This window comes from Abrus precatorius, unplaced genomic scaffold (assembly GCF_003935025.1).
Source record: "Abrus precatorius isolate BTA unplaced genomic scaffold, Abrus_2018 Scaffold4, whole genome shotgun sequence".
NCBI lineage: Eukaryota > Viridiplantae > Streptophyta > Magnoliopsida > Fabales > Fabaceae > Abrus > Abrus precatorius.
Window position 1 is genome coordinate 7,249,909 of NW_020874384.1, and position 72,089 is coordinate 7,321,997.

Here is a 72,089-nt window from a genome sequence, read left to right on the forward strand (position 1 = left end):
CAAAATTAATATAACAATGACAAACATAAACTCAATCTAAAATAATAAAATTTAAAAACCATTAAGTAAAGAGAAAGTGTTAAAATGAAAATTCAAAACAGTTTATTATAAATAACAATTAACAGCACAAATATATCTTAATGAAACTTTGCTAGTTGTAGAAAATTGAGGTTGTCATCGTTGTCAAGCAGTTTAAAAAAGATAATAATTAAATTAAGATATGTGTTGTGGTACTTTAAAAAAAATTATGAAATTTAGATCAATAAAAAAGAGACACGTATCAAGTTAAATAAATTATTATATATAATTTATTTAAAATTATATTATTTATATTATTTGTTACATAATCTTATTATTATTATTATTATTATTATTATTTAAAAAAAATTATTTTATTTTTTTATATTTTTTATAAAAATAAAATATAATTTATATTAAATTTATATAATAATAAATTATTATATTTATTATTTTAAACCAGTTGGAAAGCGGTTAAATTTTTAAATAAGAATAAGATACAATTAAAATTAAACTAATTAAAATTTTAAAAAATAATATCATATTAATATATTTTTATATTCTTAATTCTATTATTATTAATATTTAAATATTTAATTATTATATTAATATATTATGTTATAATTATTTTTTATTTATAATAAATAAAATTACTTAAATATAAATTATATTTTATTTAAAAAATAAAAAAATTATACTAAAAGTGATAAAATAAAATAAAATAAATATATATATATATATAATAAGACTGTGTAACAAATAATATAAATAATATAACTTTGAATAAATTATATATAATAATTTTTTTTTGCTTGACACTTGTTTTTTTTTATTGGTCTAAATTTTTTTAGATACAATACCTATAAAAAAATTTTAGGATACCACAGAATTTACCATTAAATTATTCTCCCATTCTTGTTAATGACTTGTTGTTTGAAGGCAAAACCATAATTGTATCAAGTTTCAAGATTAGCTTATATTAATCCAACATATGAACATGGGAAACTGTGGTGCAATCTAAGCAAATTTTGGTCGTCTACTAAAAGAACAACATATAGATCCAAAAGAAAAGCATAAGCTGAAAAAATGGTAAAATATATAGCTACAAACAAATATTTCAACAAAATTAAACTATGTTGTTTCTAAAAGAAATACAACATTGTTAGTTTTAATGGCATAGACTATTTTGAACTTAATAGGAATCCTCTTTAAATCTTATGATGTCCTTAAATATTGTGGGAATAATGCTCCACAATTATCATATTGTATAAAATTGAAACAAAAATCTTAGCTATTCACTGTATTCTTGAACATGCAATAGTTAATATAAGACCACCAACACCTTAAAAATAAAATAAAATTACTGCCAAACACAACAACATTGATTTGATGTGCTCAACTTTGACCTTAGAGAGAAACTCTTCACTACTCTAGTTCCAACGCCATCCAAGTTAATATTTGGTAGCATACTTAAACTTTAGAAGATGAGTTTTGCTAAAATGAAAATGAGAAAAAGCAGGAAAAAAACAATGGCAACTGATTGGAAAGTAGTGGCTAACGGCGAGTTTCTCTCTAGCAAAAGAAAATGAAAACAAAAAAATAAAAGTTTTGAAATTTGGAAAGAAAGCCATGTTCAAAAAGAGAATTTGAGTGGGATGAGAAACAACATGAAGAATAAGTAACATGGTAAGTAGAAAAAATAAAAAATGAAGAATAACATGAATAATATGCATAGAGTAATTTCACATCTAGTGATGAAGCTTCTGTATTGTAAAGCATATAAATACGAAGAGGTTAATCTGCATTATAATATTAGAAATGGTTAATTAATTAAGAGTACTTAAAAGTTTTATTTATTTCTATAGAAATTTTATGTGTTTATGACAAGAGTTGAAAATGTTTTTATATCTTTTTAATTTATTAAAATAAATCATATAAAAAATAATATTTACTAATTAAAAACTTAATCAACGGCTATTTATTTACTCAAAGCCGGTTGATGAAATATGCACGAACTCAGATGCGAAAAGCACTTATTAGGGGAACGCTGAGTTACAACATAGATTACGATAGGATGCAGTGAAAATCAATTTTGGAGCGAAACCGTATTACGTATTGTGTGGTGCTACTGAAGAAACCTGCTCTCACTCAGATCTCGCCGCCTTTGCGATCGAGTTAGTAGTTTCTCTTTTCCTTGCAATTTGTTCTCGCATTTTGCGTGCCCTAGGCGCCATTTCTTTCTCTTTTGAATTGCCAAAGGAATCGATGGGAACGCGAGCTTGTGGAGACGAAGAGGATGAGGAGCTATTCGGTGGTGGAACCACCATTTCCGGCCAATCAGCCTCCACCAGCAGAAGCGCTGGCTTGCCGCCACCCGCCGATAACACTTTTCTCAAATTAAATCAACTTGACATTCACGCAGACGATGCTGGATCGCACGCAGCAGTTGCGTGAGTCCTCTCTAATCTCATCACCTCCTACCATGTCGTTTTGTTCATATCGTGCACAATGCTGTTTCGCCTTTCGATTTTATGTCTAGTCTATATTCTGAGTGTGAGTAAATTCATGATTGTTCTTCATATTCGCATGTTTCTACTGATGATTTCCTTTTATTATGCTTTTCGAAAAATTGAAAAGATTGGGAATGACATTTTAGGCATGAAATTGGCTTTGTATGTGTTAATTGTAAATGTCATTTATCTGTGTTTGATTTTGTTTTTGTTTAAAAAAATAATCCTCACCAGCTGTCAGTTTCTACACAGTAGCAAGAAGAAAAAGAGAGGACAACGTGCAGTTGGAGGTGATAAGAGTGGAAGAGGGCTCCGCCAATTTAGTATGAAAGGTTGCATATCTATCTCTTTTAACCAAATTGTTCTTTAATAGATAAAGTTCATTGACCTTTTTCTAGTTATTGATTTGGCCTTGCGAAGTTGCATTTAGTGTGCAGAGTATTCTAAATTGTGAAATTTCCAACAGTGGTGTTCAGATTCTTGTGCTTCTTAGATAGAACACTGTCACATTTGTAGGTCATGCTGATAAATTTCTTTATGCTTTTGCTTCTCATTTATTGTTGGTTGTCTCCAGTGTGTGAGAAGGTAGAAAGCAAGGGAAGAACAACTTACAATGAGGTTAGTTGGGTTACTTTATGTCAGTTTTTGCTACATTTAACTTAATTGCTTGCTTTTGTTTCTACGATTAAGTATATGACATACATTTAGAAGTAATGTATATCATAAAATAGAAGTTGTGTCGTTCAATTAATTTCTTAAATTTTTTTTAGGTACTAGTTATTATTCCTTATTTCCTAATCTGTTTCTTAAATTTAATGTAGTTTTTTTTTTATATCATAGGTGGCAGATGAACTTGTTGCTGAATTTGCTGACCCAAGCAATAGTGTTTTGTCCCCTGATCAGGTTTTTTTCTCCTTCATATAAAGAATTTAAATATTATCTGCTATTCACGGATTAAAGGTGTAAGATAAGTATTGTGGACTTATTTTTGAGGGGATGAACATTTTTCAGCAACAATACGATGAGAAAAACATTCGTCGAAGAGTCTATGATGCTCTAAATGTTCTCATGGCAATGGATATTATTTCTAAGGACAAAAAGGAAATACAATGGAAGGGTCTTCCTCGTACTAGTTTGAACGACATTGAAGAACTAAAGGTTTGTCCACAGCCTTGAGTTGTAAATTTTGCTCCAAGTGGCTTGTGCTTTCCCTGCAGTGATGTTCTGAGCTTATCCAAAATACAATAAAGGACCATTATAAACTCTGTAACTGTATTTGATTCAACAGACTGAGCGTCTTGGGCTCAGGAATAGAATTGAAAAAAAGGCAGCCTATCTGCAGGAGCTCGAGGGTCAAGTAAGTCCAGCTCACTTAAATTATTTAACACGGGAAGGAGGGGGAGGGAGGGAGGGGGGGGGGGGAGGAGGGATTGTGCACCTGATTCTCTCCATTGGAAATATGCAATTGCGAAAGACCCTGACAAATTACTTCTGTTTTGTAATGCTTAATTTTTGTTTACTGACTACTTGTATTATTATATGAAGTTCGTAGGTCTTCAAAACCTTATTCAACGAAATGAGCAACTATATAGCTCAGGAAATCCTCCCAGTGGAGGTGTATCTTTACCTTTTATTTTGGTACAGGTATACCATCATCTCATTATCGCCTCTTTTGGATATCTTTTCCAGTAGAAAAGGTTTTTCAATTTTTCGTTGGAGCTTCAATTTGTATCATAATTCTCATATTTTATATGTATCAATTTCCCACTTAGCATGCACTTAATCATTGGCTTGAGTTTTAAATTAAAAAAATGTTTATTCTGAAATTGGACCACACTCGAGCTGCATAATGAATTCACTAGAAATACTTTTCACTTTTTTTTAATATGTAGACATTCATTTGAATTTGTGAACTGAATGTTACTTCTAATATAAATTATATACTAGAATAATATTATCAGCTCATACTGTTAGCTTAGCTTACCTTTAGGTATTCTATTCTCGGTCACTCTTAGAAAGTTGCTAATTTTTAATATTAATGAAAAATCTACTCACCCTGCTGTGATTTGCAATTTAATTAATTTCATATCTATGGCTTTTTAAACTGTAGACACGTCCTCATGCAACTGTTGAAGTGGAAATATCAGAAGATATGCAGCTTGTTCATTTTGATTTCAACAGGTAAGAAAGCTTCAATTGCTTTACTTGGCAATTTTTATGAGTGATGACATAAATGTCTTTTTTTCCTGTATGGTGTCTTAATGTGAAAGATTGCCTAATTTAGTAGTGTCATTGTCAAGGAAGTCAAACTAGTGTATCCTATTTTGGTCAAACACCAAGGCACTAAAAATTTGAGTCAAGAAGTTGGGGGAGGTGGTTGTCGGGGCTAAGGTGCAAAGCTTTTGTCCCCATGTTGGGATATGTGTCCGCCACTTTTATCTATGCTTAATTTCTCTTCTCTCTGCAGTACTCCTTTTGAGCTGCATGACGACCATTATGTTCTCAAGGCAATGAAATTCTGTGAGAGACCACAGGGTGATAATTTGACACACAATCTTACTGATGGAGGTGAAGGTTCTAGCATGTCCGGCTTGTGTCAGTCACAGGTTCCTCCTTCAGTTTCAAATGTGTCCATTCGGCCTCCCTCATCACCACCGCTTCCTGGCATATTAAAGGCAAGAGTCAAGCAAGAGCACTAAGATGCAAGTTTATCATATGGTCTTGCCTTAATCATGTCTGTATATTTTGTAAAGAAATTTGTCGAAGTTGATAGACCTTCATAGTAGTTACTCATCAGTAGAGCCAAGTCATTCTGTAGGTTAAAAGCTGATCAGTCTGTTTGCTTTTTTGTGGTTAGCGGTAGTCAATGGCAAATTCTTCGTTCATCATGTGTCATTTATTACCTTAACTGATTTTTTGTTTCCCTACATATATTTTCGCTGTAATTTTTTCCCCTTTGTAGTTAGACAGAAATCGGTTTGTACTAGTCCTATAGATCATAGAATGGAATCCAACAGCATGGGATTAATTTTGGAATTCGCTGATTTATAGTGCAAACTGTAAACTTTTCCAGCTAAGTTGGTATCTGGACCAATGCATCTTATCTTGCTTATTTCGTAGCATTTACTAGGGTCCTCTTGAGATAAAGGATCATTTTCTTAAATAAGTGAGACTTATTATTCAACGTGTCTGATGCAAAATTTTTAGGATTGCATTTGATTTGGTATTCTTATTAAGTATATCGTTAAGATATCAAATAATTTAGTATGTCTGTTTGGATACTTGATTGGACGTCATTTCCACAAATGCTCGACTCCGCATTTACAGAATTATAATTTTTATCTGCAGGCTATTGTAAGTAACTAATTCAAGAGGAAATTCGGAGCTCAGATGCTTCATAACAGTTATAATACAAGGAAGTTACAAAATGCGTCAACATTTTCTTATTAAAATAATAAAATTTCGGGCTTAATTAATAAAAATAGAGAAAGCAAGAACAAGAAATAGCCAGTATAGTAAGATAAGTGCTACGGTGTTCACTAAGTTGTGCGATATGTGACTTTTTAATGACGGAACTTGCAACTAGTCTTGAGCTCTTCTGCTGGCTTGTTCCCGGCGAATCCAGCGTCCACCCTCGCAGAGTAGCCTCCTCCCATGTTAACAATATGTTTAAATCCTTGCGTTTACCACATCGTATGTTTACGTGTTACGAAATTTCTTTTGCCAAGGCCCGGGACGAGCGATCACCATCAATTCGGAGCGATTTTTTTTACCCTTTAATTCTCGTTTACTGTGTCAAAAATTTCAATCACATTACTTTTCCCCCATAGGAAAGTTAGGGCAGGGGAAGTCTAAAATTTGCTTTGTAAAGTACGGTAAAATGCGAATCAAGGTTAAGAATTTAAGATTGAAGACTTACTGAACCAAGCAGAACAACGCGGCTTGGATCTCAGAGTGATCTTCCTCCACTATTGTGGATCTGGATCCTCTGCATGGGATGCAATGCATTTTTGTTTAAGCAAAAAAATTCGCTTAAGCAAATTTAGTTAAAAAGTGAATTTTTACTTAAGTTAAAAAATTTGCTTAAGCTAAAATTACAAAAGATTTTAAAACTTTATTTTCTTCCGCTTTAAACTACATAAAAGTTAAGAAATATTTGTGTAAGATCATGTAGTCACACTTTACGATCATACAACAAAAATTTAAGTGTTTTAAAACATATAATATCACAACTATTTCTCAACCAATTTCTCAAAGTTATCATTCCTATAATCCTTATCACCATTCTCAATAATTTAACTTGATTCTAAATGGTTCTACCTCACTAATATTTAGCACAAGTAGCACACTAGACAATACATTTAAAAATATTTGTACAAGATCATATAGTTAAACTTTATGCTCATAATATAAAAACTCAAGTGTTTCAAACCATGTAATATCACAACTATTTTTTAACCAATTTCTCAAAATTATCATTCCTATAATCTTAATCATCATTTCAATAATTTAACTTGATTCTAAATGGTTCTACCTCACTAATGTTTAACACAAATAACACACAAGACAATACATTTAAAAATATTTGTGTAAGATCCTATGGTCACATTTTATAGTCATAATACAAAAAATTAAGTGTTTTAAAACATGTAATAATATAACTATTTATCAACCAATTTCTAAAAGTTATCATTTCTATAATTCTTATTACAATTATCAATAATTTAACTTGATTTCAAATGGTTCTATCTCACTAATGTTTAGCACAAGTAGTGTAACACCCTTATTTTATTAATTATTAATTTTATACTTGATGTGAGTTGTTAATGCATGTTGCTTGAAATTAGGAGAGTTTTAGATGTGTGAGTTGCAGGATTTTTCGCTGTAGCGAGATGTGTCTCGTTGTAGTGAGAAATCAGCATCCAAAAACAAGCATTCTGGTGCTCTCTCGCTATAGCTAGAATCTTCTCGCTGTAGCAAGGATGCTCTCGCTGTAACGAGGAGCTCTTACTGTAGGTAGAATGACAGACAACAAAGTGTCATTTTGTCTGGTTTTTTCGCTGTAGCGAGAATTGGCTCGATATAGCGAGAATATTGCGAGTTGATGGGTATTTAAGGGTTTCCATGTTAAGAAATTTGGATTATATGACTTCTTTCCTCATTTTCTCAGCAAATCCTTGAAAAATCCCAACTTTTCTCCGATCAAAGTCTCGAAGATCACTTCCCTTTCTCTTTGGTAAGTTTTTTAAGCTTGATTCTCCATTCCTTTAGTTATTTTCTTGATTCTTCTTTTCTAAATGAGGTCTCTTGTGATATTTAGGAAGAACCTCACGTTTTGAGCAAGAATCCTCAAAAACCCTTTTACTAAACCTCCATTTCAAGGTAAGGAGAGCTCTATTTTGCTACCAATAAAGTGTTATGTTTGTATTCATGAAAAGGTTGTAATGAAATGCATGACTTTGAGTGTATTTTGGATAGAACGTCTTTTTGTTATGTTTGAAGCATGTTTTGTAATGTTTAATGAAGTGTATGATCATTGATTTGAGTGTATATACATGTATGTGGTGGACTGAGTCTGAGGGGACTAACTCTCGACAATGATTGAATGATGTATGATATAATAATAAAACTAGAGTAAAATAGAGAGATAAAAGTGTGAAAATATATTAGTAAACAGAGAATGAAAAATATAGAGATGAAATGGAAAAATACAGATAAAGGAAAATAAAATGAGAAAGGAATATGATAAGGATGAGTATAGATAATTCAGAGATACACTGGGAGTGTGGAAGAGGGAGAAGACTGAGAAGTCGTAGGGAAATGAGGGTGGTGGATGCTCCTCTTGAATTGCGCAACACAAATGAGAGTAGGAGCATCACAGGCCTCACACTCATTTTCTGACTAATACTCCTGATCATGCTTTTGCTAAAAGGGGCCGGGTCGGCACACTTTGTATCCTTGTAACTGCGGCTATCCAGCGACTATCTATAGTCGAGGGATCCCAGGGGCAGTGAAAGTGAAATGAGAACCCTGAGTATTAAGAGAGAGATGAAAAGTAATAAGCTGAACACTTAAAGATTTTTGCGTGTACATGAGTATGATTTTGTAACATGATTGATTGTTGTATGATCTTTGTTTTACTATGTGACAAATTGTGAATGTATACTTGGTAATATGAATAGAGACTCATCCTTACGTAAACCTTTCAGGGAATCTAGATGACAGCACCACTCGAGAACATTAGATTAGTAGATAGTTCTGTAACAAAGAGGTTGAACTATGTACTTAATGAGTACCAGAGACTTAGTTTCTTTAGAATTATTGTATATGATACTAAGGTACCTAGTGAGATGGTTATGTGGAAATGGAACTAGCCTTTAGTGTTCCTTTTGATTTCCCTGTACATAGAATCCATCATACTCTTTGTATATATCTTTCCTGGTACTGTGAGGACTCCAGCAGTAGTGACTTATCTAGTCACATATCATGACCATGATCACTTCGGGAAACCATCGTGATAGACATTCGAGCAGATCACGGGTACCCAGGTCACTCCAGATCCGGGTGATTTGTATCTTGGCTCGGATGATGATCTGGATGCGAAAGACATAACGTTAATAGAAGGTTGGCACGGGGATGACTAGTGTCACTTGGTTATATGATGGATAGACTGCTCATTAGGACTTATATTATTTTGAATAGATAGTCCTAATAATGTATTTTGGTAATTTTTATGAATATTTGTAATTATTGATATATTTTTGTATATTATGAGAACACTGAAGGACCATGATATTTTGATGTTTTTCTTAAATTGATTTAATTATTATGATTTTATTATTCAAGCTCTTGTAATTGTTTAGAAACAATTGAATGGAATATATTATTATCATATTATTATATTTGTTTAATAACATAACTTCACTAATTTCCTATGTCATTCCGAGTTTATACTATGATTACAAAAAAAATAAAATTAAGGTATTACAAGTAGCACACTAGACAATACATTTAAAATATTTGGTGGGATAAAAAATGTAAGATTCTAGATAGTTATTGATGAGAAACAAATGTTTCTTGAATTTTCTGCAGTTTAGAGAAGAAGAAGATGAAGTTTTAAAATTTTTCACAATTTTGGCTTAAGCGAATTTTTTAACTTAAGCGAAAATTCACTTTTTAATTAAATTCGCTTAAGCTAAATTTTTTGGCTTAAGCCAAAATTACGTTTTGTTAAATTTTGCTTAAGCGAAAAAATTCGCTTAAGCGAAAACACACTGCGCCCCCTGCAGTTCCCGCCAACACTGCAGAGGATCCAAATCCTACTATTGCAAGCCTGAATTTGTGATCCATTATCATACATCAACATTCATAATCTCTAGGTTTTATCTATTTCCTAATAAGAGAGGCACCTCGTGGCCAGTTATGATTTATGTTGTTTTATATTTAAGAAAATTAAATTAAGGTTGTGTTTGGATAAATTTTAAATTTTAGAAAATATAAAAAGAATAACAAGGGATGTTAGTGAGCATTAGGTATGAGAGGAGTTGAATGATAAATAAATAAAAAAATTAAGGATAATAGAGAGATTTTTAGATTCTGTCAAAATTAGTTATTTGAAATTCTTTTTATTTGACATAAAATTATTTTATTAAATTTTTATTTCATTTTAAAAATACTTTTTTTTAATATCCAAATACATGAATTGTGATCATTTTGAAATACCCTGTCAAAATACAACCAAAAATTTTCGGATTTCTAACCAGAATTAAGTGATCCTCATGCTTGCATATTGCTGCCACCTGGGCAACAAAATCTGGATTTTTCAACCGTCCTGTTCATTTGCAAAATTGGACAAAGAAAACAAGTGTCACTCGGGAAATGTTTGCTGAGTGAAAGGACTTGAGTTTCTTCGTAGATTATCGGTGCTCCTAATCAATTTAAAATAGAGAATGAAATTGGAGAAACTCAAACCCTTCGTTACCTCACATCGAGATACCTATAGCCAGTTGAATCCAGCAGATCATTGGCAGCGTGGACATCTACGCTTACAACTTTTTTATCACTGTAAACAGGGATAAAGCAGAATGAGTGTGAAAAGCCATGTTTTAAATGCATAGAATGGAGTGTAAACTAGCTTAAAACTTCTAAACAAATACTTGTATTTTATAAGAAAATAAAAATGATAAATTAAGAAGATAAAATGAATCAAAGTTTTCCATAAATTAAAATCAAGTTAGGTACCTCTTTTTTTCATAAAATTTCTCATTTAACTTCATTTTTTGAGGCATAAATTAATTTTATTTTAAGAAATAAGTTTGATTTATTTTCTCTCCTTGATTCTTCTTATTTTGAAACTCCTACTCCTTGGGGGCATTCATTCCTTTTTTCATTAAGTTTAGCGCTTAGCAGAGTCAATGAACACCAGAGACTTGTATGAAGTGTATTTATGCAATGAAATAAACTGCTATGCTTTGCTAAAGCCTGTGGTGTCACTAAAGTTGACCTTGTGATCGAAATTATTTTCTATGTTTACGAGTATTATCTAATATTCATTGACACAGCCACGGGTATGTGGCTTGCAAGCCACCTATGCAAATATTATGAAAAAATGGCAATATGCTCATAATTTTCATTTGTTTAACGTTTACTTAAAAAAAATTCTTCACTTTCTAATCATTTTCCACAATTGAAGGAAAATAGCAGTTGACTAAAATTTCTTTTAGGTTAAGCCACATATAAAGAGACAAGATAAAGAAAATGCTCAAGTTGGATATTCTTAAGATTGTTCTTTTGGATTTGTCTAAGTTTCTTCATGAAATAAGTAACTCCATCTTAAGTGAATTGATAAAGTAAAAATATCGTATTGAAAATTATACTTTTTACTTAATTTTATATACACAATCTTATTAACCTTCCTAAAATTGGATTATTTATCCGATGATATAAGTTAGACATTCCCTAATCTTAATCTTTTGCACATTAAACATCGCTCTTATATCATTACTTCAAATAAAATACTTGTGGATATTTACGTCAAACAAGATTGGGTTTTTTGCATTGCCAAATAAATTGTATATATCATTCCAGATGTTTACCTAATTAAATGCGTATATGCACTCTCATTTTAAGATTTTCAAAAACGCAATGATAGTGTTTAGATACTTGCATTAATTTAGTATTTTATTTAACGCTTACTTGAACACCTTGACATTAACAATATCTTTCATACAAAAAAATGCAAATTAAATAAAGATTTTGTTAAAAGACTGAGGATAAATAGTTAATAATAATAAAATTTTATTAAAAAGAGAAATATTTATTATATTTTTATAACTTTAATATAACAATTATATATTTTTTTTATAATTTTTTTTATTTGTAGATACTTAAACTCAATCTTAAAAGTTGAAGTTAATAAAACCTATTAAATAATTATAGTATAGTAGAGTCTCATTTTTTTTTTTACCTCACAATAGAGTTTCATATTTAGGTAAATTAATTTATTTTATAAATTTAATTTTATTATTTGTTTTTGTATTTTAATTTATGTATTATTTTGATTCCTTTAATTTTAGTTGCTTGCATTTAGTCTTCATAATTTTTTAATTGCTTAAATTAAGTTTTTTTCTCAAAATTTTATTTAAAAATTAGTAGATGTATAATAAATATTATTGATTTGTATAGTTCTTGCAAAGAAAAATAGATTAAATAATACAAAAATAAAAAATTGTTATATTTTATATATTGCTTATATTTAAATATTTTGCACAATTTTGATCAATGCATACAAATAACTAATGCATCACACTTTTCATACATTTCGATCAATTATTAGAGAAGATTTTGAGGTACGAGAGTTTATTTGAACAAATAACATTAAGAAGATTAAATATAAATAATTTAAATTAAAAAAGTAAATTTACACAAAGATTTAAATATATGATAAAAAAATGTGACTTAGCCTATTTTATACTCGAAATAGAATACAAGCAAAACTAAAATATTATACTAAGTATGGGGAAACTGAAAGTGGTTTTGGTCGGGAAAACTGAAGTGGTTTACTGGTAAAGATGGCAGGCCTATTTTTTTATGATTGGCTAACAATATACAATATAACTTGTTCAAGTTCATGGGCCATTGGCTGATGCGAGCAGGCCCAACTGCTCCATCTCCAAGCGTCGTTTTGCACACCAAGGGTGTGTGTGGGTTTCGATTCAGAACGACACAATACAATACACTGCGATTCATTCATTCCCCGCGTGATTCGTCGATCTGATTCGAGTGGTGTGATTGAATATAGGGTTTGGGAGATGGCGTCGAGTGTTTTGAGGAATCTCATGAGGTTTTCGTCATCGAAGAACACAAGCACGAGAAGCTTCAGCCTCGTAAGCTCACAAATCAGCAACCACACCGCCAAGTGGATGCAGGTACAACATTTCTTTCCGATTATCATCCATCATGTTATGCTATTGTAAATCACCTCATGTGTAATGCTCGCATATACCAAACTAAACCCCTCATGTTTGATTAAACAAGCTTTATTTTCAAGTTAGGATTATCACTTGTATTTATCTGTTACCTATTATTTATTTAAAATTAGTTATGCAATTTATTTAATAGAATTTTGTGAAATGTTGACGGTCATTGGCCCGGATTATTTAGTTTTAGCCACTGGTTGTTCCTCTTTCACTTTCATTATTGTGTTAGGTGTCAATTCGGTCTGATTTGTTCTGATATTTGCTGGAATTTGAAATTCTCGTGGATATCCATTGTATAAAATTTTGTTCTCTCTGATGTAGCCTCTTTGTACGTTATCAATTCCTATCTTACCACTTGTTTGAAATCGAGAATAAAAAGAAACATCTAGGATAGCTTAATCATCACACATGTACTCATCTTGGGGGAGGATGTAATAAAAGAATGTAGTAAATCGCTCTGGGTGGAAAATTTTTCTGTGCATCCTGAGGTTGAAATTTGTAAGGAAGAAATCTGCATTCTGAGGGCGGAAAACTTTAAGACACAAAAAGTGGGAATTGAAATTTTGAACATACCCTGAGAGGGAAGACTTTGGTGCATACTGGATGGCAAACTGGGTATTACTGTGGGTTTTCTCGTTTAGGGAATGGATTACTCTCCTTTCAGATCCATCCTGTTACTATTAGCTGATGTTGTCTGGTTCTGGGTCTTTGGGTATGTTTGGATAACTATATTTAAGCACTTAATTAATAAGCTCTTTTTAAATTTTTAAAATGATGACTTATGTCTTGAATTTATTGGTGAAATGAAATCTTTGGAATAAGCTTAAAACAACTTATTTTGATAAACTAATTCAAAAGCTGGAAACTCATATGCTAGTACACTTGCCCTATATGCCCCATCTCCATGAAAGTCTTAGCCAGTGCTTCTTTCCGCCTTCCAACTTAATAGATTCTCTCTATCTCTATTTCACTTTCAGGGGTGAGTATTAAAACGCCATAGGAAAAGAAAGGGGTTAGCTCTTAGCTCGCTGGTAGTACTGATACAATCAATATGTACACACATATTAGGAAACTAAAAAGCAGAAAGATCCTTTCAAAAAGGGGTTGGATACTCACACTCGGGAACTTTTTCCAATCTCTCTTCAAACTTACCTTTTCATTAAGGTTAGAACCTTCCTAAAATTCTGGAGTTTCCAGCTATGCCGCACTCTCAAATCCACTCATAAAAGCATAGCGAGTCTTTCTTTTCTTCCTCAGTTGTCGAGGAGTCAGCCTTTAACGAAGAGGAATGATGCCATATCTACCATATAATGAGTTCATTAGTATTTTATATACATAAGAAAGGGTGTTATTTCCCATCTTTTTAGCATTGGATCTGCTTTCAAAGAGAGAGTTAACGTAGCCCTTGAATGGACTTTCCATCTCCTCGAAGAGGTATCCACACAATGGTAATATAGTGTAGCCTATCTCTCTTGCATACTTGAGCTCCTCACTATAGTAAACCCCAACAAAGGTGCCTGTTGGAAAGATAAGAGTGCCATCCTTATTCCGATAGGGAAGAAAGGGTTTCTTTATACTCTTAGGGCATTCAACATAAGCTTCAATGTACCCAAACATGCTATCTAATGGAATGGTATCTAAATCAGAATGCCAGACCGGTATACCCTCAGACATTGGGAATTCCTTCATAACAAAAGGATAGAGAGAGTTAACATCATAGTAGTATAAGTCTTTCCCGTATGGAGTGTATGTGTCAGTATGCCCACCGTAATATCCACTTTTTAGTTCTTCTGTAAAGGAAAGGGGCTGGGAATCACTACTATTACTACTAAGGGACCAAAAAGCCTTTCTCGTTTGTCATGGAGAACCTTCCTGGGCTCTATCTCTACCATAGACTTAGAATAAGCGGGACTAGAGGACAAAGTATCGAGAAGAAAAGCCTTAAGAGCCAAGACCTACTCCTAAATCAGCAGAACTATGGATGAAGCAATAACTCTCATCCTACAGACATCCAAGAAATCGCTGTCTAAAGCCAATGATTAGTGAGCAAGCAAGCCAAGCCGCAAGGAAAGGGTCACCGAAGTAGGGGACCGCAGCTAGCAAAGTGAACCGTTAGAAACCGGGGTATAAATAACAACAAATCAGGCATGAAAGCCAAGTGAAGTGACCAGAGGGTTAGGGTGCGGTGCCAATTCTTAAGAAAGGATATTCAATGAATGGTCCGGGAAGATAGGGCTTCTAGGGCGCCTTTTCCTTAAGCATTTCTTTCTCCATCTAAGGTCAGGGAAGATAGGGAAAAGAAAAACCGCTTTCTTATCAATTAGAAGGAAGAAAGAAGGAGCCGCTCGTCCCGGGAAACGAACGAAGTATGCTTTGGTGAGCGAGAAGCTGCCAGGTATAGGAGAAGGGGCGGTAGGCTCAAAGGAGGCGGCTCAAAGGAGGCGGCTCAAAGGAGGCGGCTCTTCATTCTTTTCTATTCCTGCCGCGGTCAATCATCATAAAGGACCTATGCTGTCAGGACTGGTTTCTAACAAGCGAAGAACTTTTTCTACTCTATTTATTCTTTCAATCCAGGTTCTTATAGAAGAGCTACAACGAGACGACATGAACACTAAGATCACCGACGAAATTGAATTTAACTCCATCAATCAATTCAATGATGAATTGTTTATGTGTGCCACCTATAACGAAATAAGCACAATCAATGAAGGCTGCGCGGTGTGCGCTTAGCACCCTTATTGTTAGGTTAGTGTTAGAACGCTTCGCTTCACTAGTTACTACAGTTGTGTTCTTCCTAGGCTGGTTGAGTGCGCCTAGAGCTGTGCTGACTGAGCCGCTTCTCGCTTTACCCCCCGGTGCCCACAAGGTTAGACTGCTGCGATGCGCAATACCTGCCGATAGCAGGAAGGGCTTTCTGGTTGGTAACGTAACAAGTGCCCTTCCTCGGGAGGTTTCCGAGCGCTTATGTGTACGAGCCTTGAGTCCGCTCCAACCATCCCACACAATCCTGAGTAGGCTCATAAACTTATTGAAATAATTTGAAAACAGCTTATGAGAGTCAGAAGTTATTTTTTATTAATAACTGTCATAAGTTCTTCCAAACAGGTCCTTTGTTATCTTTTATGCTTTAAAATAAAGAAAATAAGATTGAAATACTTTTGTCAGTTAATGGCAGTATTTCTTTTTCAGTGGCTCCAACATCATGTATGTTACTTTGTTAGCAAGCTTAGCTTATAGAAGTTGGTCTCCAGGCCTGTAATCTTAGCTTATTCCTGCATACAAAATTGTCCTCAGGAAGTTGTGAAACTTATATTTGTTTCTTCTCGCTGTAATAGGATACAAGCAAGAAATCTCCAATGGAGCTGATTAATGAAGTTCCTCCTATTAAGGTTGAAGGCAGGATAGTCGCTTGTGAAGGAGGTATGTACAACTTTCTAAAATTTCTAGTCTCTCTTCAAACATGCACAAGATTTAGAAAAGGAGATACAAACCTTATATGTATAGTTTCCGGCTAAAAATTGATGATTATATAGGAGAGGGGTATAACTAATTTGGATATTGCTCCGTGGTTTCAGATACCAATCCGGCCCTTGGACACCCAATTGAATTTATATGCCTTGATTTGGCTGAGCCAGCTGTTTGCAAATATTGTGGCCTGCGATATGTTCAGGATCATCACCATTAGGACATGCTTTCTACAAGTATTCTGGGGTACATGTATGGAATTTCTGCTGAACATTAATGTTTCTGGTTACGATGTTTTCTGACTAAATCATGGTTTAAAAAATATACTGTTGCAATTTACCAAATAATAATATGCCAACATTGTTAATGTTACCATCTGCTAGTGATCCGGTGTTACATTGTGCTGTGTGCAGAAGTAATAATTTGTAAGAGACTGGAAGTACAGCTTCGTTTAGCAATCTATTTTATATCAGTAATTCCTAAGTTGCAAGCTCCTGATAACGCTAGTTTTTACGAGGCAAAATACGAATGTAAGAAGCAAACCTTGAAGGGGTTAGACAGCTAGCTCATTTGCGACTCCAAATTAAAGTAATAGGTTAGGCTTAAATGGATTAATTTATGGGTATAGTTCCTGGTTGTAAGATATTATCGTGGGTTAGGGTTTTATTTTTTATTTTTTTTCCTGCAAAAAACACCTAAAGATTTATATAGCTCAGTAATCAAAATAAAGCATAAATCTTGAATAACAAAAATAAAAAATCACAAAAGTTTTTTAAATTACTACCATCTACTTTTATAAGCCAATAACTGCCGAGTTTCAATTTCGATAGCTGCGAGTTTTGTGTTGATAATATTGATGGTTTGATCCTCCATTAAACTACATACCCTCGTACTCCACTTGAGTGCATATATATTCAACAACAACGACAATAATAAACCCACAATAATATTACTATAATTAGTACGACAGGAAAAAATTAAATTGAAAAATTGAACCTCTCCTCGGCCACAGCAGTGTAAACTGATGAATTTTCAAGAAATACAATCATGTGGGACCAAAAAATAATAGTCACGTAAGTTCCAATGATAGTATGAAACTCTAGTGTATGGTCAGTGGCCAAGGGAGAATAGAACTTTTAACTCGGAAGCAAAACCTGAATCATCTGTTACATTTAGTGATGAATATTGAATATTGATTATTATCAGCCGTAAAATTCCAAAATCTTCCCATCAATTGGGGAAATAATTAAATGACAGCATGCACAGAACAGAATGCCAGGAGCCAACCCCACAATACAAGGGTTTCTGGCAAAATCTCTAAACATCCTCATGCACTAGCTTTATCAGTAGCTGCCAATTTCCTTCTCTGTTGATGCTCTGCAAATTTATAATCTACCACTTCACGGAACAAGCTTGGGTCAAGCACACAGTTTTCACTTCCATATACAGCAGCTTGAACACTTGCCATCAGTTTCGCTATTTCCCTTCCAGAAAATCCCTCAGTTTTAGCTGCGGCTTCCTTTATGATATCATCAGTCAATCCCTTAATCTCTATCTGTTGTGGTTTTCCTTTGAGCATATTTTGAATTAAACCAGATTTTCTTGATCCAGCTTGGGCTATGTACTTATCCAGATAGAGCTTAAGAAGTTTGAAGCGCTCCTCTTCACCAGGCAAGGGAAATTCTAGGACCTCATCAATTCGGTCTGCCACAGCTGAATCAAGATCACCAGGACGGTTTGTGGCAAGAGCAAGAACTATGTCTTTAGACTGGTCACCAGTTCGGAAGAGAAGCGCATTTAGTGCACTTCTTTGTGCTTCACTCATATAGGTCTTGTTACGCCTGCAAAATTCATCCAACGCAATGAATCCAAACAATTTTCATGCAAAAATGTTAGTTTCGTATTATGTTGCATATTAACTTTTTCTAACTTTCATCCCTTTTCGGAGCTTTTTTTTTTTAATTTTAAAAAAGCAATAAATATGATCCTAGAGTGATGGACTGCATCTAGCTGCACTAATAGAGTATGGCATTTTTTTACCCCTTGGACAACATTCCAACAGTGTAACGACTCGCTTGTAGTAGCTCAATGCGTGTTTTAAAAATATGAATGTCAATCCAAACTCACTCTTAATCATGCCAATGAGTAAAGAGAAGCGCAACAAATGAAAACACATGGAAGAAGTATTGCTTACTCGCACAGAAATGCATCAGCTTCATCAATGAAAAGCAATAAACCCTTTTTTGATTTCTTAGCCCAATCAAACAACTGGTGAATCTTTGTTACAGCCTGTGATCCCAGTGGAGCAACATCTCCTCCAGTCATCAATGCATAATCTAGTCCCTTCATTAAATTGAAAAGTACAAATTAGATACAATAACAATAAAGTTAAAAAATAAAATAAACTTGATGAACAGAGTCAACTGATCAGGATAAACTTTAAGTTTCATAATAAAACATGCAATTGCCAGAAACATGGCACTGAATATCAATTCAAGTACTGAATTCAACACAAACAAGAATTTGAAATTATGAATTTTGGAAGTTATGAGGAAAATTAATTTATAGAGCCTTTAAAACATACTTTCGGATTTTTTATGTAGGCAGCAAAATTTATGAATGGGAAGATAGAAGAAATCAGAAAAATGTGAGGATACTTTTGCTGTTATGTTGATGATATATACATGAAATACAAAGCATAACATATAATTAAAAATTCTCCAGAAAATTGGAAAAACCAAAGTTTGAACAATGCACCTATCTATTTGATCCATGTACAAAAATGGTATATTGTCTGACATACTTAAAATCTAGACGAACAAGATAATAGATAGATAGATAGATAGAGGTGTAGAATCATACAGATTTACTAGCCAACTCCCTGGCAGCCATTGTCTTTCCTGTTCCAGGAGGCCCATAAAAAAGCATGTTTCTGAATGGTGCCTGATGTGCTTTTGTATTCGCAGTTGCAGATGCCAGCTGCTCAATTCTTTTCTGAAGAGATGGGTGCAAAATCACATCACCAAAACCACTTCCATTTTTGGAAGCAGATCCTGGATCAGTGCGTCGAGACAGGGAGGTCATGGCACGAGAAAACATGCCAGACCATGGGTATTTCCCTCTGGAAGACTCTCGAATCAGTGATGGTTGTCCCAATATTCTATCAATATATCCCCAAATTACTCGTGCACCTTCCCTGCATTAGACAAAACAGACCTATATGAATATACACAGCATAAGCCATGACTACACTAATAGCAAGTGATAACCATAACACACAAAGTCCAACACAAGTATAAATTATACAACTCTAGCATGCAAATTCTACGACATAACAAATAGCCTGATATAGAAAGGGGAAAAAAGAAAATACATCAAAAATGAATAAGACTGGAAAAATAGTATATGATATATCTCATCAATACTATTTTTCCTTAATTTAATCATTTTTAAAACAAAAAGGAAGGGTAAACAATAGTATCAATAATCAGTAACTGAATTGTTAGCTTATAGATACAGACTGAAAGGCTTGTCATGCCATATACTTCTAAAATCAATTGAAGAACAGTCCTTTAAGGAATTAGCAGCTCATTGTAAGCTTTCTTAAGAACATATACCTCGTTGTGTAGACCCCAGCTGCCAGAGCAGTCACTCCACCAACTGCTACAACCAACTTATTTTGATCTGTTAAAATGGCTCTTAAGCCCCCTGCAACAAAGAGATCAAGTTTTTTAACTTGCAGATTGGTATAGAGCTCATTTAACCCAGACAAGCAAAAGATACTCACGTTAATCAAACCAATTAAGCTGAAATACATCAGGCAATGAGAATTAATAAGTCATGTGTAATCCATATAAAATGTTTCAGTAAGTAAAGTGGAAATGGAGGAAAAAAAGCAATCCTCAAATTACAATATTGTTGATTAACAAGGAAAGTTATAGGCTCTAGATAAAAAGCTGAGAGTTTCACCCAGTAAATGACATTATAAAAGTAAAAAGGATAAAATAACATGTTACCATAAAAATTCACATGAAGTTACATTTTAAAACCAGCATATATACAAGATGATTAGTCCATACACTTAGAAACCACAAAAGAATAAACATAGAGGTGGTTGTTTTCTTCTTAGATAATCAACTTTGCATATCATGCATTTAGTAGATATGTACCTCCAATATGGTCGAAGGTTGTATTTATGGCAGCAACCCATTTTTCTCGCTCTGCGTTAGCACGATCAACCAACATTCGCCTGTTAACCTCTTCAGCTAGCTTTGCTTCATGAGCTCTTCCTTCTGCTTCTGCCATAGCCCTTACCCTGATTGTTTCACGTTCAATTTCAGCCTTTTCTCTTTCTGTTTGCCTTCTTTGTGCTTGAATTTGCTCTTCGGTTGCACGGCGAGCTTGCTCCTGTCTGATTGATGATTCTTCTTGCATTTTTACTAGCTCTTGGTTCCTGGCTCTCTGGTATTCATTTTCTGCCTGACAGTAATAATGCAAGAATGAGAAACACTCATAAAATGACAAAATATAAATCCCAAGTTTCAAAAGGTTTAATACCTGCATCCTCTTCCTTGCCAACTCATCTTCATATTTAGCCATTTGGGATTTTGTTTGCGCCTGATGCTGAGCCAGCTTTTTTTGTTCATCATATATAATCCTTTGCCTTTCCTGCAAAGCAAACCACCAGAAAACAAATCACAAGACAACAATACGAGATATCCCGAAGTAACAAAGAACAAAGCCAAAAGGCTACAGGCAAATATTCAATTGTTCAAGGACATAATTGCAAAGAAACAGGATTCTGAAGACATGAATTTCACCTTGCAGCAGCTAGAATTTACCAAGCAAGGGAAATTATTTCTTACACAAGCAGACAACATCAACTCACAATAATTAAATATGGCTATGATAGACACAGGACAGAGTAAAAGTAAAAAATTAATAAATATAATAATTGCCATAAAAACAAAGCATAAACTAATTAAAAGCAATGAGAATTAAGTAACTTACAGTCTCATGCTGTGCTTTCATTTGTTTAAACTCAGCAACCTTAGCAGCAAGTTCTGCTTGCTTTGTCTCCTCTTGCTTTTTAATGGCTTCAAAGACCTATAACATAAGAGACAAGTTAAAATCAAACTGACCCACAAGAGTAAGAGTTGAATTGAATGCGGGAAATGGGTATAAAGTTGAAACCTTTTTGCCATGGGATGAAGAAGCAATTTCCTTAAGAGCCTTAACACCTCTCTCGAGGGCTTCTGGATCAAACCCAGCAGAGGTGGTCCTTGGATGATCGTTTCGAACCTTGGGCGGCGTCGAAGAAGATTGAGTTTCATAAGCATTTGAGGTAGACCCATCTGCATAAACATTCTTCTGATTCTGAGATGCAGTAGCAGCGGCAGCTATGGCCGACAGCAATCCCGCTGCAAAGGTTTTCGCCATTGAAGAGGTTTAACTCAGCCTCTCAACATTCCGAGGTTTTGGTAGGGTTCCGCACCAAATGGATCCAACTCTTTGGAGCTCCGACTCGATCCATTCTAATGCTAATGGGTATTTTTAAATTTTATTGCAAAAGAAAAAAATTATTGTTAATTATTCTTATAAATTTTTTATGAAATTATCGGTCATTGATCAAATGCACTCAAAAGAAACAAGGAGTAATGTTATTTGTAATTTTAGAAAGAAAAAAAAATTAAGTGTTTGTTTTATATTTAAAATGTGTGTTTAAAAAAATAATAAAAAATAAATAAAATTACATACGGTATGTTATGTGTCATGTCATATCTTTAGTTTGATAAGTATAAAAAAAATTCTTTTTTTTAGGAAAAAAAAGCCTTTTTTTAATAGACTTATTAATAAATTTTTACTTGAGATTTATTAAAATTATGAAAAGTATAATTATAACTCACTAAATTTAAATCAAATAAATTTGATGACTTTTAGTAACTTTTATTTTATAATAAAAATTATATTAAAAAATATTACTAATATAAAAATTTATTATATAGATAAAAAATTAAAATACACATAATTATCTTTTTATATATGTATTTATTTAATTTATTTAAGTAACATATTTAATTTAATTAGACTTTTTAAAAGGTCTAATTAATTGAATAGATAATATTTTAGCTTAAAAAAAGTTTATTAAGCTTGATAGAATAGTCTATTTAAGATTTATAAAATTTATAATATTATATTAAATAATTATATATATATATATAAATTAATATAATATTATATTAAATAAATTTAATTTTAAAATAAATAAAATTTTGAATTAAAAATTTTAATCTTTTTTGTTAAAGAAATGCTGATGTACATTTATTTGCATTAACATTGCTTGATTTTGTTATATGTTTAATAATTTATTTATTTAAATCAAATATATTATTTGAAATAAATAAATAAAAATATATAATTTTATTATAAATATTGAAAGTGTTAAACTATTTTTCTTTTTTGTTATTGTTAAACTATTTTTTTATAATTTATCTAAATATAAGTTTTATAATTTTTAAAGAAACATACTTATTTTTATGGTTTAATAGTCTTTTTATAAAAAGACTTAATAGTTTATTAAAAATTTTAATGAAAAGTAGGTCATAAAAAAGATTTATAGACCAAATCAATCTTCTAAATATTAAACTTTATTTAATAAAAAAATTATAACAGATGATAAATAATTTAAACTTCAAATTTATTAAATAAAAGATAACTATTTATAGAAAATCTAACATAAATTACCTTAGATAAAATGTAAATATTATCTATTATCCTTTACAAGCAAAGGAGTAACAAAGAATGAGCAGTATTGAAAAACATAAAAAGAAATGACAAACGGCGAAAATTTTTCATTTGGCACAAGCATTACAAAAATGCATGATTATAGAAGTTAATTATTTACATTGATTGGAATTGCTCGAAGTGGTTTAGACTTTCGTAGGGCCATTCCAAATTCTTCCTTATCAATATCCTCAGGTTTCATATCATTTTCAAGCTTCCAATCAAAAACATTAATCAATGAACCCAACATCAAGAACAACACCCTCATCGCAAATGGTAAGCCAGGACACATTCGCCTTCCAGCACCAAATGGTATCAATTCAAAATGTCGACCTTTAACATCAATATCTGATCCTAAGAAACTCTCTGGTGTAAACAAATTTGAGTTGTTCCATATACTTGCATCCCTACAAATAGCCCACACATTGATTAGGAGTTGTGAACCTTTTGGAATGGTGTAGCCAGTGACTTCTACATCAACATTAGCTTTTCGAGGGATTAAGAATGGCACTGAGGGATGTAAACGGAATGTCTCTTTTACTCTTGCTTGTAAATGTGGTAATCTAGCAATGTCCGACTCCTCAATAGGGTTACCCTTTCCAATGGTTTCCCCAAGCTCCCTTTTGGCTTTTGACATTGTCATTGGATTGCAAAGTAGCTCAGTCATTGCCCATTCTATTGTAGATGTAATTGTATCGGTTCCAACAACAAATAGTGTCTAGCAGTTAAATCAAAGAAACCAAGTGTGAAAATTAATTAAACAACGATAGTTTTACATCTTTCTTTCTTTACTTCTCATTCTCACTTACTTTTTTTTTATTTATTTCTATTGCATCACCTATCATATCTTTTACATTTTCTTTCTTCCTTCCTTTATTTCATCTTTCTTTTTCTTATACCCAAACAACACCTTTTAAGAAGTGTCAAAACATCATCACCGTAAACTAAATTCTGCCTAATTAACATAAAAATGGAAATGGCTTTAATACGTAGCAGATAACTGTGATTGCATGCACTACAAAAAATAGGCAGAGAAAACATACCAACATTAAATGTTCAATGTTTATTTTCTCCATCTCTTGCTATTCTCTTGAGACATGCTCAGCAAGGTTTCTAACATGTCATTGTTGGTGTCAAAACCTGTTTCCAACCTACGCATTCTCAGTTGATTAATCAAGTGGTGGAAGACCTCCAACACCTTCCCAGCATTAATAGTGTTGCGGCTTCTAATGCCTTGAGGATCAAGCATCTTCAAGGCAGGGAAATAATCTGCCAAGTTTGGTTTCCCACCCTCTTTCATGATTTTGGCCACTAACTCCTTAAAATGTTCCGCTTTACCTGAAGAGTTAACCAAATCAACAGAAAAAATAGAGTTTGACAATAAATTTATACTAGTCTTAAAGGCTTCCCTTCCAATATCAACAGCTTCACCAATTATACTACTTTGATGGACATCACTGAGGAGTTGTTGCACTTGCTTGCGCCTAAGGTCTTGGCTAGCATCAATAGTTTTGTTGGATAATAATTGATTATTGCAAATCCTCCTAAGGGCACGCCAAAGAGAGGGGGGGGGGGGGGGGAGAGGGGGGATGGGCATGAAGGCGATGCTATGATGATGGTGATTGTGAACTGCGGCAGCCTCAGGAATGGTGCGGTTTGATAGAAACTGATCATGGGTTTGGAGAACCAATTTGGCCACATCAGCTGAAGAGACCACTATAGTGGTTAATCGTCCCAACTTTAAGGTCATTATCGGACCATGAACTGTTGCAAGTTTGGCGGCGGAGTGATGAGGGTTTTTGCCAAGTTGAAGGAGGTTTCCGATGATGGGTAGGGGAGAAGGTCCCGGCGGAAGGTTGTGGATGGGTTTGGTGGTTCTTGCAAGCAGTGAACGGAGCGCATGAACAGTGGTGCAAGTCAACAAAAACATCAGCGCACAGCTTAGCAAGTCCATCACTTTAGGGTGGAGAGTGGTGTGAGGTTAATGGTGCAATGATGCAAATAGAATGCTCCTCTCAAAGTTTTTCCTTTTTAAGAAAAGCTTTTTTTTATATTTAAGCAGATAGTTATTTTGAAAGATCATTGTCATTGTTAAATGAAAATTAGTCTAACTGTGAGGATGTTTATTAGGAAATTTTACCAATTATACTAGGAAATATGTAAGGATTTGTTTTATTTTTATTAAATTAATTTATTTTAAAATATAAAATATATAATTTAAAAATACAAAATATATAAATATAGATGTTAAATATAATTACATTGAGTAAGATTATGAAATACTTCCTTATATACAATATTTTTTATATATCCTATATATTTGTCATCCTCTTTAATAATAAGAATTTTTATTCTTTTTATTGACATTACTCTAGACAATGTAACATATAACGACCATAATTAAATATAGGTTTTAGTAAATATAATCCAACATAATTTAACGATTGTTCTTAACTTTTGTTTATTGTCATTGCATAACATATCTTTATTGGAAATTATTAAAAGAAAAGGCCACTTAGAGTCACTTGATGTTAAAACTATATGCGGAATAAGTATTTTAGCACCAATGTTACTTCTTGTAATTATTTTTTCTTCAGTTATCTACTCTCTTAAATGTATGATAAGGATTGTTCTATTGCACATTACTAATGCGGGATTGATGTTCCTAAGTAGCATAATTGGCATTTCTTCTACAAGTTGCAAGCAATGGGGAGAAAATACATTGAAATTTAAAGTATTCAAGAATTTTACAGGATACATAAGCTTTTGCTCAGTTATTTTATTAGTTGCTTTGTCAATCTCGCCAGAGCTTCTGTAATACTTTATTGATCATTCAACCATGTTTATGATATAATTATTAATATCATCAACAATGTCATTTAAAGGAGTAAGTATAGCTATCTCTTGAAGGTATTTTTTATCCCACATTTATTGTTGAAAATTTAGATATGTGCTTTCAAAAATTTGTTTGAGTGAATCTTCCATTGACTTGAATAGATATTGGCTTGGAATTTTTATCCACATGGAAATTTCTTCTCCTTCTTTACTAATTGTTAGTATATTTCCATCTCCAACTTGTATGAACCATTTATTAAATTCATGTGCCAAGGAATTTTCTTGACTTGAAGAGGAGTTGTTGATAATTCTCATACTTTTGGATAACATATAAATTTTGCAATGATCCCATAAATAAGACTTATTAATGCATGCTTGAACTATGTCTTGTCATCGTCCTTTTTGTATTACGGGTAATATCTGTCTAAAATCTCCTCCAAGAAGTATTGTTTTTCCTCTAAATGGCTTAGACGTACTGTTAGGATATTTATAACCAACAACATCTTTGAGAGACTTATCAAGAGCCTCAAAAGCCAATCTATTTATAATTGGTGTTTCATTCCAAACAATGAGATTCTGTTTGAATTATTTGTAACACCTTAAATTTAATTTCAATAAAAAAGGAATTTCACAAATTTTTGAAATAATAAAATTTCTATTTTTAATTCAAGTTTCATCAACCATTTCAAATAAAAAAAATGGTACAAATTATATTGAACAGTTGCTACAGGACTTATTCAAATACAACAGTTTTCAAAATAATATATTTAAGTCCTATAACAATTCCATCCACCTCTTCACTGAGTCTGATGTTGATCGTCTTAATTACCTGAAAAATGAATGTAAGGGTGAGTACTCTACACTACCCAAAAACACAATCAACGTAGAGTCTCACCTCCAGAACATTTCCAATACATTAAACAAACACAATCACAAGCAGCATTATCACACAGCTCATATCAATTTAACACCGATGCACTCATGGCATCGGCAGCATTTCACATTCATAAGTACAATACATAAACCCATGCATATGCACGCCAGCCACACTCACTGTGGCACTGTGGCACTGTGGCACTGTGATCACAGATTTCCACGTGGGCAGTCACAGGTCGCTTAGCAACGGTAATGGTCAGAAGTCTAGTCAGGAAGAGAGTGTGTGGCCCGTGGTGCACCCGTTCCACAATCGGTGTCACCATCACTCTCTCCTCCCCAAGGTATTTCTATCATCCTCATCTTCTACACCCCCAGTGTATCGCTGAACTATTCACAATATATTATAACGGCGCTACACGCCCCATTTACACATACATTTCATTCACACACGCAATAATCATGCTTACACACGGCACACAACCCCCATTACATTCAAATACACGGCACTAGGCCCACATTCATTTCATATTATATGACACATAGCCCACATTTTATCCACAATATACGGCACATAGCTTTCATTTATTCACAATATCATTAATTCACCAATCAATGACATTCCATCACACACAATCACCTTTACAGGGTCCAATTATTCTATCACACATCACATTGCACATCAATTTCCATCAAACACACAAGAATTTCCATACATTGAGATAAGGTAGAGTCCCCCTTACCTCGGATCGAAGTCTCACACGCTAAATTCGTCAAGAAGTACTCCCCCTCACGGATTTCATCCTAAACACATGGAGAAATTCCATGAGAACCCAGGAAAACCACGAAAATAGAGAAAGGAGATGAAAAATCGAAACCCTAACCATTGAAACTCACCTCCAAACATTTCCTACTTAAATCCAACCTTCAATCAAGCATCCAAATGGCTTTGGAGGCAATTAATCGGTGGAATAAGGCTTTGGGAATGAGAGGATCGAATGGATTTCAAAGGGAGAGGGAGAAATAACTCTCCCCGACCCCTTTAAATCATTTTCTGGTCGCGACACTCTCGCTACAGCGAGGGGACCTCACTGCAGCGACACGCTCTCACATCACATTCTCGCTGCAGCGTGAGGGCGTGTCGCTGCAGCGAAAATCTCAGACAAAACTGCACTCTAGTTTCTGCAGAATCTCGCTACAGCGAGACTGCACCTAGAAATGCACCCCAAATTATCGCTCTGTCGCTATAGCGAGATGTCTCTAGCTACAGCGAAAAGGCGACAGTTTCAGTTCTTCCTCCTAGGACCCTCTCACTACAGCGAGAATCATCTCACTACAGCGAGAATCCTCTCACTACAGAAAGAACAACCCAGTATCACTCCCTGCACTTAGGCACTTAGCCCAATTTCAGCCCTAACTAGTCATGCATACATATATATATATATATATATATATATATATATATATATATATACACACATACACACATCCACAACATACATATATGTACATATTTATACTCATTACACAAAAGAAAATCATCATTACGCATTCAATGCAAATTCACAACATTCATTTTACACTTGTACACACATATACATATACATTTAGATTTATATAAATAACAATAAATAATATTATAAAATTCGGGGCGTTACATTATTAATTGAGCAAGCTGAGTATTTTGTTTAATCAAACATGTGCTCTCTTCAAAAAGATCTAATGGTATTTGAAATCTACTGTGAGCTATTCTACCACCCGAAAGCAATAATGATGCAATACCTATAAAATTTTAAAGTAAGAATAAATGAAACATAACTAAAATCATGTATATAATAGTTTATGAAAGTATTGGTAAAAATATAAGAAATATTAATTTTTAATAGATATTTTTATAATTTTTATGACAAATAAAAAATAATTTTGGTGATGCTAATACTAAATTTTAGAATATTTGTGTGTAATATTAACCAAATAATATTTTTTGTCGTCTTATTCTATTTAATAAATGAATATTTTATATGTTTTATAGATGATGTATTTTTTTATTGTAAGTATTAATGAAAAATTTAATTTATATTAATATAATAAAACAAAAAATTACATTTGAAATTTTTATATTTGTAAATTTTAAAATTTGAAAAATAAAAAAAAATACTACATGTGTAGGTACAAAAGTTAACAATAAAAAAATATAATTAATATGAGAAATATAATAAAAAGTGTTAAATATGAGAAATATATAATTAATAAAAATATAAAATCAAGTATAAGGAAGTGGTTAAGTACCTGAAGATGCAACAGTAAGTACTATTCTTTTCTTACTTCTTAATTTAAAAATGATAGTCTTGTAAACAAAAGTTTATCCCGTGCCTCCGTGGCCGTACACAAAGTAAAGTCCACCTACATTAGCAAAGACTGCATTAGTAACTTCATTCTATATTTGTCTTTGTTGGTCATTTAGTAATGGGTAGCATCTCTCGTGTTCCAGTTTCAACTCTTCAATATTATAATCAAGTTCTTCTCCAATTAGTCTATTATCCATCACTTCAATTGTTGATTTATCGAATAAAGGCTTCCATTGAAGTTGAAGAGGACCTTTCCATTTCTAATCAATATCTTGTCAATTTCAATCAAGCAATAAGTTTGGATATGTTGGTCTATGAGTTTCAAACCAAAGTGATGAAATAACCTTCTTTTTTTTATAAAGAATATCATCAGATAATACCTGCCAATTATGATCCCACAATTTCTTAATATTTGTAACCTCACCAAAAAAAAAGAATTGTAACAAATAATTCTCTTAATTGAGAAGGTAAGGCCCAATGACTTGCTTCATTCAGTGCATCATTCCACTCTTTATCATCATGTAGAAAGCCAAGAGCATAGCATGCTTCTTTGAAAGTTTTATGTGTCACTCCACCAACTGTCCTGATTTCTCATAACTTTTTGGTCCTTGAACAATATTTAATAAAATTATTAAGTAATATCTTTCACCAGATGTTGGGTGAGCATAATAAATTCTTCCAATTGTTCTTCCAGTTTGCCTTTGTTTCCTTTTTTTGTTTCTATTATCTCAACCAAATTTTGTAGGAAAGTCAGAATATGTTAGCATGCGTGCTTCAGAATTTATAGAATTTATTTTCATCCATTCTGTAAACATTGTTTGTTTTGTTCCTTCTCTTCTTATAACTGTTGGCAAATGTTTTGAATCTTGTAAAGTAATGGAATTTTCTCCTGGTAAATTGATGATCATTCTCATAACAGCTAGACTTCTATAATGTATGTCAAAGTTAAAAATTCTCCAACTTGCTTCACATGCTGACATATATCTAAAATATAAGCAATAGTTATAATATTTATGAAATTCATAAAAGTTTGAGTATATAAAAAAAGAAAAATGTGTTCAATGTTGTTTAAAAATAAAAATAATATAACACTTAATATCAAAGTCAATATAAAATTTAATTAATAAAGTTGATTAAAGTTTATACGTATAACAACTATTATTATTTATTTAGTATTACTTATTTATAAAAAATTATATAAAAATTCGTACACCTAATAAATATATAATAAGTAATAAATATATAGTTTAATAATATTATTTAATTATAATTATAAAATATTATTTTTAAATATATATAATGTTAATAATTATTTAATAAATTATCATTCATAACAATTTGTTATTACCGTTATTAAGATTATAAAAGCATAAATTCTAATAAACTTTCTTTAAATATAATTTAAAGATAATAAATATGAATCAATTATAATTACAACTGATACATTATGTAAAATATTATAAATAATTTTAATAAATTGTAATCTAATGCAATTTATAGCAAATTTGTTTATGTAATATATTTTATAGTGAATTTAAATATTCTAAACCTTAATAATTATAAATTCATTATAAATACATATAATAATAGATAAATTTATGGTATTAGAGAAATTAACATAAAGAAGGAATATATAATGATTTTAACTAAATGGTTAATTAAATAAATTTATTTATAAAATTATATACCTACAGTTTAAATAAGTTATGATCTCATCAACTTGTATTATTTGCATTGATTTGTTTGTATTTTGGACAAAATATTTTTTTTAATTACCATGATTGCTCTATATGGACCTTTGTGGAGATATTTAAAGAGATATTTTATAGTCTTGAACTTGTTGCACCATTCAATATTTAGATGTACCTAAAATGTGAGTAATAAATCTATATTATATGGAACCATATCCAAGTTGATATTTCCTTTTTTGACATGTCTGTCATCATTCCATCTTCTATAAGTAGGAAAACCATCCATATCTATGGTCATTTCATTAGTAAACTTTTTAGGATAATTTTTGTTACAAAGGCCATCAACTATTCAAGGTGCATTTTTTACAGTAGTTCCACATGGTCCATGTATCATGAATTATGAAACAACATTGAATCCAATTGGATCATCCACTTGAGATGATAATTTTACTGATATTATTTTATCTATGTCTTGTGGTGTTGGATAATTATTATTTTGGTGAAGTCATAGTAGGATATGAGTATGTGGTAGACCTCTTTTTTGAAATTCAATGGTGTATATAGCTAAAAGAAGGAAAAAAATATAATAAGTAATTAGAAAGAATAAGATTAAAGTTATAAATTAAAAAATCAATGTAATACTTTTCTTCACCTAATATAACTTGACCAAATTACTATCCATCCACTATGTGTTTCATTAGTTGATCAAGTTTCATCTAAAACTCTTGTTTTAACATCTAGGGTTGTCTTGGAATTTGATCAAGTATATACTAAATCTCGGGCCACTTGGGGTTGGCAGTAAAAGTCATAAAAATATCAGGATTCTCAAACTTTTTACATATGATCATTACATCTTGATAGTTTTGGACCATATATTGTGGACCATTTGTGAATGAAAAAGGTAATACAATTCTTTTTCCAGAATAAATAAGTAAGCATATTTTTAATTTATGATTTGTATGATATAATATTAATTATAAGAATAGTTATAATAAACTCTATACGTGTATATTTAATATATATATTAATAAATAAATAATCATGCATGAATAAATTTTTATAATTATTCTCTAATTAAAATAAAGAATTAAATTAATTTTAAATTATGAAATAATTTTAAATAATAATATAATTAATAAAATTAAGATAATATTTATTAAGATAATAATAAAACTAATAATATGTTACATCCTAAAAAGACCAATAAATAAATAAGTAAATTTTTAATATATATATATATATATATAGCCATACATTATATTATTTATTTTAAAATATAATATGATAGATACATTTCATATAGTAATAATTATAATAAATTTTAAAAGATAAATAAATAAATACCAACCTACTTATAAATTTTCTAAAATTATTTAAATTAATTAAAAAATTTAATGATGATATTAACAAATATTTTATTTTATAAATAAATAAATTATTACTGTCATAATTTTATTAAAAATGATAATAATAAAAATTTTAGTATAAATACAATAAAAGACTATATAGTAATGTATGTAAATTAAAATATATTATTTTTTGTATTGTTATATAAACAAATTTATTTACAAATAATTTCATACATATAGTATTATAAAATTAAAATATGTATAATTTAGTATTTCCTAGTATTAATTATACAAATTAGAATGTTTGATAGACTAAAAATAATAATTTATGATATAATTAAGAAATTATTTTTAAATAGCATAAAATTTTTAAAATGTAAAAATAAAATTTATATTCTTTCATGATATCATAAACCATTCAGTATTATAAAATTTTAAAACAAATAATTATAACAATAAATTATTAAATATAATAAATTTTTATAATATAAGTTATAAAATTTAAATAAAAGACTTTATAATTTTTTATTTATGCATTTATATATGTTTGTTTAATTAAATTTATATGGTATACTAACTATGTATAATTATAATTTAAAAAATTATTAAAAATTTTTTACTATATAATTATTAAAGTATGATATCATATTTTTTAAAAATAACTTATCAAACTAATATATATAAAAATAAAGCTGTTATTATTTAACTAATGTATAAAATTTTAAAAATATGCTTTCAATATCAATATATACAAAACTATATGTTAATATTTAAATATATATATATATATATATTCTGAATTTAAAAGTTTACTTTTTTATATAAAAAAATATAGAATTGAGTATTTTTAAAATGATTAAATTTTTTTGATAAGTTAATAAAATTAATATGGATTGCCATTATAAATAAATTAATTTTATTTAATAACTAATTAAGTATAATAAAATTATGTTGTTTGGGTCATAAAATTAACATAATAAATTTATTTTTTTATGTAATTGTTTTTTAATTTTTAAAAATAATTAATACAGTTTGTTTATCATTTATTATTTTAATTAAGAATCATTAAAAATTAATGTATCTATAAAATAATTTAATGATGTAATAATATTTTAAAAATATATTAAAGAACAAATGTTAATTTAAATAAAATTTAAAAAATAAATTTAAGATGCTATATAAAAGGAAACATGTAGATTGAATTAAAAATAAGTATATTGTTATTAGGTCTATAATTATTTTAAAGATATATAAATATAACTTTAAAATAATTATTAAAATATTATATCACTATTAAAAAAAATAGATGTGTTGTAACTATTTTAACGTAGATCTGGTGAATTTGAGATTTGATGATTATTTTCAAATATATTTTTTGTGTGATGTCTCTGCGTTTGTGTTTGTCTCTCCGATACATTACCTGATTCTACAAAAAAAAAAGTTAATATTCAGTGAACTTGATTTAAATATTCTTTTTTACATTAAAATATATATAATTTTAAGAATATAACATAATAAATAATTATATTAATAAAAAATATTTGTATTAATTTTATTTTTTTATGTATAATATCTGTATTTTGATTAATATCTTAAAAATTAATTGTAAGTCCATAAAATGACTGAATTTTTTCATTAGAAAGCATTGTTCTTTGTGTTTATAATTAAATGCTCTCAAAAAAAATTTTAAAAGCATTAGAATTTATATTCCAATTTGAAAATTTTGAATAATCATATAGTTAGAATATGAAATTCAAATAAATAAATATAATTTGATATGTTAACATAAAAAATATTTTTATAACAATCTAAATACTAACCTCTATTTTTCTCAGATTAAAAGTCTTTCGATAATTGTGAAGATTTAGACTTCATATTCATAAAATTTTAAAAATACGAGAGAAATGTTGGTTAACTTTTGAAACAACTGATATAATAGAAATTAAATATAACATTTGAACTTAATTTAGAGTTAAAACGTTATATTTTCTTTACTTATTCATTCATTACGATATAAAATTATTAAATATGGAAATTAAACAGTTACCTAAAAATTTAAATATCAAATCATATTCATTTTCATTGTTATGATATTTAATAATATTTAATTTATTTTAATTATTATAATTAATTAGTTTTAATTAGAGAATTTTGAATTTAACATCCTCATTATAACATTTTATAAAAAGAAATATTACAACAAAATTATTAAATATAAATATTGTTAATTTTTTAATTCATAACCTATAATTAAATTTTCCATCCTAATTATTATAATATAAAATATAAATAAAATATTGTCTACATTAATAGATTATACATAATTATGATATATCAATTTCTATTAAATTATTTTTTTTAAATCAAAATAATAAAAGAAGAGAAAAAAAAGTAGTTAAAAAATTTTCAATTAAGATTTATGTAGAAACTAAAAAAAAGAATGATTGTATATAGTATAAAATTAATCTTTTTATCAATTAAAATTATAGATGTTAATATAATATAAAATTTATAAGTTACATATAAGATTTGTCTAAAAATAAAGTCAATACATAATATATATATATATATATATATATATATATATAATATTAAAGCAAGAAAGATATATATAATAAAATAACAAAATTATTTTATAAAAGACTTAAATGTTTAGTGACATTTTACTTTTCAAATTTTACACAATATTAAAAGTATTTATACAATATTACAATAAAAATAATTCAATCTTCTAAATCTTTTATTGTTACCTTATGTTCACCATTTTTTCCTTGTCTTCTTCAAGTTGCAACCTAAAAGAAAATATCAAATATAAATTATTGTATGATGTAAGATAATTAAATAATATATTATAAATTTATAATTTATACATTAATTTCCTCCATCTTTTTGGTAAATTTAGTATTTTTATAGTTAGAGATATAGGTGAACAACTTATTGCTAAGTCATTTTCTTTTGTTTTTGCATTTGTATTGTTTAAACTTTCTTCCTTCTTAATTTGTAAATATTAGACAATGAAAATAAAGTTATTCATTATCGTATTATACACATTATAGATGAAAATAATGAAACTCCAATTTAATCTTCTATATTACCTTCACAATTTTATTTGTTGTAAAACTTTGTCTTCCACGACTTTCAAAGTAAGTACTCATTTTTATTTGAAAAATAAGTGAAGTGGCAATAATCTTTAAAAGTTGTGGAGACAACTTTAACCCTTCACTATCACCCTTAAAAAATTATCATATAAAATTAGTTACATGTTTTAATATATTTTATTTATATAATCAATCATTCAATAAGTTAAAACTTAACACATTCGCTTACAATTTCAGATGTTGCAATAAAATTTTTTAATTTTACTTGTGCTAATTATTCAACAACTTTATCAAATAAGACAAATGTAGTTAAATCCGTAGAATTTCTAACATCAAGCTCAAGACAGAATTTGTAATGTATATAAATTAACGTAATAATATATAACTTAATTTATTTTAATATAAAAAATTTAAAAATTAGAATACATAGTGATAAATTAATTACCTTGTCATTGGATACTCAACGTTTTTATAACATGATTCACATTTAAAATTTGTAGTTGTGAAATAAACTTTCTTCTTACAATAGGGGCAAGAAATATAATACCAACTATTTTTAAGTAATATATCAGTTGTAATACAACCAATTACGACACTCTTAAAATTAATCAAAAAATTAGTTTAAAAATTAAATAAGAAGAATAAAGTATAAGAGAAATTAAATTTACCATATCACTCTTTGATTTTGTTATTGTCAAATTTTCAGATATATTTTTGAAATTTTCTAACCTTGGAAGAATCGTAGATCTTATATTATCAATATTGTGAGCAATATGCATATCATTAAAATAGCTATAACAAAGTGATAATGAATAATTGAAAACGTGGTTAAGATAAAAAGTAAAGAATTAGTAATAATTAACGTAACAGAGCGATTTTAAATAATTTTAATACCTAAATAAATTTATAAAATGAGTAACTTCTTGTATGTTAATATTGATACAGATCTTTGTTGATCTTAACATGAAAATAATAATATTACCTATAATACATATACTCATATTTTTTATAATTAAATATGAAACATATATATAATTTATTTAAATAAAAATTGTTAAAAATATAATAATACAATTACCTTAAAATTCTTTTACAATAATAGATGTGAATATTGCAACATTAATTTTTAAATCCTTATATACATTATCTTTTATTATTTCTTCAAATGGTGCAATATAATCATCCCAAATGTTACTTTCACTTTATTTACCCTGCAAATAATTTAACTAAAATTATAATACTTTTAAATTAATAATAACTTTAAAATAGATGTTTATACATCATGTCTTGTAATTAAAGCGTCATGACATTAATCTTTCCTTGAGTAGTTATTTTTTCTTCAATAGAACTTCTGTGTATGACCACTCCAATCACATCTATTCATAAAATAAATAATTTTAAGAAACTAATTGATAAATTACATACAAATTATATAACAAATTTTAGTAAAGTTTTATAGTAAAATATCTATTAAGATATTATTTCTGTAGCGACTTTCAGATCTTCAAAGTTCACAAACTCAAACATATGAAAAGAAATTATGTTATCATCATTTACTCCGTCCTATGAAAGCATGTATGTAATTGTTCTATAGAAAAAAAAAAGTTAATCAATTAAAAAATAATATAAAATACAACATAATTATATTTTATTAAAAATAATAAATTTTTTATAAGAAAAATACAAATCTAATACCTTTTCATCAATTATTACCATATCAGTACTAATTAACTCTTACTTGCGATATATATTTAGTGCATCCCACAGTTGTGATATTCATACTTTTACCAGTACTAATTAACTCCAATTATCTGTTGTTGAATTCAGATCCTTAAGAAAAGTTCATTTATCTTCATTGGAACTTGTTGTTTTCCTATAAAAGCATGTGAAACACAATTTAGTGAAACAAAAAAGAAATATCAAACTTAAAAATACATGTACTTACATAGATAGGTAATTCTTGACCGCTGACATAATTACTAAATACAAAGAAAAAAAGATGACAATAGAAAAAACCGTGAGCAAGTTTCAAAAGTTGTGTAAATAACTAAACATAACTTATATAAGTAGATATGAAAAGTCAATAAATAAAAAATTAATATAATAAAAATTATTTTTTCATTTGTATTGTAGTTAATATTGAAATATATATATATATATATATATATATATATATTTGAATATGTAAAAAAATTATTAAAAATTTTATTTAACATTTTTTTACTACAAACTAAATATTAGTCGTTGAAATATAAATAAGATATAACTAATTAATAAAATAATTCAATTAAAAAGTAACTCAAAAAATTGTATAGATATTTTTTATTCTAGATTTTTAGCATAATATAACCATCAATTTCAATAAACTCTTCTTAAATATATTTCAGTACAAATCAGATATAATTTTAAATTGTAAATTATAAAAAGTATTATAATTAATTTTAATAAATGGTAATTTAAGGTTGTCGTTTGTAACATAATATAATCATCAATTTTAATAAACATTCTTTAAATACAATTTAAAGATAATAAGTATAAATAAATTTATAAGTTATACAATTTAAATTTTAATGTATAGAATAATAAGTAGGTATACAGTTTAGTTTTATATATATATATATATATATATATATATATATATTGAATTGATTTTTAGATAAAAATTTATGCCATCTGATTATTAAATTATAACATGTTTCAGTTTAGATTAGTTCAAATAAATAAGTAAATTTAATTCAATCAGATATATTTAATTAGATTGAATTAGATAATACGGTTTTTATAATTTAATTTAAAATAATAAAAAAATAAATTTTTTTCATACTAATTTTAAAATAAAATTAATTTTTATATAAAATATGATATATAAAAATATTTTTTTAAAAATATATTTATATAATTATAAAAATAATAAAACATATTTATAAAAAAAATAACAATATGATATATATTTTAAAAAATTATATAAAATAGTTAAATATTCTAAAATTATTAATATTTAGTCTTAAAAGTACAAATGTGATGTTAATTTTATAAATAAAATTTTATATATACACGTATAAATTCAGTTTGGATTGGATCAGTTTTTAAAATTTAATTTATTTCAATAAAAATATATGAATTTTTAGTTTGTTTGATTTTTGGTTAATTTAATTTAACTTTTGATGTCTGTATTGGATTGGTTAATTATACCCATAATGTTTATGGGGTGTTTGCAATTTAAATTGATTTTGAGATTTTTTTTATTTGATCATAAATAAAAAATATACTTTATTTTGGATTGGTGCTAAGAAATGGTTAAAATTGAAACTTTTTTTAAAAAAAAAAAATTTGAAGGAGAGAAGTTGATTCTCATGTCAAGATAAAAAAAAATAGTGAGACTCAATTATAAAGAACTTATATTTAGTTTAAGGAGATGAGTGGAAGATGAAACATACGACTGAACTAATTAAATCTAATACTTTATGATTTGGATTAGATTGTTGTATCAATTCTTGGCTTGTTTTTTTACACTCTTTTAAGAAACAATTTAATTTGATTGATAAATAAATAAAATTTTTATTATTTAGACTGTAAATAGAATCTTAAGCTAATATGTGTAAAAAATAGCGATTAATTTTTTTTTTAATCTTGAAATGATATTTATTAAATAAATAACAAAAATATAATAAATACAAAAAAAAGGCGTCGTTAAAAGTATTAAATCATATCATAAATCACAATTTAGTTTAAGTTATAAATTATAATTTAAAATAATCTAATTTTTTAAGAAAATAAAATATACATGATAAAAAATATTTTAGGTTAGTAGTATATATGGATGAAATAGAAAATAATATAAATATAGTATGTTTCAAATTTAATTTAATTTTAAATAAGAAAAATAAAATAAAACTAAATCACAAAAAAGTTATTTTTTTGAATAATTATAATTAATAATTTATTTTCAAATTTTTTGTAAATTGGTTTAACAATTTGGACCAGTTCTTAAATTCTTTAGCAGCACACACAGATTGGGTTCCACAGTCTCTGAAAGCAGAGGCAGTGTTTGAAATTTAAAATTTAAAACATACAATAAGTTATTAACAAATTTATAGGCAATTTGTTTAGCAGCACATTGGTTCCATATTCTGTGTCAAAACAGAGGCAGTGGTTTAGACTGAAAACGTCAAAGTTGTTAACAAATTTTGAATAGAATTAAAGTCCCTTATTTGTGTGAATGGTTCCAGAGTCTACGTGTCAAAACACGGCATAATTAAGATTGAAAACGTCAAAGATTATCACTAATTTTGAAAATAATTTAACTCCCATTTTTGTTTTATTTGTGTGAATAGATTCGTCACCAAAGAATTTAAATTGGAATCAGCAACTATAATAGTTAAATAAATGTCACAATATTACCTGAAAATAATAACCACAATTGTGATTGCTCCAAACCACATTTGTTGCAATTTTTAGCAACTATTATATTGATAATATAACAATTTAAGGCATTGTTTGTTGTAAATGATGAAGCGCTTGAGAATAGTAACAGTTGATCAAAAGAAAGCAATAAAATTGTTTTTCTAGACCTTTTTTCACACTGTGCTCTCCTTTTTCATGGTAAGACAAAAATATAAGACGAAAAAAAATTGCTTGTGTTCTAGTTTTTAATTTTTCAGCAGTTTGTTCTATTTGATAACAATATTTAAAAACATTTTTAAAAGTTAGTATATAAAATAAGAATAAAGAAAATAATTTGTTCTTCTTTTAAAATATAAAAATACTTTTCAAATTTTATTTATTAGAAAAAAATTATAAAAAACCCATCAAAATTTTTTTTTTGAAGACAAAAAAATAATTTTTTAAAAATAATTATCACACAAGCTCTTAGTTCTCACAGAAAAGGAACATGTGCAATTGAAAATCGACTCGCATGCATTAACTATTCCTATTCGTGTATATTTGCATGTTATATATTTTACAAATATTTATTAAGAGTACGATTCGTTTACACGTTAAAGTTAAACATTTATACTATTTAATAATTTTTTATAAAATATAAAATTAATTAATTTAATTATTAGCTTTGAATGTTTTTATAAAAAAAATTAAATTTATGAAATTTTATTAAAAATAAAATTAATTAATGTTGTGTCGCATTATTTTATTTTAATATATATTAAAATATAAGTAAATATTAAATTTTAAATAACATAATTTTAAATGGTTAAATGTTAAAAAATTTAATATATATGATCATAAGAATAATATAAAATAATTTAATAGTTGGATTAATTAATTTTATATTCTATAAAAAGTTATTAAATAATAAAGTGTTTAAATTTGACATATAATATTACTGATAAGTCGTTTATCAATACATATAAAATGTAAAAATATAAATTTTAAAATTCTTTAATAAAGTTAGTTTTGTAATAATAAAATTAGAAAATAAAATATTAAATACAGACATTTTAACATTTTAATTTTAAAATATATTAAAAATTAATTTAGGCATAAAATATTGATTTCATGATAATGTATAAGTATTTTTGCTAGTTAATTTATAAGTATTTTATTAGTGTTGATTAAAGAAATTTAAATATAGACTAAAACATTTAAGGGGGTATATAAATTGGCATCAGCAACTATGCTTTTGGGTCAATAGATTGCAAAATATAGTAACCGCAATCATGATTTAATCAATTATATTTATTCGCAATTATGTTGAGGAAATGTTTCTTGGATTGGCCATGCCATGGAGCACGGTTTCATACATTAGCATTAATTAGTATAACCAACAAACAAGAAATTAAGAAGGCTCTAAGCTGTCTGAACGATGCTCTCAAGCTTTGCTCTCAGTTCTTTTCTTAATATCTTTCCGGATGGAGACTTTGGAATTGCATGAACAAAATACACTTTGTGTAGTCTTTTATAAAACACTACCTGTTCAGAAAAAAATACCTCATGTCATTCTCTTAATTATCAGCATGCTGCATGAACTAAGCATATAGTAATTTCCCAAAATTTTTTGTTATAAATATCTGAAATAAACATTGAGAATTTTGAAAATGCAAAAATAATAATAATATATCATGAAACTTGAAATTACATAAAACAATGTTATATGTGTGGCTTATCCAGTATACATCGTACCATTCAATTATATTTTCTTATATTATTAAAATATTTATACCTTTTAATTTTTTATTTTAATGATACGATGGTATAAATAATCAGGTGTTAATAAAAAAAAAAACCTTACGTTGATATTAAATCAAAATTAAAATCATACATACTTAGAATGCTTGTAACTAATGCTGAGATTATTGGATTTCAAATGTACCTGTTTAGCTATAAAATCCTTCACAGCCTCTTCTGTAAGATCAAAGCTCACGACGAAAGCAACCGGAACTTCACCGGCAGCATCATCCTTTTGCCTGTTTAGGTTGCATTGAGAACATGATTAGTCGATCAGAAATTGTAAGAATATGATGAAAAATTTTAGTACTAACTCGTTTCCTTGATACTTACGGGACAACAGCTGCATCTGCAATGGAAGGGTGGCTCATGAGAAGGCCTTCCAGTTCTGCTGGCGGCACCTAATAATAGAATATACGAAAGAGTAAGAACAATTTATCGTTATAAGTATTTTGAATCTGGTCCTATCTAAGTTTAAAGGAGATAGTGAGTTTTTAAGCTTAATTATTTGATTATTTAAAGTGTCTCAGAGACAATTTAGATTTGTTACTTTCTCACGATTTAAGCAATTTAAATTCATATTTATTGCTAATACAACAATGTAAAATTTTATCATATTTATAGTTCCTTTCAAGCCTAATTAACTTGGCCTGACTTTTAATGTTTTTAAGTTTTTAAGTTTTTTTTTTAATCTTAAACTTATATTTTTAATGTCAAGATGGCTAGTCTTTCTTTTTGGCTTGACCTTTTTTTGTTTTTTCAATTTTTGGTCTTTCGTTTCTTTTACCGAACTCTGATATACACCGTATTAGATTTTAGAGCATGCACCCGATTTAAAATTTGTAGAGATAGTAAAAGTTAAATTTGAATGATTTATTTTTATTTAAAATATCTTTTATTTATTATTAATTTATCAATTTAGAACTTGATTATCTTAACAATTGTGGGGAGATTTATTTAATTATTTTTGGTGGGTAAATTTTGCAGGCATAATTAAGAACACATATATACCTGGAAGCCTTTGAACTTGATGAGTTCCTTGACTCGGTCAATGATGAAAATCTCATCATCGTCATCTACGTAGCCTATATCACCCGAATGAAGCCAACCATCAACATCAATAGTTGCGGCGGTGGCCTTCTCATCATTCAGGTATCCTGAAAATTTGAGTGCGTGTATGATGAGTTACATATCTATCTACATATATGAAAAAGAAGCATATATAATAGAATATAGAGATATAATAGAGAACCTTTCATGATTTGTTGGCCTCGGATACAAATCTCGCCAGAGTGGTTACGAGGAAGGGAAAAACCACTTTTTGGGTCAACGATCTTCAACTCTGCATTTCTGACCACAGTGCCGCATGACCCTGACTTCGTTGGGATTGGCTGCTTTGCGAAGCCCATACTCATAGCCAACACGGGCCCAGCTTCTGTCATCCCATACCCCTTTACGTAACATTCATATCATTAGACATCAATTTTCAGATGCATATAGCAAGAGGCAAATAGAGTGTTAAAAAGGTTTCGTTATTCAATTTTTGTAACGTGTGTCAAAAGTCACGTAAATCGTTAAATATATTTTATTGAATATTTTGAATTATTATAAAAAGTAATTATAATTCTTTTTTATGATTTTAACTTCTTAATTAATATGAGTCTTTAATTAATTACGTACGTGTTAAAAAAAATAGAATTTTAAGTATAACATCATAAATAATAAAAGCCAGCTGTTAAGTTTTATTATTTAAAATGATTAAAATAAAACTTCAATCTTAGCCTCAAAAATAGGCATATTATTAGCAAGATGAGTTTTTCATTCAAAAGGCAAAAAGCGGGGTGACGTAAGGTTATTTACCTGTCCAAGAACTGCATGAGGCAACCTGGTTCTGAGAGCATCTTCAAGGTCCTTGCCAAGGGGTGCAGCACCAGACATAACCAAGCGAATAGAGCTAAGGTCATAGTCCCCAACAGCAGGGTTCTTAGCCAGAGCCACAACAAGGGGAGGCACCACCATCGCCACCGAAACCTTGTGCTTCTCTATGGCTTCCAACAATCCCCTTATCTCAAACCTCTCTATCAGCAAAATCCCACTTCCCGCTCTCAAAGCGCACATCATCACGCAGTGCATAGAGAATATGTGAAACAGAGGAAGAACACAGAGCACAACGTCCTCTTCCTTCATGTACAAGTTCGGGTTCTCTCCCTCCACTTGCTGCGCTACACTCGTCACCAAGCTCTTGTGCGTCAGCACCACCCCCTTCGCCAGCCCCGTCGTCCCAGACGAAAAAGGCAGCGCCACCGGGTCCTCCGCCGCAATCTCCGCCTCCGGAACCTCTCCATCTTCCGTTTCCCCAACCGTCCAGAACGACAAACAGTTCTCCGGCGGATCGTCCACGGTAACCACCTCGTAACCCTCCCCGAGCTTGAGCTTTTGCACGTAAACGGATCGAGTCACGACGAGCTTGGCTTTGGAGGCATCGAGTTGCTTGGAGAGTTCAGCGGCGGTGTAGAATGGATTGGCGGTGGTGACGACGGCGCCGAGCATGGACACCGCCATGAATGATAACACGAACTCGGGGCAGTTGGGGAGGAGAATCATGACGACGTCACCCTTTTTGATGCCGAGTTTGGACATGCCGGCGGCCACCTTTCGAGTTGCGAGATGAGTGTCGGCGTAGGTGAAGGTTCTGTCGCCGGCAATGAGGCATGGCCGGTCGGCGTGTTGGGAAAGCTTTTGGAAGCAGAATGTGTGGAGTGGGAGATTGTTGGGAATGGGTATGTCTGGTAATTTTGATTTGAAAATGTGGGTAGTTTCGAGTTTTGATTGGTTTAGCTCGGTAGTGGTTGTTTTAGGCGTGCACAATGGTGTGCTGTGTGAGGTTGCAATAGAAGTAGCTGCTTCTGACATCTTGGTTTCGATAAGTTATGAATTTGTTTAACCTTATAATAATTCACAAGTGAATAAAGTGTGTTTGCATGTGTGGTTTGAGGGACCAAAATGGAGAAAAAGAACAGAAGAAAGCAACCAAGCGAGAGTTTAATTTTGAGGAAGCGATTATTATGGGAGGGAGAGTGATATGAAGAGTGATGAATGAAACTTAGAGACATGTGTATATATATATATATATATAGATTAACGAAGGGAGCATGGGGAAAATGAATTGATAGATGCTGTATTCCAGGTAGGTGGGTGACCCTACGTAATATTTAACTGTTGAGGTGAAGTGGGGTAGATATATGATGTATGCGAATTAAAGGGATTGTTTTACATAGAATTGAAAGTCTCATTCAAAACCAAGCTTTGTTTCTCCCTGTTTTGATTTCACGTCTCTATTCCTTGAACCCACCATTTTTCAAAACGCTACACAGTATGGCGTCCATAACTTTGACGCATGTCTTGGGGTCTTCAAACTCGAATACAGACAATACCCTCGTGGACGAGTCCCACTTTAATCCACCTAACCTTCTGGCGTTCATTCTTTACCCGTATTCTTATTTTGAACACTCTACAGTCACAATAATAATTTAATTAGATTACATGCAAAAATTTTTATACTAGAGTAAGTCTAAATTTTTTTATAATTAATTAATCATAACTTTTATTTTATTTATATTTAACAGATTATAATTTATTAATTATTAAATATAAATTACATATAAAATTAAATCAAATATAAGAGTTTTTAGAAAAAGATTCTTCCTATATATATCTTTTTATATTAATGTAAGCTTAAAAATTTTTATATTCAATCTTAACTTCTATGCTAGTATTAAAAGATTCTGTCTCTATATATATTCATAATTTTTTAAAAATATTGTTTATTAATTAGTATTTTGATTCTTATTTATCTATTCAAAACTTAAAAATAAAACATTTTTAGTTAAAAAATGCAAAAAAGATATTCAGTTTTATAAACTTTACTATGTTTTTGTAAAAAATTATTATTTACTAATTTCTTAATCAATAATGAGATTCATACTTTATTTATTATATTTAATGTTTTATAAAAGTAAAAGAGTATTGATGAAAAATAATTAATATTATCTTGAAGATAGAGAGAGGAGGGCGCGGGGGATAGTATTCAAAATTAGTTTACACACTCAGAGTTTCATTCAAAATCAACCATCGGATATATCAATTATTTAATTGAGGAAAGAATGGTAAAAAAGAGAGGGTAAAGACTCCTTAATTCCAAAAAATAAGGAAACTGAGGGGAAAAGGAAATAATTAAGGCTCTCGTCATCTGGTAATATTCTCCTATGTTGTTAAGTTTTAGTAATAGAAAAAATATAGGTATATTTATTTAAATATTCTTGTGTTATATTTTAATTATAATTTAATTTTATATCAATGGAAAATTGTATTCAAATTTGTCACATAATAAACTTTTAATCAAAAAATGATTAAAAACATTTTAAAAAATTATACTTTCTACGAAAAATAGTAATTTCAGTCTTTAAAACTGAGAACTAAGTAACGAAAAGTGATAATATTTTATTTAAAAAATCATTTCTTATTTTAAGAATATAAATATTGAAATTTTAATAAAAATTTATTATATATAAGTGTTAAACTCAATCGTGGAAACTGAAGTTAAAAAAAATTGTTCACTATAACTATGAATAAATAATTTGATCTGTGATCTTAAATTTCACTATAACGAATGAATAATAATTTGACTTATGATCTTAAATTTCGAAAGAAGCCAAGAATGTTCACTACAACGAATGAATAATAATTTGACTTATGATCTTGAATTTCAGAAGAATCGTCTTTGTAGGAATGGAGTTGAGACGAGTCAATAGTGTCCTAATAGATCGCCCTTTTTCCATACCACGTGTTCGTCTTTTTGCCATTTTTGGGGAAATGCTTAGTTGAAAAAGCCAAAGCCCAAAGGCGATCAATGAGGAAGGGGCGAAAGGCCAATAACACACGTAAGTAGCCAGCAGACACAAAGATGGCCAGTGGGTCTTGGCAAATCTAATTGAATGTAGATTATGGCAGAATATCTATTTCACAGTGTTAAAATATATAGTAAATTTGACGTTAAACTAATCATCCCACTATACATTGGGCCGAAGGAAAGATTTGCTGTAGAATTTCTTGTGTCATGTCGGATCAAAGTCAACAATCGACGGCTTCAAAACTTAACATTATTGAATAGAAGATAATAATTATTTTATATTTAAGAATTCCAAGTGTTATGCTCGTCAATCTTGAAGAGTTTTCTTTTTCAGCCAATCAGAATACTTCATCAAATACATTGCTCAAACTCTCTAAACTTGAATCAAATCATTTTTATACCCGTCCTACACTTCTATCACTTTTTTTTTTTTATAGTATTTATACATTTATAATATTTAATAATTTTTTATACAGTATGATGTTAATTAATTTAATTGTTAGTTTCAAAGTTGTTATCAAATAAAATAATATTTTACATAAAATAAAATAAAATTTTAATGTGTATATGTTTTCAAAATATAAGAAAATATATCAAATTTAAAATAATATATTTATAATTTTAAATTATATAAAATTTGATATACATGATAATAAAAAATAATATAAGATGATTCAATAATTAGAATATTAAATTTATATTAACTTAATTATTTTTTTCCTTTATAAATATTAAAATTTTATGATAAGTTTTTATAAAATTTTTTGTTAAAATTTAGTTTTTAAAAATTAAAAAATTAAGATTTAGTCTATCATTAATTTTTTTGTTAAATGTTAAGCTTACTAATAAAGAGTCAGTATACTCTCAATGTCATATCTTTGAACACATGATAAGTTTTTTTTTCCTTTTCTCCAACCTTTCTTCTGTTATTCAATCCTCACCCCTTCCCATCTTCCACCCCTCACCCTTTCTCCTCTCCTTCTGATAAGTTCATATTTTGATATATTTTATGACTTATATTTATACATTTAAATTCTATTTCATATATATTTACACTTGTATTGGATATGACACTACTCGATCTTACTTATAGAAAGAGAAAATTGAATACATACTCGGCCTACGAAGGATGAGTACATAACAAAACATAATAATTATAAATTAATTATAATTAATAAATTATTGATCAAGATCAGGGCTGGCCTACAAGGCCCATTAGCCTATAATATCTCATATAAAAGGAAGGTAAGAAACATAGGTAAAAGGGAGATTTTTAATTAAGCAATTAAGCATTTACTGCTTAAAACTGAGACCTAACTTGAGCATCGGAGTGCCTTTTGTAGGTACCCTCCCTATGTCACACAACATCAGCAAGTTACGGAAGGACGTCATCTTATCCAGACAGATACTTGAAGACCAGTGTTTCTACAGCAGGATTATTTTGGCGCCCATCGTGGGGCAATAATTGCCTTACTTTTTCAATCATTATGGTATTAACAAGAAGCCAACAAGTGGGGCAGAATTATCAAGGAGGAACTTCTCGTCAACAGGAAGATGTGGCACCCAATCAACCGATCCCTGAAGTCGCGACCACGAGAGGGGGGATGAAAGCCTCTTTTTTGTAGTAAGACAGCTTTAGGCCGAAATGAAGGAAATGCAACAGGCTAGAGAGAAAGATGCTCTGGAGATGTCAGCTTTAAGAAGGGAGAACGCTAACTTGAGGGAGGAAATCAAAACTCATATACCTTCTCAGATTACCCCCTCTGCTCAAGAGCAAGGAGAGTCTTCGGCATTACAGGGAAAATCCAAGGGAACTCTACAAGTTGAAACCCCTATTGAACGGGGTGACGGCCTGAGTTTGAGCCCTTTTACTCAGTTTATCTTGGAGGCCAAGTTACCTGATAACTGGAGAGGTTTAACATTAGAAAAATATGATGGAACGTTTGACCTAGGAGAACACTTGGATATTTTCATGACCCAAGTCGTCCTGTATATAGAAAATAACACCTTGTGGTGCAGGATTTTTCCCACCTCGCTTCGAGGACCAACTCTCAGTTGGTTCACCCGGCTTTCCCCTTCATTTATCGACTCTTTCGCGACTCTTACAAGACGATTCAACATCCAGTTTGCCACAAGCCGACCTCACCTCTTGACATCCCTAGCACTTGTCAACATTCGTTAGGAAAAAGGGGAATCACTCTGAGCGTTCATGGAACGATTCGGCAAAGTGACCCTTTCAATCCATAATCTGGAACCAACCGTGGCCATGCACCACCTTACAATGGCCCTTAAGGCAGGATCTTTCGTTAACAGCATATGCAAAAAACCACCAGCTGACCTGGATGAATTGAGGAGTCGGGCCGCAAAGTATATGCAGATGGAGGAATTGGCTGAGTACCGAAATCAAGTTCGGACGGACCAGGGGTCCAATTCGAAAAATATAGATAAGAGACAAACTTTCAAATCTCGGCAAGAAAACAAAAAAAGAAGAAATAAGCTTGAGAGGCTGCCCAGAGGGCCCAAATATTCCTCCTACACTACACTCAACACTAACCAGTCCAGGGTACTTGATCAGGCCTTGGTGACAGAAATTTTGAGTATGCCCAGGCGCGCCAATACCCCCCTCGGGCAGACAAGAGCAAATCTTGTCAGTACCATCGTAATAGAGGCCATACGACAGAGGAATGCACGGCCTTGAAGGATAAAATTAAAGATTTGATCAAAGATGGACACCTCAGAAGGTTTGTCCAAACAAAACCTTCCTGTCATTGTAAAAGGGGGCGAGACCCCTACCCCGATTCATTAACTAGATACCATAATAAACAACCCAAAAGGCAACGAAGTCAGTTAAGGGAACCCCCTAATACACGATATGATGAACGTGAGAAATATCCTAAGAAGGTTATTAATACCATTGCGGGTGGGTTTGCGGGTGGAGGACCCACCCATTCGGCTAGAAAAAGACATTTGAGGCAAGTACGATCCGTCAACAATGTGCCATTGGGTAGTAGAATTCAGATACCTCCCATTACATTTATGGATGACAATTTTCAGGGTGTCGATCCAATACAGGATGATCCAATGGTAATAAGTGTGGACATCCTTAATTGCACTATCCAGAAAATACTAATTGATCAAGGTAGCTGACATCCTGTATTGGAATACGTTCAAGTAGCTGGACATACCAGAAGAAGCACTTGGAGAGTATCAAGAGCCCCTAGTCGGTTTCTCAGGGGAACGAGTAGAGACCCGGGGATGTATACCTTTACACCTCATTTGGGTCAGAACACGAGGAAAAGCGTATCAAGGTCACTTACTTGGTAGTACACGCGAATACCTCATACAATATGCTACTTGGCAGACCATCCCTTAACAAGTTAAAGGCCATAGTGTCTACTCCTCACTTGGCTATGAAATTTTCGTCAGAGAGGGGTCGCATTGTTACAATCCATGCTGACCGAAAGACAGCGAGGGAGTGCTATTTCGCAAGCCTACGCCTCAAACCAATTTGAGACTGTACACGAGATGTCAATATTGTATCCCCTCGGTCTGGGATGGCCTTGGAAATCGAGCTGGATCCTAGGGTTGATGAGGGATGTCGGGTTGAACCTAATGAAAATAAGCAACTATTCCAGCTTGGACCGAAGCCTGAACAGGTTACTTATCTAGGGGTCGGTCTTTCTGTACGAGAGAGACAAGACTTCCAGAGAATGTTGCAAAGTAATGCTGATTTGTTTGCCTAGTCAGCTTCTTACATGTCGGCCATCGACCCTGCATTCCTCTGTCATCACCTATCGATTTTCAAGGGGGCCAAACCGATAGCACAAAAGAACAGAAAAATTGGCAACGACAGAGCGAAGGCAATGAAGGAGGAAACTGGTAAGTTGCTGTAGGCCGGTTTTATCCGGGAGGTCATATATTCCACCTGGTTGGCCAATGTGGTCATGGTTAAAAAAGCAAATAGTAAATGGCGAATGTGCACAAACTTCACGGACCTCAACAAGGCATGCCCAAAAGACGCATATCCTCTACCAAATATTGATACCCTGGTGGATGGTGCAGCCGGCCACATGATACTCAGTTTCTTGGATGCTTACTTTGGTTACAATCAGATCCGGATGTATCCCCGAGATGAAGAAAAGATGGCATTCATGATGGACTTGGCAAATTTCTGTTATCGAGTAATGTCATTCGGCCTAAAGAATGCAAGGGCAACATATCAAAGGCTGATAAATAAAATTTTTAAGCAAGTGGGAAAATGCATGGAAGTGTATGTAGACGACATGGTGGTTAAATCTACTACCTTAGAACAATATTTTTCTCATTTAACGGAGGTATTCGGGGAAGCCAGAAAACATGGGATGCGATTTAACCCCGAAAAGTGTACGTTCGGGGTCGCCGGTGACAAGTTTTTGGGGTTTATGTTGTCCGAAAGGGGAATCCAGGCAAACCCTGACAAATGCCAAGCCGTAATTGAAATGACCAGTCCCCGGAATGTTAAGGAGGTCCAAAGACTTGCCGGCCGTATTGCTGCTCTTGCCAGATTTTTACCTATAATGGTAGATAGGTCTCAGCCTTTCATTGATCTGTTTAAAAAATCCAAGAAGTTCATCTAGACCGACGAATGTGAAGTGGCCTTTAACAAATATAAAAATATGTTAGCGGCACCACATGTCTTGACCAAACCGAAGCCAGAAAAGGATATGATTATTTACTTGGCTGTGTCAGATAACGCCATTAGTTCAGTCTTACTACAAGAAACATCTGAATCGACCCCTATATACTTCATTAGCCAAATACTCCAAGGCCCTGAATCACGCTATCAGTTAATGGAAAAGGTAGTGCTGGCCCTAGTACACACATCCTTTCGATTGAGACATTACTTTCAAAGCCATCGGGTGGTGGTACGTACAGATTGCCCAATGGCCAAAGTCTTGAGAAAACCAGAGTTGGCTGGTTGGCTGGTAACATGGACAATTGAATTATCCCAATTTGATATCCATTTTGAAAACTGACACCCTCTTAAAGCTCATATCCTTACAGACTTCGACAATGAGTTTACTACCCAAAGGCACACCAGCTCTGACATGTGGAACCTGCATGTTGATGGATCATCAAACCGACTAGGTAGTGGAGCTGGAATTATACTTGAAAGGCCAAACACCGTAACCATTGAACAATCTATTCGGTTTGGATTTAAAGCCTCTAATAATCAGCTTGAGTATGAAGCTCTACTAGCAGGTCTCAAATTGGCAAAAGAAATTGGCGTAAAACGCATCACGTGCTAGAGTGATTCAAAGATAGTGGCCGAACAGGTCAATGGAACATTCCAGGTGAAGGATTCCATTATGCTCCAATATTATCAAGAATTCAAAAATATGAAGGACGAATTTGATGAAGTACATGTTCAACACATACCAAGGACCATGAATGAACAAGCCGATAGGCTGGCCAGACTTGCTAGTCAAAGGAAACTTGGACAATTACAAAGCGTAATTCATCAAGAAATCCCTCAACCTAGTATCGCCAAACAAGAGTGTATGGACATAGAAAAAATACCTCCAAATTGGATGACTCTGATTACTTAATACCTCACCAGCAGCAGCTTACCAAAGGATCCAGCTTCGGCTAAGAAAATAAGAATGCATCAGCTAAATACCTCCTCCTAGGCAATGAACTATACAGAAGAGGAATTTCAACGCCTATGCTTAAGCCAGCTACGTCATGAGGGAAATTCATGAAGGTATCTGTGGTATGCATTCGAGTGGACGCACCATGGCCGCTAAGATACTTAGAGCCAGATACTTTTGGCCGACACTCGCCCAAGATTGCCAGACATTTGTGAAGAAATGCATCCCCTATCAATAACATGGTTCTCATTTACATCAACACGCCGACACCCTTCACCCCATTAATTCTCCCTAGCCCTTTGTTATTTGGGGAATGGACCTTCTCGGTCCTTTTCTCTTGGCAAAAGGACAATGTAAATTCTTAATTATAGCCGTGAATTATTTCACCAAGTGGATTGAAGCCGAACCACTCGTCACCATCATGGCTAATAATGTCCAGAAGTTCACATGGAAGAACATTATTACACGATTCGATCTTCCTCATACCTTAATTACAGATAACAGGCTACAGTTCACATATCGCTAGTTAATGAATTTTTGGAAGGGCTCCACATCAAACATAGGGTCACGTCCGTTAAACATCCCCAGACTAATGGTCAGGCCGAGGCGGCTAACAAAGTCATCTTACATGAAATCAAACAAAAATTAGGTTCAGCAAAAGAAGAATGGGCAGAGAAGTTGCCCGAGATCTTATAGGCTTATCGGTGTATGCCCCAAACGACTAAAAAAGAGACCCCATTTCGGTTCACCTACAGCACTGATGCCATGGTACCGGTCGAGATCGGAGAACCGTCATTTCGAAGGCAACATTTTGAGGAATTGGCCAATGACAAATCCCTCGCTGTCAACCTGGATTTACTGGACAAAGTACACGGTCAAGCAGCAATAGTGACCGAGCCTAGCAAAAGAATGGTGGCAAGAAAGTTCAACTCCAAAGTCAAACCGAGACAATTTCATGTCGGTGGCTTAGTATGGCGAGTAACAGGGGAAGCACGATAAGACCAACGAGACGGCAAGTTAGCTGCAAACTGGGAAAGACCCTTTCGGGTAGCGGCGTGCCTTGATAATGGGGCATACAAGCTAGAGACACTTGAAGGAAAGCTAATACTGAGGACTTGGAACGTCACGCATTTAAAACATTACTTTAGTTAAATACTTGTAATCATTTGTAATTGGTACACTCTTTTCCTTACCTAGGTTTTGTCTTCTTACAAGAAAGTGAAAAGAGGTTTTTCTGGGAAAGTTTTTAACGAGACACACATTATCAATAAAATCTCTTCTGCAGTTATTCAGTTATTCTTTATTCTCATAATTTTTAATTCCCTCCCGAGTACCCATACTCAGTCATGGATGAATTACTTGTTAAAATTCCCTCCCAAGTATTCCTACTTGGTCAAGGTTGAACTAATTGATTCCCTCCCGAGTACCCCTACTTGGTCTAGGATGAATCGCTTGTTACAATTCCCTTCCAAGTATTCCTACTTGGTCAAGGTTGAATTAATTGATTCCCTCCTAAGTACCCTTACTCGATCTAGGATGAATCGCTTGTAATAATTCCCTCCCAAGTACTCCTACTTGGTCAAGGTTGAAGTAATTGATTCCCTCCCGAATACCTCTACTCGGTTAAGGATGAATCACTTGTTACAATTCCCTCCCAAGTATTCCTACTTGGTCAAGGTTGAACTAATTGATTCCTTCCCAAATACCCCTACTCGGTTAAGGATGAATCACTTGTTACAATTACCTCTCAAGTATTCCTCCTGGGTCAAGGATGCACCACTTAGTAGAAACCCAAGTACTTCTTATATACCCTACCACGTACTCCTACTCGATTGAGGATTAATTATTAGAAGAACTCATTATTGTAGTTAATCGATTATTTAGTGGGTTACCGTCAGTGTTGTTCATACAAATATTACTAGTCAGTTAACAATACGAAGCAATTTCAAAAAATATTGATATTCATTGACACATGAGGATTACAAAAATTAGGCACTATCGGCCCTTACAAAAAATTAGGCACTGTCGGCCCTTGTCATTATATCCCCCTTTCGGTGCCCTGATTGCACGAGGCATCCTCTTCAGCCAGGTTCCTATGTTGGCCTGGTGCCAAGGCGTCGGTTCCACCTCCTCGTCCACCTCATCATATGGTAGGAACTTCCCCCTAAAGAAGTCCCATGTTAGATCAAAACTGAAACCCGAGGAGATCTGGCAGAACTCCACAGCTTGGCGGACAACATGATTGAAACCGGCTTCGTGCTCTGTAACGATTTTTATGTTACACTCATCAGTCAGAGCCCTCAGCTCGGTTTCAGACCTTTGCTTCTCTTGGTCCAATTCCAAGCCCTTAGCCTCCAATTCCGAACTCTTTACCTTAAGTTCAGAATCTTTCACCTCCAGCGCTTCCTCGGCAGCCTGTAGCCGGTTACCCATGCTGTAAAAGTGTTCTTTCAACTGAGTCACTTTCTCCTCCAGTGACTTGTTGGTCTCGACCAAGCTTGATCAGACCTCTTCACTTTGGGCAAGCGCTTGTTTGGCAGAGACGAGTCAACCTTGGACCCTTTCTAGCTCTTGCAGGGGTTCCAAGGCAAAACTGCGTCCCATCGCCATTGCCCGCGCCTGAAACTCGCAATACCACTACCAGTGAGTCTTGTGGGTCTGCTTATTTATCAGGACTCATGCTAACTCTGATAAGGAATCCGGACACACCATTCGGTTGACCCGAAAACCTTTAGCAAAAAATGATTCCAAGATTGTGTAGTCGGCATGACGGTGGGTGCAGAGGAACTTTCTCGACCACTCGACCCAGCGTCACGAGCATGCTTGGGTCTCTTCTCCTTCTCCTTGCCTTTGTCTTTTCTTTTCTTTGATCGACCTTCGACAAGGGTAGGGTCTTGAGGAGGCGAGCGGGCTTCAGTCACTACGAGCAACTGATCTATCACAGGGTGTCGATGGACTTGGGCCAGAGTACCTTTGGGAGCCTTCAGCTTAAGGCCATGTCGATACCCCAGTCCGACTCCTCTTTGTGCCATTAACCTTGCAATATAAACGGGTCTAGTCAATATAACCCAGTGTTTAGGCTAAACAAAAGCACAAATATGAAACATACTATCCAGATCCACCCGGGGTTGGGGGGACTTCAACAACAGAACTAAGGAACGGGCAAGAAGCTCCCTAGGTAGAGTCTTTATATACTCCAGAGCTTACAATTCCTCAGCCGACAACATATCCTCGAGATAAATGTCATATCGACAAGGTACCCGAGTCCAGTGGAAAGGAAAGAGGGGTCGATTTTCCTTGTCAAAAAAATATTTCTTACCTATAGGGTTCATAGTTACCTTAAAGTAACCGGTTTTGAAACCCTTAAAGGACGCAGTATAAGGTTTGAAAAGGGGCAAATCGGCCTGCCTTATTAAAGACACCCACCTCGCCTTATCCGATGGACGTGTACAAAAAAAATGCAAAAATAAACCTACCCTAAGTTCTATGTAATGAAATTTATAAAGGATCCAGAACGCTTGCATGGCTGCCCACCCATTTGGATGCAGTTGAGTAGGTGCAAAGTTCAACATCCTTAACACTCTCATTTGGAAGTCGTCAAAAGGGAGTCTAACACCTAGCTCCCTGAACATATACTTGTATACATAGAAGGTGTCAACTCCCTCAACCTCTTCCCCTAAAAACACTAAGTCTGGGTGATCGGTCCCATCGCCCTGGTAGGTGTTTATCGCTATAGGATTTGGATCCGAACCCTCCCATAAGGATATGTCACACGTATCTACAAAGGTTTGAAGACATTTATTCCTCTGGAAACGAGAAAAGTAGGCGGCCACTTCACCATGCACCCATTCATATCCAGGTATGGAACATGGGGGGAAAACAAGTCTCTCTCTTGGGGGGCTCGCATTCGGCAGAGATTCATCTGACTCAGCACCTTCCTGGGATGGTTCGACCTTGTCTTTATCCTCCCTAATATTAACCTTAGAACTATCCCTATTCGGTTGTGAAGAAACTTCTTCAAACCTATCATTCGTGAGGCTCTCATCCTCGGCAGTAGTAGTCGACCTCACATGATTCGACAGAGAGTCCCCCCACACTAGTGAACTAGGCATGATGATAGTAGGAAAAAAGAGGAATGAGAGAAGCAAAGTGTACCTTTCGGTTGGAAGAAAATAACTAGGCAAAAGCGAGAAAGGCAATGCACGAAAGGTACTCTTTGGTGTAGAGCAAAAGCGTGTGAATGGAAGGATGGTCCACCACATATTTATAGAATCCAGGACACCCGACAAACGAAGGGTCACAACTTCTCCAAATGGTTAGATCTTTCTCGCATCTGATGACTGGGATCATGCACCCTTTCGTTTCACAAGCTCTACCCACGAGGAAACCCTAGAGATTTAAAACCCTAATTCACTATCGCTGAGGTCATCATTCTTTTTTTTGCTAAAACTGAATACTTGACATGCACATTGGAAGTAAGCCAACTACCATGACGTCTATTGACCGAGAACTCCACCAACGATTCTAGCCCTTTCATCTTACATCCTCGAGCTCGGGGGGCTAGTGTACTGGATAGGACATTACTCGGTCTTACTTATAGAAAGAGAAAACTGAATACATACTTAGCCTAAGAAGGACAAGTATATCACAAAACATGATAATTATAAATTAATTATAATTAATAAATTATTGATTAGGATCAGGGCTGGCCTACAAGGCCCATTAGCCCATAATATCTCCTATAAAAAGAAGGTAAGAAGCATAGGTAAAAGGAAGATTTTTAATTAAGCAATTAAGTATTTACTGCTTAAAATTGAGACCTGACTTGAGCATCGGAGTGCCTTTTGCAGGTACCCTCCCTATGTCACGCAACATCAGCAAGTTACGGAAGGACGTCATCTTATCCAGGCAGATACTCGAAGACCAGTGTTTCTACAGCAGGAACAACACTAATTATGTTATTAATTATTACAGTTTAGCTGAAAGTTATTATTAGTGCATTATGGAGATATTTTGGATAAAATTTAGATACTTTTAGTCCTTGGTTGTGCTATGTAAATCTGAGTTTGAATTTTAAATTTTAAATTTAAACTTGGATAAAGATTGAGATATGAAGATTTGGAGCAATTTTAATTGTGAATAAAATTGATTTAAAAAAGATAGAGCTCAACTGACTGGAAACTTAGGGTACAAGCTATATAAAGAGGCCTTATGCTCCATACTTGTGACTCTCACTTCTCTAGACACATTCTTCCCCTTCTTAGTTCTAATCAAATTCATCTTTGAGAGTCATTGGAGATCATTGGCAAAGACGACAAGCTTCTCCTTGAAGTCCTAACAAGTGATTGAGCACCCCTTTGGTGAACGAGAACTCTCTGCATCTTTTACCTTTTTGAGTTTCTTTTGTTTGAGTTTTCTTTTGTGGTTCTGAGTTTATTTATCATATTCTTTGTAGTTTATTTTGTTATGAGTAACTAAACTCATAACTAAGGCTATGGTAAATCCTACTGCAAACTTTGTGTGATTTTTACTTTAATATTAGTATTGATTTTCCTTTAATGTTTAGTTTTTATTCTATTGAATTACATTGTGTATATTAAGACTTGATCACCCTTAGTATCCCATAGTTAGTTGCATTGTAGGTGATCGTACTACGTGTAATTAACGAAACTATAAGATAAAACAAGACAAGGGACTGAGTTAATCACACTTAATTCTTTTCTTTTAACCGTTATTAAATTAACAAACTCATAGGATTTTTATACTTTCTCGACCAATTACCTTACATAATCATTGTGGGTGTTTGCTCAGGAAAAAGAATATTGACATTGCATAATCATTGGGTGTTAATAGAATTAATTATGAGTGGTTGGCAAATATTTGGATATCAATACCAGGATTAAATTAATTAGAACATACAAAAGTGTAGTAGGTGGACTCAAAAGTCTTAGGCTCATCTCATCCAATCTCTCTCATATGTTGTATTATTGTTCTTTTAATTTATTGTTAACATTAAACTCTGTTTTTTATCCTTTACAATCCCGTTATGTTTAAACAATTAAATCAAGTTATTCTTAATACTTGAAAATAATCTCTATGGGATGATAACTCGGAAACTCTTAATTCGAAAACCCTTTATTTTTTATAGGTACACTTGCCTATGAACAAGTTTTTGGCGCCGTTGCCGGGGATTAGTTTTCAATATCAAAGAAAATAAGTATTTGGTTGATTTAAACATTTTTATTTTTATTTTGTTTTATGCTCACTTATTTTAAACCTATTGCTGAACTTGCTTTTGATTCAGAAATCGAGAAGACAGTGCGTAGGCTAAGGAAGGAGTGTAAAGAAAAGAAAAATATGATAGAAGAACGATCAAATACTAATTATGTTAACATTAAGCTCTTTCTTTTTAATTTATTGTTAACATTAATCTCTATTTTTGATCCATTACAATCTCGTTACGTTTAAACAATCAAATCAAGTTATTCTTGATACTTCAAAATAATCTCTATGGAATGATAACTTGGGAACTTTTAATTGGAAAACCATTTATTACTTTTTAATAGGTACACTTGCCTACGAACACCCTCCAACCATAACCTACCCTTCACCTCCATCCCTAACCTCCTCTATGTTATTCCACCTTCATCCCTTCTTCTTTACTCCAATCACTTCCCTCCATAACTCAACTTTAACTCCACCCTACACTCCTCCTCTTTCCCTTCCTCCACCCCACCCTACACCTTTATCCTAACCTTGTTCCCTACTCTCTCGCTCTCAACCCCAACCCTAACAACCTACCTTTCACCTTGCACTCCCAAACCTTCTTCCACCCCCCACCTCTCGTTGATAGAGATGATAATGGGTAAAGTACTCGATGAGCACTCGCAAAATTTACCTACAATGGGTAGAGTATTTACCCGCTACATAGGTACGAGTATGAATAAGGATAAATACTGTAAATTTTAATTGAGATGGGTGTTGGTATGAATATATAAATACTCATTCCGCCTCATACCCGTATATATATATATGGAGCATTTTAAGTGAGAGAAGTTTTTTATTATAAGAGATGAGAGACATTAATAATGATCATTAGATCAAAATAAAGAGCTTAGATTTGATATTGCTACCCTACTATCTACTTTCTTCTCTCATTTAGATTCAATAGATTTTAATTGTTCTTGCAATGCACATATTGCAAAAAAAATATTATTTTAAATTGAAATATAAATAATAAAATTTAAATATTATCAATAAATAATAAACCTACAGTAATAGTAGGTTGTTGTAAAATATTTATAATATGTTTATTATTTATTATTCACTTTATATTTAAATATTAATATAATTTTATTAACAAAAATATTTGTGTAAAAAATATTATATATGTGTGTCACATATAAATAATTTTTTTAAATAAAGTCAATCTCATATCAATCATGTAATAATTAAATTGTATTAGTCTAGTTAAACGATATAAAATAGTCAATAAATTTTTTCATTAAAAATATGAACCAAAATAATTTTTTTTTGTTTATTTTATTATTAAATATATTTTTATATTAATCTTATATAACTTCACATAAGTAGTATAATAATACAAAAATTCAATACATAGTTGTAGAACAAAGTTCAAGCATAAAATATAAACAATATTGTTAATTCTTATTTGTTAATTTTTTTCAAATAAAAAAGTATAATTTCTTTTATATACATGTATATTTTTTCATTATAAAATTTTATTGTGACCATTTATCTATTATTTAAATTCTTTCTTTTAAAATTAATATATATTATAAATATTTAATTCATTAAAATAATTTTAAAAATTTATATTTTTGACAAAATACTTTTGTATAATACATGAATTAAAACTATTAGCATTAATATATATATATATATATATATTAATTATATTATATTATTTTATTTAAATCTATTATTTTTCTTACAATTTTAAATTCAAAAGTAAAAAAAAAAGTGTTATATGTCCACTTCTTGTTGTCATAGTACTTAAGCTTCTCTGCCTTAACCTTATTCTCATTTTCAATATCTACATCAGTCAAACCTATTGCAGCAATCATGAATCTTTATTTGTTAGAGCTAGTTGCCAACGTCGCCACAAGAGGTCACTAAGTGATTCCACACAAAAGGTCATTCATTGTGCAGATCTATTTCGTTGTCGTCTTGTTGTTGTCGTTTAATCGAATCTCACACAAGACAAGGTCATCGCCAATAAATAACTTGTGTGTTTAATTTTGCTTATGTTTTATAAGAATTTTAGTTTAGAAAGTTGTTGTATTAAGATATATTTAGCACTTGTGATATTTGAATATTTGTTTTTTATCTATACTTGTACTTTATTCAACAACTATGTATTAAATTTTTGTATTATTATGCTATTTATGTGAAATTATATAAACATATTTTTTTTATAAATATTTTTTCTCAAATAGGTGCGGTAATGAGTATGGGTATTAGAGATAGAAACAGGTTAGACTGCCTGACAGTAGCCTGCGACCTGGCTTAGTTTAGTCTTAGCCTGACATGACCTTTTTAATAAACAAATAAGGCTTAGACTTTTTTTAAGACAGTAAACAAGTCAGACCTAAAGTGTTTACAAAGCCTATAGACCAATATATATATATATATATATATAAATAGAGCTATCAAAATATGTTTAAATAATAAAGTTATTTAATAATATATTTTTTATATTCTTAATTCTGTTATTGTTAAATTAATATATTATGTTATATTATTTTTATTTATAATTATAATAAATAAAAATTATATTCTATTAAAAATTAAAAATATTTATACACGATTACACTTTTTTAAATAATAAATTTATTTAATAATAAATTATCATATTTGTTACATTTAAATAAGTTAAAGAGTGGTTAAGTCTTTGATTAGGACCAAGACGTAATCAAAACTAAACGAAATAAAAATTTAAAAATAAAATAAAAATATTATATTAATATATTTTTTATATTCTTAATTTTATTATTATTAATATTTAGTTATTTAATTATTATATTAATATATTATGTTTAATTTTTTTCTTTATAATAAATAAAAATTATTTAAATATGAATTATATTTTATTTAAAATTAAAATTTTATAAAAAAATGATAAAAAATAAAATAAAAATTTAATATATATATATATATATATATATATATATATATAATAGGACCATAAAGTAAATAATATAAATAATATAATTTTAAATAAATTATATATAATAATATATAGTTTTTGTAACTTATTATTTGTTTTATTTTTATTAGTATAAATTTTTTGATTAAGGTACCTATAAAACAAATTTTAAAAACCAGATTAACAGCATACGGCAACACACATAAATATAAATATTTCAAATTTTAAATAATTATTTTTAATAAAATTGATATAGATGTAGATAGATTTTTCTTAAAAAATATAGTTGTTAATATGTATTTGAAATTCAATAATTAATAAATATTTACATAAAAGTATAAATAAAAAATTATATTATTAATTAATTTTTAATTTATATATAATATATAAATATATGTTTTAATGTTATAGTGTAGTTAGTTTTATATATATTTATTAACATAAAATAAAAAATTAATAAAATTAAATATTTTATAATTATTTTTTTAATTTAATAGTTATTATTATTGTTATTTTATATATATATATATATATATATATATATATATTTGCATTGAGTTCAAGTTTTTATATTAAATTTTATCACATATTTTTTTATTAAGATAAAAGTTTAGAAATATAAGTTATTTTAATTTAAATATAAATTTTGTTAATTCTTATTATGTTCATATGTTATTTTTCTGCATCTATGAATTTTATAATATAAATATTTTTTATATACAATTTTTATAATGATGATATTTATTTAATTTTTTAAATATAATAAATTTTTTAGCTGATTCAACAATTTTTGTGAATGTTATTTTTTGTTATCAAGTTTATGTATTTACTGTGTTTTTATTGATTGAACATAAGATGTCTTTATACAAATAAAATATAATTATCATAAAAAATAATTAAAATATTTAATAATTTAATAATTTTATAAAATTAAATTAATAAAAAGTATAAAAATTTTATAATATAAAAATATTTATAGTTAATGCTCAAATAATATTTTAAAATTATTTATAAAATTATATAAAAATTATTACAATATTTAATAATTATCAATAACACATAAAAATTTGAAAATATATAAACTAATTTGATATTAAAATAATTATATTTTCATTAATATTAAGATATTTTTTTATAGCAGACTTTTTTAATAGGCTTGAAGTCAAGCCAGGCCACCTAAATAAGCCAGACTAGATTGAAAATAAAACTTTTAATAAGTAACAGGCTAGGTTTAAACTTAATAATTATGTTACAGGCCGAGTTTGTTTAGAGTAAAGTCTGACCTGACCTGACCTGTTTTCATTTCTGACGGGTATGGGTATGCAAATATCCAAAGAGTACGAGTATAGGGATTAATGTTCATATCCACGTAGGTATGATGCTGGGTACATGTATTTTTTTAAAACGCAAATATGGGGATGAATATTATAATACCCTAGCCATTACTATTCCTACTCGTTCAGGTTGTTATTTTTAACACTCTCCCCTCCTTGTTCCATATCCGTCATGTGTGTGTATTGTGTAGTGTTTTTTTTTTTAATTAATTTGTTTAGTATTTATAATATGGTTGGTGGGTTAGATTTGGATTGATATTAAAATTTGGGTTTGTGTATGTTTTATTACCTACCTTAGGGGTTCTTTGAAATTGGATTTTAATGAATTTAAATTTGGATTGAAATTTTAATGCAATGAAAAAGTGTTTTTGATCTTGGCTAAAAGAAACTTTAGAAAAGAAAATGAGATAAGGAAGAAGAAGATGACTTATTTGCAATTATGTAAAATATATTAAAAGACTTAGTTGCAAATATTAATTTTAAATAATAAAATATTATAAAATTAAATAATGTGATATGCCATGTAAAAGTACTTAGCTGACTTTTCGTCAGTAAGCATTTAATTGAGTAGAGAATTGACTAAATATTAACTTAACTTTTCGAGGATTAAATTCAAACAAAATGTTTTTAAAGAATTTATTACAAAATGTTCAATATTTATAGGGACAAAAAAACATAATTAAACTTTTTATATTTTATAAAAAGTTATTAAGTAATGTGATATTTAATGAATTTATTTTAAGTGTTTGTTACCATATTCATAAATTTGAAAGTATATCTTATATTTTTCTTGAATTAACACTTATGATTGTTCAAATATCTTAAAAATTAAAAGATATTTGTATCTTTTTAAGATAAACAACTAACTCTATTATATATTACATAATTTAATATATAATATTAATAGTTATAATTATTTTACAAAAAAAATATAGAATATCTTCTTAATATTTAAGGTACAATAAAAATTACTTTTATTTTATTATCTCTCTTTCTATCTTATCTCTTTGCCTTTCTAAATATTATCACATGTGAAAAGTTCTATTTTGTTAAATAGTACTGATTGAAACATTTTTTTAAATAAATATATTTAATAAGGCTATGTTTGAAAGTTGAGTTTATGAGAAGAGAGAAAGGGATGGATTAAGAGGGGTTAACTCTTATTTGTGAGTTGCCCTAATTAGGAGGAGAAAGTTTTCAGAATTTTTCTAAATCTTTCAAAACTCTTCTAATACTAATTTTTTGAGTTCCCTCACCTGGGGATTTTTTAAGAGTTTTCTCTTTTTTACTCTCTCATACTTTTTCACAATTAATATTTTTTTTAAATATTACTTTTTCAAGTGAGATTTTTTTTAAAAAAATTATAAAAAATAAAAATATTAATTTTTTGAGAAAAATATTTATTTTTTATTTTTATAAAAAAGTATAAATAAAAAATATAAAATATAATAATATTATTTATATAATTAAACCTTTCATCATTCTCCTCTCTCAATATTAAATATCTAAATAAAGGAAAAGTTTAACTTCTTTCTCCTTTCAAGCCCTTCCTTTCCCCTCTAAACTCCCAAACTAAGCCTAAATGTATCATTACATTTTAATTTCCTTGAGATGGTAAAAATAAGTTTTCTCATGTGAAAATACATAAATTATCATGCTATGATACTCTTCATTTGTAATTTTTGAGGGGCAATTGGAACATTTCTACCAAGTGTGTGAGATTTTCAATTCACTACTCAGAACTCGTTAAAGTTTTAACAAACTATTTGAATTAGGTTAATGGTAATGGATTTGAACAATTTGTAAGAAGTTATATATTTAAACTTCACTTCATATTTGTGTGTAAAAAGTTAATGTCATACCAACAATTTAGAAAGGGAGATAACAGGGTAATGAAACCTGAGGAAAGTGAATATTTTAAAACACTTAAATTTTATTTGCTCATTCCATAGATAAAGAATACAGCAACAGAGTTAGTGAGCCGTTTAATGAAAAGCCTTGGACAGAGTAATCTCCATTCACTATCAAACATTTCCGATTCCTGGAATTTAACTTCCTAGACACAACTCATAAGCATAACAAACAGTAATTTAAATCCATTCACTATTATCATTGAGTATTTGATCCGAGAGTGAAAAAGAATTTAAACAAAGGGAGAAAAAAGTGTCATATGACAAAAAAAATGAAGTATCATGGGAACTGAAATGAACCACCAATTTGGTTGGTACCAGCAGGGGGATTGATAGCCACCCAAAGGAGTGATATTGTGATTGCTATGAGGCCTGACCATACAAAAACAATGGTAGGTGTTCTCCCTCTTCTTCCCATTAAACCCTTTGCAAAAGGGTAGAGATGTGTCAATACCCAAAAACTGAAAAAAACACCACCTATTAAACGACTCCACTGTGGTATGACACTATATATGGTCCTGCTAACACCAACTGCTATTGCTATTAAGTTAACCATCATAATTGTGATTGGTGGTATCATAAGTGATGTCCACTTGACAATATAGAGATCAGCAAACTCATCATCCACATCATCTCCAACAGATTTTGATGTCAATGTGAAGGAGATTTCAATGCCTGCAATGACTTTGAGCAAACCCTGAAGCACAGCAGCTAAGTGGGCACTAGTCCCTCCAATCAACCAAAACTGCTCATTTCTCCACCATTCTTCCAGCTCAATGCCAGACCACTTGATCTCAAGCACAGCAAGCATGCACAAGGTAACAGTGATGGTCAAGAGATAAGCAAGAAAAGTAACATTGAGAGTTTGGACAATGAATTGGCCAGAGAAGAGGGAAAGTGCTGGAAGGAAGCAGTAGACAATAAGGAATATGGAAGTGAATGGATAAATTCCAACATTAAGATATGCAATTCTCTGAAGAAATTTCATTCTTGGGCTAGCTAGAAATGCATTGTTTCTTGAAAAAAATATTTCAACTGAGCCAGTAGCCCATCTAAGGACTTGATGAAGCCGATCAGTGAGATTGATGGGAGCAGTTCCACGAAATGCATCACGCTTTGTAACACAGTACACTGATTTCCATCCTCTATTGTGCATCCTATAGCCAGTGACCACATCCTCAGTAACTGATCCATAGATCCATCCAACACGCTGTCCCCACTCAGTCTTGTCTTCGTACCAACAGGAGATCACACTGATGGCCTCAGCCACAGTTGATGCATCAAGAAGCTCGCGCTGTATCGTGAGAGCCCCGGGAGGGCGTCCATTTTTCACTGCAGGGTGATCAGCAAGAGGCCTGCCTTGGAACTCTGCCACAGGGATCGAGTCTATGAGGAAAGTTGAGTTTCCAAATTTTTTAGGGAACATTGATAGGTTCATTTCTTCTTCATCAGAGTCACTCATCCTTAGTGCCCGGTTCTCTTCAGAGAAGTTAGTATTAGCACTCTTCTTGCCACTACCAAAGCAACAACCTGAGTGGTGTTCTTTAGAGCGTGGAGGATCAAAACCATAAAGAGCAACCCTTCTGAAAAGACAACCAGTTCCTACATACACTGGCCCTTGAAGTCCATCAAGGGCTCTCATGTTTACATCAAAGAAGACTGTGTTATGATTAGCATATCTATCAGAGGGATCAATCCCCTCAAACCTCTGAGGGAACTGGACATAGCAAATGCGGTCACCACCACGATCCATCATAAAGCACATACCTTCCCTCATTGCCTTGGAGTTGTAGATGTAGTGATCACAATCAAGATTTAGTATAAAAGGGCCATTGGACATGATGGCTGAGGCTCTAACCAAGGCATTCATGGCCCCGGCTTTCTTGTTGTGATCATAGCCTGGACGTTTCTCTCTAGAAACATAAACAAGAAGTGGAAGACGGATATCGACATCAGTCAGGTCAATGAGCTTTGTATCATCAGCATTTCCAATAAGAGGTTCATCACTGGGAGGTTTCAACATCATCTGCATCATTCAACACTTCAAGTATGAATCATTTCATTCTCATCTCTCCAAGAATAAACTTGACACTTACAAGGAGCTAATCAGTACCTGAATTAGACCAGCGTGGTCACCTTTAGAATGCTCAGATGAAGGATTCAACCAAGTCCCTGGCCAATGAGTTCCATCAGCCATCCATGTTGCTTTTGAAATCTTTACAGGTTCTACAGGTTCATCTTCTCTATTTTGTCTCTCAAGTTTCATGGCCTTGATTTCCTCTCTAGCGTGAAAGGCATCGGATCGGCGACGGATAGAGTCAGGTAGACCATTGATCCTAACCTTGAACTCATCATACTCACGCTTCACCCTTCTACGGTCCTTGACAAAATCTGGCTTCACTTTGTTTTTGTAGGGATCTCTCTTTAAGTTGAAATATGATTCAGGGTTCCTAGGCTCTATAGCATGTTTTCTGCAGAATGGAACCCATACATTGGCAAAGCTGGCAGCTTCAGCCATTGCCTCAAATGTTAGAAGTGCACCTCCATCATCAGAGACATAGCAAGAAAGTTTCTCAACTGGGTAATCTGCAGCCAAGATAGACAAGATAGTGTTTGCAGTGACAAGAGGAGGTTCTTTCTCAGGATCAGCAGTAGAGACAAAGACATCTATGGCTGGTAGATCAGACTTTCCAGTAGGATTGTTAGGACTTGGTGTTTCAAATTTTTCCTTCAGAACATTGAGATCTGTGGAACGATTTACTGGGCATAACTTGGGTAGTTGATCCAAAAGCCAAGAAAAAGCAAACCATATCTCACAAACCACAGACATGCCCCATAGCCAGATTGCATCAGCATTTTTGTGCTTCACCCGCCATGCCAAGAAGAGTACCAGGACAACCATACGAATGCAAATGATAAGACTGAAAAATCAGATGCAACAGAAAGAAAAGCAATAGTCAGCAGACAGATGATTGGTTTAACGATCATTAGCACTCTTAAGTTTGGGAGTGATATGGTATGGACAGCCACGTTTAAGATTGATAAAAAGAGAAGAAAATACTTCCTTTCACCAATTTTCTCCAGCCCTCCTATAAGATTCATCCATTTATCAGAAATCATCATCTAAATGCATCTTTTAATGTAATTTTTCCACATGGTACATACACACATATATATATATATAGCACGCTTCTATCAATGCCAAATCATCATTGTAAAATTGATGAGAAAATGGTGAGGGCAAAATCTCAATCATGACTACATACATGACAATGATTTCAAAATGCTGGTCATTCGGAACAAAGCATAGTTTTAATTAGTAGAAAAACTTCAAAAAACAAAACATGCAGTCATGGTTATTATTATTGACAATTTTTTTTTATTTTATTTATAAAATAGCAAAGACCAAAGTCATTGTACCGATATGGGCTGAGAACAGCAGCAGGTATCTTTAGTTTCCGTGTGAGTGGCCTCCAAGGTCTGTTCATCAACTCACTTGGCTCAACAACATCACCCTCTTTTCCATTTCCAAAGTTCCCTTCCTTTGGCCATATGGCATTGCCATAGCCATAGGTACCCTTTGTTTCAAAAAGCCACCGATTGTGATCAAAATCTCCAGTCTGGCTTCTCATCAGTGCTGACTTTGTTGACTTCATCAAGGACAATCTCCTCTCCATTTTAGACACCCCGTTTGGTGGAGGAAGTGGAAGTGGAAGTGGCCTTCCATTATCCACAGCAACTTCATCAAGTTCAGTGTTCTTATATGGCTCTTTGCATCCCGGGCACATTCCATCTCCTGTTTTCACAGCATCTATATAGCAGTCTCTACATATCTTAAAATCACATTCACAAGGAAGAATATCCACACCCCGTTCATCACTCATCACCTTGCAATCACAACCAGGAATTGCACATGAAGACCCTTTTGCACCGGCCATCTGTGGATGGTTTGCTTCAGATTCTATCACCTTATCCATTAGATGGGCTCGAGTAACACTGTTGAATCCTCCTGTGAAAAGTGAACTTGACACATATTGCTCCTCAACTTTTTGTGAGATCGATGGATCCATAGGTTGGTTATCAGGGGTTGGTGGCAAATGCACTGTATAATTCATGAAGTCATTACTCCCTAACTCACTATCAAGATCATCTCTGGAGTAACTGATGTAGCGACCTGAGGAAGTTCTTCTTCCAAATGTTACAGTTGGAGGCAAAGGAGGCTTCTGGCCTTCAGGTGCATCAGAACTTGCTGACTGAGATAACCGGCTTGGTTTGAATGGTTTCGATGTCATGCTTGAGGACCAAGATTAATTCTAATATCCTGCCATATTCAGAAATTTAGCAAATCAGATCTTCATAAGCATTGTAATAAATAGAACAAAGTTGAAACTTGAAAGGTGAATCTTAAATTCTTAATCAATAACTCGAGTAGTATGATAAAAGAAAGAAATATATAAGTGAATCACACCTAACGCCATCCTAGTATTAAAGAAGCATCCATCATTCAAGTCACAATAAAGTCCAAGCATTTGAAATTTTGTGAAAAATTCTCTACCTTTCAAAATCAAAATATAACTAGTGATTAATCCACACCTTTCTGACAGATGCACTGAGCAAAGCACTGGATCTCAGCAGTAGGACTCAGATTCTGATGAAAAAGTTCAATCCTTCATTTAGAACTCTTGGTCTCCGAGGAGAAGAAAAAAGTGGATAAAAACAAAAACAGAAAAATAAGTGAAACAGTGTTGTGCCTAACCGTTAAAGACAGTCACATCAAGTCAGCCTGAGTTGTAAGAACCCTTTGACTTCCCTGCATTGCTTAAAGCACAAATCATCAAAAACCACAAACAAATCCAATAATAAAAATCTAATATTATAAAATCTTGCACAATTCCCATTTTTCATCTTTCTCGCCTTTATTCTCGGAAATCAATCAGCCCGTTATATATGCAAGAAAGCCATCACAATCACATAAAGATTATACCTTTACTATAAAAAAAAAGCACCCCATGAATGCATATATCAGAAAAAGGGATCACTCAGACAGTGCCCACAAGATGAAAAAGGTTGCATAGCTGTTACTTTTAAAACTAAATGCCACTCAGTTTGAGATCTATGATCTTATAAGTCACGACAACAAAGTGTTTGACACTACAGAGCTTAAGACATGCTCTCCAATTGTATACACACAGTGTGACAGACAGCGAGGTAGTTAGTCGTGACCAAAACTACAAGCACTACGGATCCATGATTGAAGCCGATCATGTCATATTCTTATTACTAAATCTTACTAAAATATATATATGATCTTACTCGTTTCGTTTTCATATTTTATTTATTATATACGTTTTTTTGGTCACTTGAAAAATATAAAATAATATATGAAGGTTCTTGGATATGAAAGAGTAGTGGGCTTGATGATGGGCATTGCTTGGATGCTATCCTTAATCATTCTTTCTCTGTTAATGACAATATTTTCAATTATGCATTTTATTATGTTAGAAATTAGAAATGAAATATTACTCAATCAGACAAATCTGCTTTATAACATAAAATTTTCATATAATCTCTGTTATTATATTATTATACAAAGTATTGTTATCCTTCATTATTTATACACTAGTAACATAATAATAATAATTAATACTGTTAAAATCAAATTCAACTTCTACTGAAGAATTTGACCAAAATATAAACAAGTGTTTCTATTTCGGTTTAGGAAAATAGGGTACATGGTGACACGTTAAACCATTATCGGCTGGCATGATGCTGTAACATGTACGCGCCGTATCTCCTTCTCTGGGTTTTTTCATTCTTGCAATGTAATGTTATTCATATTTTTCAATTCATATTCATAATTTCTTTATGATTATTTTTCAATTCAATCATTAATTTTTTTTTTTCAAATCGTATTCATGATTAATTCAACGTGCCTCTTTTATTGTATGTTTCTTTTTTATTATTAATTTATAGAAACTTCAAAGTTCAAACTTTCTCTATTCCCTAGTAAGATGTTTTGATTCCGAAACTAGCCTCACATCACAACATAACCAAACTTCTATAAAAGATGTGCGTTGTCACATCACGCAGTTTTCTTATTACATTACATATGATTACAACGCGCTTCATCTTTTTATTAAATGTTATTATATACTTCACATTACACAACTTTAACTTCAAAAATAAAAGCATAACTAGAAACGTTAGTTTAAGTTTAAGAGAAGACGAAACACGCTACTTTGTGCTTAAACATTGAAGATAAAATACGATTTATAATATTTGATAAATCACTTTTTACTAACTTCTTAATTTAGCATCTGCCATTCAAAATCTATAAGCAAAAGCGTAATTTAAATACAGTGCTATTTTGCCAATTACAAATAATGTGTGCAGGATAAATTATAGTCTATTTTCATGAGAGGAAATTAGGAGGGGGGAGCCAAAAATAAAAGAAACTTTGATACTATATCCATGATTTATCTTTAGTAGATTGTATTTTGTGAAAAATTCTCCTATATCTAAAATTTAATAATCATCACATCTACCAGTCTTTAAATATACGTGTGAGGGTAAAACAGAAATAACATATTATCATATGATTAAACTTTTTTTTTCTTCTTAACTCTCATTCGCTCCTCATATATATGTAAGATCCATTTGTCTGAATTTTAGGCAAAATCAATTTTTAAATTATTAAATATGATTGAGAGGTGTGCTTAAATTAATCTTAAATAAATTTATGTTAAAATTATTTTTTATAAAAAGATGGTAACATTTACTTTTTAACGTTAAAATAAATAAGAGAACAATATAAAAGTTGTAAACAATTATATTGTTAACAGTATATTAAATATGTATAATAGATAATGAAGATAGTATTTTATCTTAAAAATATATAAATATTTGTAATTTTTAAGATATTAACCGTTTAATTAAGAAAAATATAAAACAACATTTTAAGTTTATAATCACAGTAAGAAAAACCGGTGCATTAGTAAAACTTTTTGTTTTGCATGTATGCTCTCTTTACTGGCCGCTAATTTTCTGCTGTTCCTGTTGTCCATTGCTCTCCCATTGGCTCCACTTTATGACTTCATTGTTACAATAATGATTTTAAATCCTGTTTAAAACATCTTCCAATACCAAGAATTATACACCCACACACACACACACACACTGTGTCAAGCATTAAATACAATTAATTTTTTCATTTCATTTTCGTTATTAACTTATTAGGAGAATTAGTAGAAAAATATTGTAAGATGTATCATTTCTCTGTAGTTTACACTTCTCTGTTTCCACTCCAATCTTATCTTACCTTTTTCAGTGGTCTGAAATCTCGCCGATTTTGATGGTGTTGATTTACTGTATTTCTTTTTGGTCAAGGATGGTGTTATTTTATTTCTAATCAAGACCTCACCCGTTTCCATCAATTCAGCTGTTTGTGGACCACGTTGAGGGGTAGATTGCGACATGAAATAGGAAACAAAATCAAGAGTGAGCTAT

The 72,089-nt window shown here is 31.3% G+C and overlaps 6 protein-coding genes and 2 pseudogenes across 7 annotated transcripts in view; 2 read left to right on the forward strand and 6 right to left on the reverse strand.

The window, feature by feature from the left end:
• Nucleotides 1-2,045: 2,045 nt before the first annotated feature.
• LOC113865328 (transcription factor-like protein DPB) lies at nt 2,046-5,617 on the forward strand. Its single transcript, XM_027499794.1, has 10 exons — nt 2,046-2,196; nt 2,278-2,468; nt 2,781-2,860; nt 3,103-3,146; nt 3,369-3,431; nt 3,540-3,686; nt 3,817-3,885; nt 4,074-4,172; nt 4,639-4,709; nt 4,996-5,617. The coding sequence occupies exons 2-10, from the start codon at nt 2,284-2,286 to the stop codon at nt 5,225-5,227; spliced, it is 990 nt and encodes a 329-aa protein (XP_027355595.1). The 5' UTR covers nt 2,046-2,196; nt 2,278-2,283; the 3' UTR covers nt 5,228-5,617.
• Nucleotides 5,618-6,091: 474 nt separating this feature from the next.
• LOC113866051 lies at nt 6,092-10,906 on the reverse strand (annotated as a pseudogene).
• A 1,767-nt stretch (nt 10,907-12,673) lies between these two features.
• Nucleotides 12,674-19,817, forward strand: LOC113864750 (NADH dehydrogenase [ubiquinone] iron-sulfur protein 6, mitochondrial). Its single transcript, XM_027498815.1, has 3 exons — nt 12,674-12,955; nt 16,342-16,426; nt 16,582-19,817. The coding sequence occupies exons 1-3, from the start codon at nt 12,839-12,841 to the stop codon at nt 16,689-16,691; spliced, it is 312 nt and encodes a 103-aa protein (XP_027354616.1). The 5' UTR covers nt 12,674-12,838; the 3' UTR covers nt 16,692-19,817.
• On the reverse strand, nt 17,499-21,979 carry LOC113864749 (ATPase family AAA domain-containing protein 3). 2 transcript variants are annotated; one of them, XM_027498814.1, is made up of 8 exons: nt 21,665-21,979; nt 21,482-21,577; nt 21,029-21,139; nt 20,641-20,950; nt 20,089-20,179; nt 19,334-19,667; nt 18,666-18,814; nt 17,499-18,312 (listed from the first exon to the last, which is right to left on the reverse strand). In XM_027498814.1, exons 1-8 carry the CDS (start codon nt 21,908-21,910, stop codon nt 17,799-17,801), a joined length of 1,851 nt encoding a protein of 616 aa, XP_027354615.1. In that variant the 5' UTR covers nt 21,911-21,979; the 3' UTR covers nt 17,499-17,798. The 2 variants fall into 2 exon arrangements, with proteins under 2 accessions (XP_027354615.1, XP_027354613.1); XM_027498812.1 differs by having other exon boundaries at nt 17,792-18,312; nt 20,641-21,139; nt 21,665-21,949.
• A 1,384-nt stretch (nt 21,980-23,363) lies between these two features.
• LOC113866002 lies at nt 23,364-25,208 on the reverse strand (annotated as a pseudogene).
• A 16,045-nt stretch (nt 25,209-41,253) lies between these two features.
• LOC113866053 (4-coumarate--CoA ligase 2-like) lies at nt 41,254-44,544 on the reverse strand. Its single transcript, XM_027500942.1, has 6 exons — nt 43,492-44,544; nt 42,884-43,082; nt 42,643-42,788; nt 41,965-42,032; nt 41,777-41,870; nt 41,254-41,376 (listed from the first exon to the last, which is right to left on the reverse strand). Exons 1-6 carry the CDS (start codon nt 44,542-44,544, stop codon nt 41,254-41,256), a joined length of 1,683 nt encoding a protein of 560 aa, XP_027356743.1.
• A 20,319-nt stretch (nt 44,545-64,863) lies between these two features.
• LOC113865427 (cellulose synthase-like protein D3) lies at nt 64,864-68,875 on the reverse strand. The gene is made up of 3 exons (XM_027499956.1): nt 68,004-68,875; nt 66,697-67,504; nt 64,864-66,609 (listed from the first exon to the last, which is right to left on the reverse strand). The coding sequence occupies exons 1-3, from the start codon at nt 68,873-68,875 to the stop codon at nt 64,864-64,866; spliced, it is 3,426 nt and encodes a 1,141-aa protein (XP_027355757.1).
• A 2,744-nt stretch (nt 68,876-71,619) lies between these two features.
• Nucleotides 71,620-72,089, reverse strand: part of LOC113865548 (probable arabinosyltransferase ARAD1) — a 7,948-nt gene continuing 7,478 nt past the window's right edge. The window contains exon 9 of the mRNA XM_027500188.1: nt 71,620-72,089. This exon is cut by the window's right edge and continues 1,682 nt beyond it. The gene's annotated coding sequence lies outside the window, so the exon portion shown is untranslated.

Coding starts and splice junctions, on each gene's coding strand:
- LOC113864750 (XM_027498815.1), top strand. CDS start 12,839: ATGGCGTCGAGTGTTTTGAGGAATCTCATGAGGTTTTCGTCATCGAAG. Junction 12,956..16,341: donor ACACCGCCAAGTGGATGCAG/GTACAACATTTC, acceptor TCGCTGTAATAG/GATACAAGCAAGAAATCTCC. Junction 16,427..16,581: donor GATAGTCGCTTGTGAAGGAG/GTATGTACAACT, acceptor CCGTGGTTTCAG/ATACCAATCCGGCCCTTGGA.
- LOC113864749 (XM_027498812.1), bottom strand. CDS start 21,910: ATGGCGAAAACCTTTGCAGCGGGATTGCTGTCGGCCATAGCTGCCGCT. Junction 20,180..20,640: donor AACCTTCGACCATATTGGAG/GTACATATCTAC, acceptor TCTTTGTTGCAG/GGGGCTTAAGAGCCATTTTA. Junction 19,668..20,088: donor GCTGGGGTCTACACAACGAG/GTATATGTTCTT, acceptor TGTCTAATGCAG/GGAAGGTGCACGAGTAATTT.
- LOC113865328 (XM_027499794.1), top strand. CDS start 2,284: ATGGGAACGCGAGCTTGTGGAGACGAAGAGGATGAGGAGCTATTCGGT. Junction 2,469..2,780: donor GGATCGCACGCAGCAGTTGC/GTGAGTCCTCTC, acceptor GTTTCTACACAG/TAGCAAGAAGAAAAAGAGAG. Junction 3,432..3,539: donor GTGTTTTGTCCCCTGATCAG/GTTTTTTTCTCC, acceptor AACATTTTTCAG/CAACAATACGATGAGAAAAA.
- LOC113866053 (XM_027500942.1), bottom strand. CDS start 44,544: ATGTCAGAAGCAGCTACTTCTATTGCAACCTCACACAGCACACCATTG. Junction 42,789..42,883: donor AGGCCAACAAATCATGAAAG/GTTCTCTATTAT, acceptor TCAAATTTTCAG/GATACCTGAATGATGAGAAG. Junction 41,377..41,776: donor AGGATTTTATAGCTAAACAG/GTACATTTGAAA, acceptor TTTTCTGAACAG/GTAGTGTTTTATAAAAGACT.
- LOC113865427 (XM_027499956.1), bottom strand. CDS start 68,875: ATGACATCGAAACCATTCAAACCAAGCCGGTTATCTCAGTCAGCAAGT. Junction 67,505..68,003: donor GCTGTTCTCAGCCCATATCG/GTACAATGACTT, acceptor CTGATTTTTCAG/TCTTATCATTTGCATTCGTA. Junction 66,610..66,696: donor ACCACGCTGGTCTAATTCAG/GTACTGATTAGC, acceptor TGAATGATGCAG/ATGATGTTGAAACCTCCCAG.